The sequence below is a fragment of the Notolepis coatsorum genome (assembly GCF_963971535.1).
Source record: "Notolepis coatsorum genome assembly, chromosome: 8".
Taxonomy (NCBI): Eukaryota; Metazoa; Chordata; class Actinopteri; order Aulopiformes; family Paralepididae; genus Notolepis; species Notolepis coatsorum.
In genome coordinates, this window is record NC_140172.1 from 124,331,116 (window position 1) to 124,388,760 (window position 57,645).

General features: G+C 44.6%; 1 protein-coding gene across 1 annotated transcript; it reads right to left on the minus strand.

Annotated features, from left to right (window-relative positions):
• Window positions 1-25,210: 25,210 nt before the first annotated feature.
• LOC311232878 (integral membrane protein 2B-like) lies at window positions 25,211-25,960 on the minus strand (the record flags this gene model as incomplete). Its single annotated transcript, XM_084319713.1, has 1 exon — window positions 25,211-25,960. One exon carries the CDS (start codon window positions 25,958-25,960, stop codon window positions 25,211-25,213), a length of 750 nt encoding a protein of 249 aa, XP_084175839.1.
• Between the last annotated feature and the right edge of the window lie 31,685 nt (window positions 25,961-57,645).

The window sequence follows — 57,645 nt, forward strand, 5'->3', positions numbered from 1 at the left end:
GCGTGTATGTGTCTGTGTGTATCCATCCCCCAGTTTCTCCATTGTGTGTGTACACACATGCGTGGGTACAGAGCGGGGTTTTCGGAGCATCCTCCCCCTGGTCTTGCAACCAAACAGCGCGGGTGGGGCTCCGGGGGTGGGGCAGCCTGGAAGGCGGGGGGGTCCCGAAGGACCCCTCTCGCTCCGCATAAACAGACACAAACCATTGGCCCGGATGTTTTGGGGCGGTGCACGTGTCAGGTCACAGCCAGATAAGCCCTCAGAATCGGCGCCAGTCAGAACCTTGAAGCTGTGAGGCACCATCTGGTTCTGGGTCCATCCAAGAGGAGAGAGAATCCCACTAGGATAGGAGGAGGAGGAGGAGGAGGAGGAGGAGGAGGAGGAGGAGGAGGAAAGGGGTGATGAAGGGATAGAGAGATGGACGGATAGAGAGAGATGAAGGGAGAAGAGAAGGGTGTGGGGAGAGCTACGGTGACTGAATACGGGTTCTTATCACCTGAAATAAATAGGATAGAGGGGAGACTGGGGAGGATGGGGAGGATGGGGGAGGGGGTCGATCATTAGAATTAACGTGTGAGAGGGGTGTGGCGGCTCTTAATCCACCATGGATCCTGTTGAATGATGATAAACCTACCTTAAGTGGATATCCTGGCTAACAAAAGTGTTGCCTCAAACAAATCGATGCACGCGTCGGACCAGAGAGCCACCGGAGGGCGTCAAGTTTGAGAATGTAAACAAAGAAATGTCTGCAGGAGAGAAACACGTTTTCCAAATAGCACCGTCTTTGTTAGCGTATAGGCTATGGCTAGGGCTTAAGAGGTCAAAGTAACCTTACCTTTTCATATTTAGACTGACATGGTCCGGTAACACTTTATAACAACTTTATAACAACAATGTTGATAATGAGTTATAAATAATGTAGAACTAATTTGTAAATGTTATACAAATATAGCTATAAATGATTTAATAATAATTTACGAATGTATATAAATGGTTTGCTCATGATTAGTTCATTATCTACGAATACCTTATAAAGGTCTTATAACTGAGTGTTATTATAAAGTGTTACCCATGGTCCTTTAACTCATTATGCGCCAACCACATAATATTACGTGTTTGGATAGTCTTTCCTTTTTTTCCGATTTTAATATTCTATTCAGTGTCATGGACCTCTATGTTGCCGTTAAACGGCATACTGAGACCCCGAGTGTGCAGTACCGGTCAGATCCTGCTAGGTGGCAGTATCACCCAGCCTTTGAAACCCTGTTCCAGACGCTGTGTCACATCTAAACCGCTCCGGGTGGATAATTTTGGTCCAGGCAAGCCTAGCGGTTCACCCGATCACATTGGAACGCGTCCATGGTGCCTCAATGCATGTGTTGTGCCGGATTATGTCGGGGACCCGATGGACACCAATACTGGAAATCACGATCAGACAATTGGAATATTATTTTTGGAATAACCCTGATCAAAAGACTATCTGACGTCAATTCCACCTTGATCCTACAATGATTTCATATCGATCCAGCTGATCAGCGTGTGTGGTGTTCAAAACGAATGCCATTGATGACGATCAGAGCATCAAAAAACGACCCCCCCCCTCCCTTTAATGCATTCATGATGAAACATAATACCTATTATATACATTTGATTTGGAAATAGTAGTGTGTCCAAGCGAGAAACACCAACGACTTTAGTAAAATTCACATAGCGCCCTATAACTCAGCTTTTCAGGAATTAGCCCAGATCAATCCTAAACTATACAATATTCACCACGGGATAACGCGCAAGCGCATACATGAAAAAATGATATCTCTTTTTTGCATGTTCGACGGGAGAAAGTGACTGTCAAATGACCATAGTATTGTCTCCATAGCTATAATATAGATATAGCTCTCCAAACATAGTGACGCACAGTGAAAATAGGCTATGTAAAGCTGGCACATTAGCTACAGGGATATAATTGGTTAGACTAGAAGTCTTTATTTGTCATGCAGTTTAACACACACACGCGCAAGATGGGCGACCCACAGGAACACACACACACATGCACTGAGTCGCCGATGAAATGTCTCTCTGCACTTTTCCCATCCCGTTGTCCTTCCCCCCATGGGCAGCCGGGAGCAGATAGGGCGTCAACCTGACCCGTGCCCCGGGGACCAATCCAAGTGCTCCTGTCCGTCTTCGTCAAGGACGCCACAGCGTTAGCGATCTGTTGTGCATGTTTTTCCATTGGGTTTATATTATCGGGGGGGAAACCCTTGCGAGCACGGGGAGAACATGCAAACTCCACACAGAAAGGCCTGGGAGATAACTCACCTGAGTACCTGGCATCATGGAAACCTGGGCCCTCATTCATCAACGTGACGTAGAAAATGTTCTATTTCCATACTTAAGCACAGATTTTAGAATGTGTGCACGCACAAAAAAAACGGGATTCATCACACGTGCGTACACAGGTCCTACGCACACCTGTCATGATAAATATCACCTTGGTCCTACGCCGAGGCTCGTGCACACTTTCACGTATTTGCATACCAGAACCGCCCGATTAACCATATACGGTAATGGACCACCCCCATGAAATGTGGAAAAGTGGACTAACCCAAGCGAACTCTGAGAGACTTCCACTGAGAGCGAGATTGATCACCGAGGTCCAACCGAACTTGAACGTATAATCTTCGGTGCGCCGGGAGCCAAGGATGTTGACTGACCCAGTCCTGCTACAGAACCAGCACATTGACAGAAATAAATGACAAGAGATGACCCGACATTAAGCTGTAATGACTGAAATTAAATCAATTTCAGCATGCCAACTCTGCGCTCTACAATGCCTATTGTGTGCGCTCGTCATGAGCCCGTGGTTCTGATCAGAGTCATTATGGCTTCAGTGGATAACCCTGATCTACATTGTGATGTTTTAGATACCCCAGTAATAACATTACAATTGAATTAAATACAATTAGGCCTGAATGAGACTCCGGCACATTATCAGCCAAAATGCGCGTTTATTGATGGAGCAAACTCTGAGAGATTGTTCACAGAGGCGCTGCCGAACCAAGATATAATATGATGTGTATAATATAATGTGTGTAGAGGCATATGATACAATCCATTTTGTTGTTGGTATTAGGTAGCCTATGAATTACATATAATAGCAGCCAGCCTACATTATACAACAGTAACTTGCGCATATATAACACACAGCCCTGCGAAGCCTGCATACAGTAAACTAACTTGATCATTAATCTAGCTGTTGTATCTTTACGCTTATGAAAACATTAAATAATATGTATAGGCTATAGGCCGCCTATATTCTCAAATGGCTTAATGGCTATCCGAGTCCTCGATATCCTCGCGGACGGACCAGTATTTATATGATCATATCATATTCATATTCATATCATAGTTTACTCTATCAGCCTACCAGCATGTAATACGTTCTTTGTTAGAACTCAACTCGTTATTATTTTGCGCATAGATTGCAGAAATACGGGAACGTTTTGATTTAGGCTTTGACATTGTAAAACTAAATAAGTGAAATTCTGTAATATCACCCACACGATATATGCTCTGTGTCCAGAGCATGTATGCTTTTCATTCATAAGACACATTTATTGCAAGGGTTTTGTATACACATACACTCAACAAATAACCTCTGTCTGTTCTAATTGCAATACGTTTTTATATCATGGGTGTTCATATGACTTGTATTCTGCTTACAGCTTCGGGGTTCGACTTATTACGTTTAACAATGGCAAAGCCTTTCAAATATAATCGAAACGTTCCCGTATTTCTGCAATATATGCGCAAAATAATAACGAGTTGAGTTACGCAGAGCACAGTCAGTGCTTATTTCCGCGTTGTGAAAATATTCTACCACCGGCGCCACCTACGCATGGTCCAACCTGTGCTTAAATATACGCACAAAGTCAAGCACAAGTTCAAATAGATAAATCCCACACTTTGCTTAGGAATGGTCGTACGCACGGCTTAAGCACATATCTGTGCGTAAGTCAGGTTGATACATGAGGGCCCTGGTCCCCAAGCAGGAATCGAACCCTGGACCTTCTTGCTGTGAGGCGACAGTGTTAACCACTACACCACCGTGCCGCCTAAGGGTAATGGCTGGCGCTGAAAGTGTTAAAGTAAAATGTTCATCCTTCGTGTTGAATTATCACACTCTATTTTGCACCAATGTCCTCTGCTGTTTGCACTCTGTGGCATTACAGGGGTGAGTATCACAAACAAATCATAAGTCTGAAATCTTACCTCACTTTGGGACAACAATGTCAGACCTTTTTTCCACTACAGAACAAGGGGCCTACAGATGCAGCACTTAGGACTCTTAGGACTGCGGCGCGGGTGTCGTGTCACTGCCAGGTTAACGGTAACGGTAACCAGTAGGGGCACTCGAGTTACACCGGTGATTATATCCATCCGATGGCCCTAGGCACAGATCAGACTGAGAGTACTGGGGGACTTTCCAGGCCAAGCATATAAAGCTGATTGATTAATTTAGGACAGGTATTGTAACATGGACACTCGCAATGGATATGTTTGTGGACCGCAAATTACATCACGCCATAAATCCATCTCTACAGACTGTATGAATGAATGTTGCGTTTTTTTCTTCAAATGTAGCCAAGAGTAAAGACCCTAACCCTGTCAAAACAGCAGTTGTAACTGAGGGGTTACAAAACCCTGACTGTATTAAAGATTGTGATAGATTAAACCACTGCTAGTTATGTACTTTAATTACTGGCCAGACAGTACATCAAATATAGATGGTGAACACCCACAAGAACACGGCATTGACACAGAAATACTATTGGAGGGTAATTTATTATTATTAGGCAACGTTAGGTTACAGAATGAGAATTAGGGTCGCGCTTGTATGGCGAAGAATATACGTAAAGTCAGTCAAGAGCATAAGTCACTAAGAATAGCAGGAATCCTATGATGGGTCTAAGCTGACGCCACCTGTTGTATAGTAGCAATTATATAGGGCAACACCGGTACCAACTGGAGACAATGGGTTCCCTCCGGGGTGTAAGGCCTGGAGGGTAGAGGAATGTTCGGGTACTCCGTCTGATTCAATGGGGAATAAAGAGACTCCAGGTACAGGAGTCGGTGCTTGTACTCCCTTGATCAGCAGCAAAAGCAATAGTTGTAATCCAAGATGCTCGACAGCATTGACGACAGCTAGCCAGCCCCGTCCACGAGGCATGCCCGAGTGGTAATCCTCACGAGGTTAAATCCCAAACGATAGTGGAAATCAACGGTGCTCTTCTCCGGTAGTCACGTCCCAAATCAATATAATCCAACCAGGAATGGTTCTGCAATCGCCGGCGCCGATTCTCCTGTGTACATGTCCAACGGTTCTCGCCTAGGACTCCTCGGGTGTGGGCGACGTATTTAGGCCACACAGCCTGGTTAAGTGCACTAGCTAAAGACACGACGAACCGATGGGTAATGCTACACACGGAAGAACTGTGGCCGCACGATATACAATAAATGATTGACTATTGACTTCACATTAGATTAAGTCGAACTCAACGTTACTTCATTAAACTCTGACACTTTAACATTCTATTCGCACGCGGTTCTCAACGCTCTATTTAGACGCAAGGTTGCTCTCTTCACATGGGGTAAGGTTTAGGTAAGGTACTGAATGAACGAAGCGCTGCTGTTTACACCTGCGCCGTATTTATACTTAAGTGCATATCTAGTCCCAACCTCAGTCCTTGTCTCGTATTACTACGCAGACTCTGGGCATGTTCTGACATGCCTGCAGTTGTCTTTGAACTTGCCGTTGGGGGCTTGCGCGTTGGCGCCTGGGGGCGCTGTCCAATAGGAGAGCGAATATTACTCTGGTCTGTACGCAGGTAAAGGGATATTCCGTGTATATATATATATATAATATACAAAGTATATCAAACGATACATATATATATATTCAGTTTAATCTGGCCCTTCACAACAGCCGCCTCCTAATTAGTCCGCACCTAATTAGTTAAGGGAGACAGATTAATAGTCTAGTCAACTGCTCAATGTCTGTTGTGAGGAGTAGGTCAATCTACAAAGTCAGTGGGTCATGGTCGTCATCAGGGGAGTCAGGGAGCCTCGGCAACTCTATCAGCCTCGCCACGGGTCGGGTGTAGGTCCGCCCCTGGACAATAACTTCTGCCGCTCTGACCTTTCCGTCGGCACCAGTGATCACTTTGCTTACGCGGCCGGCCGGCCACGCAGCTCGCCGTAGTGACTGGTCTATGATCATAACGACTGTGTCCACTTTTAAGTTGTCCCTGTCCTTGACCCGCTTCTGATGGGCTGGAAGGGATGGTAGGGAGCTTAGGAGGAAGCGGGCCTGAGACTGGTTGATCTGTGCTTGGCTGTGTCTCCACATCCTCCGTCTGTTCCTTTTGTTCGGTCTGTACCCCATCTGAGGAGGGGCCGGTTCCGGCCGCACCATCAAGAAGTCGCTTAGGGTGCTGGGTTCGAGGTCAGCTACGTCACTTGGAGCGCAGCTGAGGGAGGTGGAGTTCGGAACTCCCTCTTCTTGGGCCCACGGTTCTCTCACAGGCCTCTCGTCTAATGTCAATAGCCTCTCAACGGGCTGTGGCCTCTCGTCTAATGTCAATAGCCTCTCAACGGGCTGTACAAGAGAGTGGCCGGTGTCGCTCACCTTTGTGTGCAGGCAGCGTGTAGACGTGGGTTGACTGTCAAGTCCGTAGAGGGGGCCCTGGAGCGTACACCCCAGTCGGGTCTGAACCGCGACTGGGCATCCTTTGGGTCCGATGTGGGCCGCCTCAATTATGAGAATGAGGTCCGCGTGGTCGTAGCCTATGAGCAGGGTCGGTGTGGCGCCGTCGATGAGCGGTATAGGTAGTTGACGTAGGTGCACGTACTTCGCCATCAGCTGTGGGATGGGGTAGTTGTAGCTTGACAGGCCTATGTCGTGGCTGGTGAAGGCGTTAGTGATGCTATAATGCTTCTCGGGCTGCTCGACCGCTGCTATCGTGAAGGAGACATTTTTACCCTTTATGGTCTTCCGGTCTCTTCTAATGGTACGGATTGTCATTGTTTCTTTGGCACCCCGCAGGCCCAACTGTGCTGCGGCGGAAGCGAGGAGGAGAGTCTTTTCAGACCCATCGTCGAGGACGGCGTAAGTGTCCAGGACCTTGTCCTCGTAACTCAGGAGCACTCTGACCACTTTGATGAGCACTCAGGGGCTCCCGTGGCGCTGGTCTATGTGGAGCACTCCTGTTGGTGGGTTGCCTTGTCGGGCTAGTCCTTTCTTGTGGGCCTCGCGCAGTGTATCGCAGCGAGCGTGGTCCTGTGTGTTCGTCCTACTCCACTGATCCATTTCGGCAGGGGTCAGTTTCTGGTAGGCTTCACACCGTGACATGGAGTGTCCGCTGCGGCAGTAAGTACACCAGGGGGGGGGCCTATGGATCTTCTGTAGTGGTGCCGACTCGCGGTAGTCCGAGTAGCACCGTGACTCCCAGTGTCTGCTGTAGCAGTCAGGACACCAGGGGGGGGGTCCAGGACTGGTTTGTGGTGACACCGCCTCGGCCTGATACATCACCGTGACGGGCCCACTTTGGTTTCCTGGCGGACGCTTGTTGCTGTCGTGCAGGACCTCCAGGTGGGCGCCGTCGCACTTGCTGCATCTTTTCTTTAGGCGGCACTCAGCTGCCATATGGCTGCGCGCGCAGCGGAAGCAGCGGCGGTTCGCTTTGATCCACTGACTCACCTCGTCAGCGGTCAGCCTCTTGAAGGTGTCACACTGAGACAAAAAATGTTCATTTTCACAGTACTGACAGACAGCCTTCCACTTCTCCTTGACGTGGGTGTTGTGGCTCGTCTGCCGTGGCTCAACCTCGGCTTGGTGCATAACTGTCACGGACCGGCGGTTGTCATTGAACCTCCGCGGTCCATCTCTAGGGCTAGAGTCACTCCACACGAATGTGTCCAGTCATAGACTGCTGACCTCCCTGGCGAGGAAATCAGCTAGGTCTAGGAGGGATGCTTCTGGGCCGTTGGGGTCGCGGTGGTCTCTCTGCCGCCGAAAACGCTCTTGACGGGCTGGAGGGAGCTTCTCCAGTATCCGCTCCACGTTAGAATTTGCATACAGTTCATGTCTCCCCTTCTCCTTTTGGGACCCCAGCATCCCCACGAGGGATTGTACCTTGATAGAGAGGTCATCCAGTGCTCTATTGTCTTTGGCTGGGGGGAGGCGGTCGATATCCCGTATTTCTTGGATCACGTAATCCCATATGCGTCCATAACGCTGGTCGAGGGCCACTAGACCCGCGGAGTATGGGGTGCTTGAGTTGGAATATGCCAGCGCTATGTTATGCGCTCTGGGCACCTTGAGATGCTTGAGGAGGATGGCATATTTGTACGACTCGTCGGGGACGTCGGACATCATAGTCTCCAAACATGCGTAATTCCGTGTACTGTGCTCTGTCCTCGCGCGTAAAGTCGGGGAACGTCGGTGTGCCAAGGTACGATGCCATGGATGGCTGGCACATTGGTGAGCGTAGGGGAAGAGGCCTCCTGGGCGAGTCTCCCCGTACGTGTGGTCGTGGGTTAGTACTTGGTGGGTACCAGAGGCCGGGTCCCCAGGTGCTGTTCCTCGGTGCTGACTGTACGTCAAACTCACGCGTGAGTTGGGTCGGGGTTTGTAGTGCAGTGACTCGGGGCTGAAGTCGGGGCTGTACTGGGCCTCTTGGTCCAGAGTACGTTGCTGCTGGTGGGCTTGACATTCCTCCTCTTCCTCTTCCTCTTCTAGGTCCTGGAGTCTTCTAGTCAGTCTCTCGGCGACGTAGGCCGGTTCTTCCCGTTGGCTGGGTCTCGTATGGACCGGTCGGGGAGGGAGGTCGGAGACGTAGACAGGTTCCTCCTGTTGGCCGGGTCCCGGGTCGCTTTGTCGGGTAGGGGAAGGTGCCCTAGACCCTTGTCGTGATGATCTCCGGGAGCTCTGTGCGGAGAGAGGGGGTGTCGCCCTGGCAATCAATTGTTCTATCATCTGCGCCTGCAGCCGGTCGCGCTCTGCTTCGCGCTGGGCATTGGCGGCGTCGCGCTGTGCATTGGCGCGGTCTCGTTCGATGTTCTCTTCCGTCTGAAGGCGCCTCTCCTCCAGTCTTATGCGGTCGTCCTCACTCCTTTGTTGCGCCTGGAAGCGCTCTTGTTCGGTTGCAGAGTGTTCACGCTCACTAAGGGCTTGCGCTTGGAGTTGCGCGTGAAGGCGCTCTCGTTCCGCTGCAGAGTGTTCGCGCTCGCTTAATTGTTGAGCCTGGAGGCGCTCTCGTTGTTCGCGCTCGCTCATCTGTTGAGCCTGGAGGCCCTCTCGTTCCATGGCAGAGTGTTCGCGCTCACTAAGGGCTTGCGCTTGGAGTTGCGCGTGGAGGCGCTCTCTTTCCGTGGCGGAGTGTTCGCGCTCACTAAGCGTCTTTGCTTGAAGCCGGTCGCGTTCACCCTGAAGTCGGTCTCTTTCGGTGGAGGCTGTCAGTGTGGCGATCAAGGCTTGCGCCAGTATCTGGTCCGCCTCGCTGGGGGATGACACTGACGGAGGTGATCGGGTTCTGACAGGGCTTGTTGGAGATCTGTTCTCCTGGCGCGCTCCGAGGTCTATCTCCTGGGCGTGGTTCTCTTCTCTTGGTTGTGTGTCGGGTTCTATCCCTGGAGTGCTTTCTTTATCCTGGAGCGCTCCGGGGTCTATCCCGGTGACGCTGTCTGGAGGTATAGTCATGTCATGTCCCACCTGGTCCCCCCCGTGAGCTGAGTCAGTTTTGTTTGAACCCACTGGGGTCTCTACTGGCAGGGTCGCCAAGTCGATAGGATTGGACATGCTTTGACTATCCGCTTTATCCGTATTTAACGTCTGTTTAGATAAGCTAGGGGGTAGAACGAAAGCGAATTCCTCCAGATATGGAGGTGGCTGACGTTTGCGCTGCGGGCGTTCTAGCTTTGGGGAGCCGCTTGGGGAGTGTTCACCGCTGGCCATGGTTAATATTAATATTATATTAAATATTACATTGATACCATCCGGCTCGAAGGACCAATTGTAACTGAGGGGTTACAAAACCCTGACTGTATTAAAGATTGTGATAGATTAAACCACTGCTAGTTATGTACTTTAATTACTGGCCAGACTGTACATCAAATATAGATGGTGAACACCCACAAGAACACGGCATTGACACAGAAATACTATTGGAGGGTAATTTATTATTATTAGGCAACATTAGGTTACAGAATGAGAATTAGGGTCGCGCTTGTATGGCGAAGAATATACGTAAAGTCAGTCAAGAGCATAAGTCACTAAGAATAGCAGGAATCCTATGATGGGTCTAAGCTGACGCCACCTGTTGTATAGTAGCAATTATATAGGGCAACACCGGTACCAACTGGAGACAATGGGTTCCGTCCGGGGTGTAAGGCCTGGAGGGTAGAGGAATGTTCGGGTACTCCGTCTGATTCAATGGGGAATAAAGAGACTCCAGGTACAGGAGTCGGTGCTTGTACTCCCTTGATCAGCAGCAAAAACAATAGTTGTAATCCAAGATGCTCGACAGCATTGACGACAGCTAGCCAGCCCCGTCCACGAGGCAGGCCCGAGTGGTAATCCTCACGAGGTTAAATCCCAAACGATAGTGGAAATCAACGGTGCTCTTCTCCGGTAGTCACGTCCCAAATCAATATAATCCAACCAGGAATGGTTCTGCAATCGCCGGCGCCGATTCTCCTGTGCACATGTCCAACGGTTCTCGCCTAGGACTCCTCGGGTGTGGGCGACGTATTTAGGCCACACAGCCTGGTTAAGTGCACTAGCTAAAGACACGACGAACCAATGGGTAATGCTACACACGGAAGAACTGTGGCCGCACGATATACAATAAATGATTGACTATTGACTTCACATTAGATTAAGTCGAACTCAACGTTACTTCATTAAACTCTGACACATTTAACATTCTATTCGCACGCGGTTCTCAACGCTCTATTTAGACGCAAGGTTGCTCTCTTCACATGGGGTAAGGTTTAGGTAAGGTACTGAATGAACGAAGCGCTGCTGTTTACACCTGCGCCGTATTTATACTTAAGTGAATATCTAGTCCCAACCTCAGTCCTTGTCTCGTATTACTACGCAGACTCTGGGCATGTTCTGACATGCCTGCAGTTGTCTTTGAACTTGCCGTTGGGGGCTTGCGCGTTGGCGCCTGGGGGCGCTGTCCAATAGGAGAGCGAATATTACTCTGGTCTGTACGCAGGTAAAGGGATATTCCGTGTATATATATATATATAATATACAAAGTATATCAAACGATACATATATATATATTCAGTTTAATCTGGCCCTTCACAACAGCAGTCAAAGTGTATATTTTCAGCATTACGTTTGTTTACCAACTATTTTAACCGGCGCATATTGACGGGAGGAAGTGGCGCAGCCAAAAGTGAGTGTAGTCTTTTGAAGGAAGAGACCAAGGGCTTTCGAATTTTGAAAAACTACACGACTGAGCTTATGCCAGGCCCTGTCAAACTTTGCGCCGTCTGATGTGGAATAATTTTTGAACGTCTAGCAAAAAAACTGTGTTGCAATCTGATGACAAATGGCGGAGAAATGTACATTATAAACAAGTAACTGTACTTAAAGTAGATTTCATTCACGGTTTGTGAATCACGCCTGGTGATACTAAATCCAGATTGAACTCTGCCATTGGAAAGGCCCGATCCATAAATGTGCGACTTGGCTATAATAAGGTAATTTATGGGCCTGATATTCAATAAACATATTTAAAATTGCATAAACCTGCAGATTCCTCCTGAGCAACGTCAGAAGGATCCGCCCCTTCCTGACACAAAAAGCCACCCAACTCCTCGTCCAATCAACAGTCATCTCCCGCCTCGACTACTGCAACGCAGTGCTTGCTGGCCTTCCGACCACTGCCACCAAGCCTCTTCAACTCATTCAGAACGCAGAGGCCCACCTGATCACAAACCTACCAAAGTCAGCCCATGACACCCCACTTCTCAGGGAACTGCACTGGCTCCCCATGGCTGCACAAATCCGCTTCAAGGCCCTCGACCTGGCATATCGTGCGGCGAAGGGAATGGCTCCCGCCTACCTCCGGTCAATGGTCTCCAACTACACACCCTCAAGACCCCTACGCTCTGCATCTTCTGACCGCCTCAGACCTACTCCTATCCGAGTGCCGGGAGGGTCATCAAAGAGAAGTCGCCTATTCTCGGTCCTTGCCCCACAATAGTGGAAGGAACTTCCCACCAGTTATTACAGCCGAAACCCCTCCAATATTTCGCCGTCGACTAAAGACGCACTTCTTCAATCATTATCTGAAATAAAATGAAAAAGAAATATTAAATAGAAAAAAAATGTAACCCTAACTAACCGTACTGTCGTGCACTTGTCCTAATATACTAACCCACACTATAGTACTCAACACTTTGATGAACATTGTTACTCAGCTGTACCCTTGTTGTTTGTTGTACAAAACTTGTAAGTCGCTTTGGATAAAAGCGTCAGCTAAATGACAAAATGTAAATGTAAAATGTAAGTGTCTGGATAACAGAATTCAGTACTGTATCTACAAAACCTTCTGTTTAATCATCTTCACAAACAATCGTCATGAATCAAATTTATATATCACAGTGCACAGGATATGCACAGCGAATCCCAGATGACGTACAGTATCTTGGTTGTAAATTCCAACTTGACTTTGCGCCTCCTGGTGGCATATAACAGAACAGCAACCTAATAAAACCTTAATTCCACCAACACCGCCAACACAGTGCGATCACCACACGATCACCGCGGCAATATGGTAAAGAGTCCTAATGGCTGCATCTGTAACTTTAGTCCTAAACACTGTCCTCAAGTCACATAGGATACGATTCCAGACTATGAGCTTTCCTGTCACCCAGGGCAACAGCTAGCCAGGGACCCACTCCGCTGTGTCAATCATTAGCACACTTGCCAGGATCCAGCAGTGTGCTAAATGGAGAGAGAAAATAATTCATCTCGGAGGACACAATACCCTAGCAGAGGTCAGTGCCCAAACGGGTAGAAGACTGGTAATTGTACATCAATTAGAGGCCATTGTGAGGGTGAACTGTGGCCATAGTGCTCCTTATATAATCCATCATTAAACAAGAGCTGATCCTCCATCACTCCCCCAATGGCTCGGTACTTTCTCCATTTTCCACTCCAAAATGCTGTTGCTACTGCCTTCCATCCATCCAGCGAACACACACAGACTCAGTCAGTCTAATGAGGCCCACTGAGTCACAGTAGGAGCGGGGTTTGGAGGAATTGAAGGACTTCTGACAGTGAGGTTCATCATTTCCCCAGGAACACAATGTGTACGGGATATAATTGCTTTCAGCAACAAGTTGCGCATAAAGAGCACAATCAAAACTCACAACTTCCTGTAAACCTTTATTTTTTCACCTATTTGTCCCTCTCCTCGACTAATAGTCATGGGATTTTCCAATTAATAAATGTGTTGATTAAATCGACAGATCTGTACAATTGTGTTTCCCACATGCAGTCATACAGACAGACCTCTTTAGAGCTACACCAGGTCATTTCGAGAAGAGAAAAACCTCTGCTACAAATGCTAGAATATTCTACATGAATCCAGAAAATCACTTTTTGAAACAAAGTGAACCAACGTTGTGCTTAGAGGATGGTTATTTTTATGATAAAGGTCGTGGAGGGTAGGTGTGTATGGTAAAGGTGGTCGAGGGTAGGTTTGTATGGTAAAGGTGGTGGAGGGTATGTTTGTATGGTAAAGGTAGTGGAGGGTATGTTTGTATGGCAAAGGTGGTGGGAGGGTAGGTTTGTATGGTCAAGTCAAGTCAAGTCAATTTTATTTATATAGCACATTTCCAGGCAGCGGCAGCTGGCACCAAAGTGCTTCACAGGCAGCTTGATAAAAGCAAAATAATGTGATGCAAGATATAAGATTAAAAACATAGTAAAGCAATTAAAGTAATAAAAACAAAATAATATGATGCAGGATATAAGATTAAAAACATAGTAAAGCAATGAAAGTAATAAAAACAGGTAGGGCACAGTAAAACAAATAGGATAGAAGGGCCAGGGGTCTAGTAGTGATTAAGTGGGGGGGAAGGCCAAGGAGAACAGGTAGGTTTTTAAAAGTGATTTAAAAGCCTGCACGGTCTGGGCGGTCCGTACGCTGAGGGGGAGGCTGTTCCACAATCTAGGCGCTGCAGTGGAGAAAGCTCTGTCTCCCCTAGTCTTGAGCCTAGTTCTAGGCACCACCAATAGCAGCTGGTCAGCTGATCTGAGGGATTGTGGGGGGTGTGGCGGTGCAAGAGCTCAGACAGATAGGGAGGAGCCATGCCATTTAGTGATCCTAAAGCGAACAGGCATCCAGTGGAGCGAGGCCAAAACTGGGCTGATGTGTTCATGTTTTTTTGTTTTGGTGAGGAGGCGTGCGGCTGCATTCTGCACCAGTTGTAGGCGGCGAACCAGGGATTTGTCGATGCCCGTGTAAAGGGCATTGCAGTAGTCGAGGCGAGTGGTGACAAAGGCATGTATCACCATCTCATGGTTACTTTGGGAGAGGTATGCCTTTGTCTTCGCCAGGAGTCTAAGGTGGTAAAAACTGTTTTTGACTACGGCGCTGACCTGTTTGTCAAATTTTTAATTGCTGTCGAAGATGACCCCGAGGTTCCTGACAGAGGTGGTGGAGAGGTGATGGTAAAGGTGGTAGGGGGTAGGTTTGTATGGTAAAGGTGGTAGGAGGGTAGGTTTGTATAGTAAAGGTGGTGGGTAGGTTTGTATGGTGAGGGTAGGTTTGTATGGTGATGGTAGTTTGTATGGTAAAGGTGGTAGGAGCACTCATTCAGGAGCACTACGACTATGCTTGCACCTCATGGTCACCCCTGCCCACTTTGACAACCTAGGATGGCTTAGAGTAGACGACAGAGTACAGCAACTTGCAATGGGCCTGGTCTACAAGATACACTACACGACTAAGTTGTACATGTCAAAATACTTCCCAAAGGTCAGTGAATACCACGATCACAACACCAAAGGGAGCTCCACAAATCATGTTAAACCCAGATTTGGCTCAAACAAGGGACTAAACATGTTTAGCAATTATGCCACATCAATGTGGAACGCCCTACCTAAAGCTGTAAAGGAATGTGAATCACTACCCACTTTCAAAACCACTCTCATAGAACACCTACGGGAGACTGCAATTCGAAACTGGCCCCTGTTCGAAACTGGCCCCTGTAAATGTCCTAACCCAACCCCCTCCAATGTACAGTAAATTACCTAGTATGGTTTTGTCAATATTCCAATGTACAGTTTTGCTTGTTTGTACAGTGTTCCCCCCTCCCCCAACCCCCTCCAATGTACAGTAAATTGCCTAGTATGGTTGTCAATATTCCCATGTACAGTTTTGCTTGTACAGTTGTACAGTTTCCCCCCCCCCCCCCCCCCCCCCCCCCCCACACACAGTTTTTACGTCAAATGTATATACTCCCTTTCTGGACTATTTTTGTATCACAAACAGTACTGTATTTGCAAATCTGTTATGTCATAAATGTATAGATGTAGCAGTACTGTATCTGTATGTCATGTGTCATAATGTCCTGATGAATTGAAAATGGGGGACCCTGATGTAAACAAGACGAAAGTCTTTCTCTGGTCTGCATCCCCTTAACAATTGTGTGTATTGAGCTGTACTGTATTGTACCCATTCTGCAATCTGTTAATAAAGTTTTCAATCAATCAATCAATCAATCAATCAATCATTCAATCAATCAATCAATCAATAGGGTAGGTTTATATAGTAAAGGTGGATGGTAGGTTTGTAATGTAAAGGTGGATGGTAATTTGTATGGTAAAAGTGGTGGGAGGGTAGGTTTGTATGGTAAAGGTGGTGGGAGGGTAGGAACACCACAGACAAACAGTCATCTCTATTTTCAAACAGTGATCCAGTTTTTCATCATCTCGTAACACTTTATTTATTTGGTACTAAAGATCAGCAGTGCCGCTTTAAACCTAGAGATTACCAGAGATGTTTTCAAGATATAACAAATTCAGCAAGAGAAAGAAAATTGCAGATCAAAAATGACTAATGAGCTGACAAAGCACTTTGATCTGACAAAGACTTCAATTAAAAGCAGAGTCCCATATAAGCCATGATGTTTCTGCAGGCTGTAATGTATGACAGTGGTAGAGGAGCCAACGCTATATATATAGGTTATGGTATTATATGAATGTTTATATGTTTATTTTTATATCATTACATTGAAACGACATTAGGAATGTTGATTGGATTTAGATAAAGTCATTGAACCGTCTTATTTGTCATAATAGAACATTCTAGAACATTGGTGACGATGTCATAGCCGACCATTCTAGAACATTGGTGATGTCATCGTATGATGTCATGACCGAACCTTCTAGAACGTTTGTGTATCTATATATATTCAGCAATTCTCTCTGCCAGGTCAATGTGCATCTTGAAACCGGGCTGAGCATTACTGAACCGATAGACTAAACAACATAGATTTTCGGCTTTCCAGTGTGGAGGAATTTTCATGGCTCAAGTCGGCTGTGATTTTGGAGACTGGGAAAATAGTTTTCTTACCTTGTAGTAGTAACGTGAATATTTAGAAAAATAGCTTTGGGACCGCTTCTGTAAAGAAAGACTTCGCTGTGGAAGAGAAATAAACCATTTGGATATCTTTGTTTTACACTGGAGTGGCTGTGGACATTATTTTTCTTTATCAACGAACGTACTACTCACGAGTAAGCAACTTTAACCAGTAGAGTGGAACCTAAGTGGGGAACAACCAGGAGATCACTGTGACAGAGATTAATGCAGTCTAAACAGTCATAAATCTTTTATTCAACTTCAGCCCTGATCATAACCATTTTTATTTTTAGATTTTTTGTAATGTCAGATAAAAAATGAAATACTCTCACTTTTCAAGAGTTGTTGTTAAATCTGACATTAGAAAAAATCCATCAAAATCTGTGTTGTTGCTAATCATTGACACATGTCTAGCATGTAATAATCCCCCCCAGAAAAATTTACTTTACTTTTTTACAATAATTTGTGATGCCATCACACAAACTGGCATTTAAAGGGTTACAATTAAAAAATGTATTGAATGTGTTTTTTTATTTTTATTTTTTTACAATAATTTGTGATACCCATCACAAACACTGGAATTTAAAGGGTAAAAATAAAAAAACATCCTGCACCAGAATGCAGGAAAGTAAGTATTTGTAACAAAATAATTCCTGGTGGGGAACCCCCACTTAGAAAGTGGCCTGACTGGTGCTATATTTCACACTATATTTCCCAGCATGAATTATTTCCCCAGTCCGGCCCTGCTTATGTGAGTTGTCAACAACATGATGTGTGTGTATATGTGTGTGCGTGTGTGTGTGTGTGTGTGTGTGTGTGTGTGTGTGTGTGTGTGTGTGTGTGTGTGTGTGTGTGTGTGTGTGTGTGTGTGTGTGTGTGTGTGTGTGTGTGTGTGTGTGTGTTGTGTGTGTGTGTGTGTGCGTGTGTGTGTGTGTGTGTGTGTGTGTGTATGTGTGTGTGTGTGTGAGAGAGAGAGAGCGAGAGAGAGAGAGAATTAGGTACATTTGCTGAAATACAATGCCCCATGCATTGTATGAGTTGTGTGGAAGAGTTTGCTAGTTCTAGTGCTAACAATCTAACAATAAATCTAACAATAAATAATGGTATTAGGAATACATTTGCCTCCTGCGTGAACTGTGCATAGCTGAATAGACTGTATTTTAACGTCGACCATATGGTGGTACTTGGAGAGCCAGCTACCTTCTCAGGTGGTACTTGGTGTAAAAAGTTTGAGAACCACTGGACTAAACAACTATAGATTTCCGGCTTTCCAGTGTGGAGGAATTTTCATGGGTCGAGTCAGCTGTGATTTTGGAGACTGGGAAAATACAGTTTTCTTACCTTGTAGTAGTAACATGAATATTTAGGAAAATAGCTTTGGGACTGCTTCTGTAAAGAAAGACTTCGCTGTGGAAGAGAAATAAACCATTTGGATATCTTTGTTTTACACTGGAGCGGCTGTGGACATTATTTTTCTTTATCAACGAACGTAATACTCACGAGTAAGCAACTTTAACCAGTAGAGTGGAACGTCAGCCCTCATATTAGTAAGAAAACTCTGTTCCAAGAGGAAAAAGGAATCAACACGAACTACTGGAGCACTGAAAGAAGGATAACAACAAAATGCCGGAGACCAAGAGGGTTGAGATGACACAAAAGGCCGTTGAGGAAAATGTCCGTCATGCCATCAATAAGAGGAAATCTAAGCTAGGTCAGCTAACTGGTCGCATGAATCAGATGAATCAATTAATGGACGAGGACGACGACGGTAACTTGGAAGGTGTACAGACAAGATTGGTAGAATTCAACAAGCTATTTGGAGAGTTCTGTGAGCTTAATACTTCAGTGCAGGTGGTACTAAGCAAAACCATGAGCAAGACATCAGAAGAGATGAAGAAAGATCAGGATGGATGGTTCACGCCGAAGTCTGACACATTTTCCAACTTCACAGAAAAGGCTGACACATGGATGGGGGAGGTGCATCAGCGTATAGCAGTCTAGGAAGCACCAAGATGAGGTCAGGCCTGAAGACAGTGCATCCGTCGTCGTAAAAAAGAAAGGGTCTAGAGCACCATCCACTACATTTTCCAGAACATCATCAGCATGCGTGCGTCTAAAAGCTGAATTAGAGGGCTGATTTGCTAGCCCAGGCTTCCGTTCTAAAACAAAAACGACAACTCGAGGAACAGGAGGCTCGGCTCTTAGCTAAGCTAAGAGCAGAGAGAGAGGAACAGGAGGCTCTGCTCTTAGCTACCTCATCTAAGCTAAGAGCAGATAGGGAGGAAAAGGAGGCTCTGCTCTTGGCTAAGCTAAGAGCAGAGATAGATGATTTACAGGTCCAGACTGCTTTAGCTGCCTCAGAGGCTAAGTGCAAAGTACTGGCAGAGTACGAGGGCCAGCGAGCCTCATCCAGAGTGTCCCGTAGGGATGGAATGAACGCTTACATAGAGAACCAGAAGCCCTTCGAATCACAAGCTCACGAGCAGGCTACGTCTACTCCCCAGGCCGTAGCGATGAAAGGAGAACATGCTTACAGTATCAGCTCCAGAGCACCTGGCGGTGCTCCACCGAAATAACAAGAGTCTCCGCAACAAGAGTCCACACGAGCCATGGTGGATTTCCTAGTGAAGCAACAAAACCATGCTACTCTGACCCCTCAACAGATTCCTATATTCAGGGGAGACCCTATGGAGTACAGGCTATTCATCAGGGCTTTTGAACACGGAGTGGAGGACAAGACAGATAGTAACAGAGACCGGCTGTACTTCATGGAGCAGTATACGGATGGACAGCCCAGAAAGCTGATAAGAAGTTGTCTTCACATGGAACCAGAGTGAGGCTATCGCGAGGTAAGGAGGCTCTTGAAAAAGCATTTTGGAAATGGATACAAGATGTCAATGGCGTATATAGACAAGGCACAGAACTCCCCTACTATCGGGTCCGATAACGGAGAGGCGATCCACTCCTTTGGCCTCTATCTCACTGGATGCCTCAACGCTATGACTGACGTGGAGTACATGCAGGAGCTTGACAACATATCAAATATGCGAGCCATCGCAGTCAAGCTTCCGTACAAGCAGAGAGCGTGGTGGAGAAGCAAAGCCTATGCTCTTCTAGAGTAAGATCGTCGCAGCGCTAAGTTCAGCGACCTTGCCGATTTTGTCTTCCTACAAGCCCAAGAAGCCCTACACCCTCTCTTCGGCAACATCACAGATGGAAACAAGAGCCAAGCTAAGGCTCACAAAGAGGAGAAGACATCCAGAAAGAGCGGCGCTCGCGGAAGCTTCACAACAGCTGCTACAGCAGTCCAGAACCCGGCAGAGACTAAAGCAAGGACCAAGGGGGATACACTCTGTGCCTTCTCCAACCCTTGCCTCTTCTGCCAAGGGGAACAGCATGCCATGGAGCAATGCAACAAGATGAAGAAGTCTCTTCACAAGGAGAAGTTGGAATTTGTCAAGAGTAAAGGCCTATGTTTCAGCTGCCGGCAAGGTCGAAAGCATCTTGGCTATCGTTCCGGTCCACATCAAATCCAAGAAAGGCAACAAGATGGTGGCTACATACGTGTTCCTCGACCCAGGCAGCGAGGTCACTTTCTGCACAGAGAAGTTAATGGCAGCGCTTAACGTCACCGGCAGGAAGACAAGTATCCTGCTAAGGACCATAGGAGGTGAGCAGGTCGTGAGCAGCCAGATGGTGTCTGGTTTAGAAGTCTGTAGCTTGGATAGTGACAACTTCCTAGAGCTACCCAACACCTTCTCTCAGAAGTCAATACCTGCTTGTAAACAGAACATCCCACTGCAAGAGGAAGTCGATAAGTGGCCCTATCTCAGCGAAGTGCAAATACCGAAGATCCAGACGGAGATAGGCCTTCTCATCGGGACTGACGTACCCAAGGCAATGGAACCATGGCAGGTTGTATCCAGCGTGAAAGAAGGGCCTTACGCGGTGAAAACACGATTGGGCTGGTTCGTCAATGGCCCCCTCAGAGGAGAAGATGGCCATGAAACTACCAGTGGACTCATACAAGTCACGTCCAACCGCACATCCGTGGCCATGCTAGATGAACTTTGGAGTCAACAGTTCAAGAACAACTTCCCAGAGTGTCAAGACGACCGGCTTGAGAAGTCGAGGGATGACATCCAGTTTCTGGAACTGGTCTCGCAGTCCGTGAAACTTACAGAGGGACACTACAGCATCGGCCTACCAGTGAGGAACGTCTTGCCGAACAACACCAATGCAGGAGACGCTGGGTTCGAGCTCAGCTCTCCGCATTGCTATCAGCTTGGCTGGTCGTTCATACTAATACAATTGGCAGTATTAGGGGGTGGGAAGCTGATGGGTGGGGATCGGACTTTGTGGACAGCGACTCCTACAGGTCGGTTGGTGCGCCTGCACAGCAGAATCAGGAAGCGACGGGGGCGGCGTGCCCTCCAAACGCAGACCCCCGACGCTGAGAGATTGCGCTGTGCAGGTGAAAAGATGCGACTGCTGCTTCCTCGAGTACCGGAGCGGACATGTGATGTAAAGCTTAGTCCACATTGCAGCCAGCTTGTGGGAGGCATGGCCTAACAGCGTTCGAGACTGGGGAGGGTAGAATTGGACGATACGAAATTGGGATGGGAGAAAAATGGGAGAGAAAGTAGATAAAAAAAAAAAGATGCCGAACAACAGAAGTGTAGCTTAACAGCGAACTCTAAACTTAAAGAAGAGATTCACGAAGAATCCCCAGTTCCATGCTGATTACTCAGTGTTCATCAACGACTGGATCGCAAAGGGCTACGCAGTCAAGGTTCCCAGTGAGGAGCTCAGGCGCAGCGATGGAAAAGTGTGGTACTTGCCACACCATGGCGTGTACCATGCCCATAAGAAAGAAGATCCGCGTGGTGTTCCACTGTGGGGCATTATTCCAAGGCACCACCTTGAACAACCAGCTGCTACAGGGGCCGGTTCTAACGAGTACTCTCCTGGGAGTCGTCACTAGATTCAGACAGGAGGTGGCTATCATGGCAGATGTAGAGGCCATGTTCCACCAAGTCAGGGTACCGGTTGAGGATGCTGACCTTCTCCGGTTTCTCTGGTGGCCTTCCGGTAACATTAGCCAAGCCCTAATAGAGTACAGAATGAGAGTACATACACCTCATCTCCTAGTTGTGCCAGCTTCGCCCTACAAAAGTGTGCACAAGACAACAGAAGACAGTACAGCCCTGCAGGGGTCGACACAGTGCTGCACAACTTCTACGTTGATGACTGCCTCAAATCAGTTCGTTCAGAAGAGAAGGCTGTGTCCCTGTGCAACGAATTAAGGGCTATCCTTGCCTCAGGAGGATTCCGGCTTACTAAGTGGGTGAGCAACAGCCGAGCCGTGCTGTCCGCTATCCCTGCTGAGGAAAGGGCCGAATCTCTGAGGCAGTTAGATCTGGATCGGGACATGCTCCCGGTCGAGCAAGCTTTGGGAGTCCGGTGGTGTACTGAGAGCGACAACTTCAAGTTCAAGATTGTCCTACAAGAAAGACCACCCACAAGAAGAGGCATCCTCTCTATAGTTGGCTCAATCTACGATCCGCTGGGCCTCCTGGCTCCAGTTGTCTTGACAGCGAAGAGTATTCTCCAAGAGCTCTGCAGATTAAAACTAGGATGGGATGACAACATCCCCAAACACCTCGCTCTACAATGGTCCAGCTGGATGGAGGAACTTCGTCTGTTGGAGGATTTTGGAGTGCCTGAGTTTCAAGCCATTCAACCAGCTGCATCACTTCGCATATGCTAGCCAAGGTTATGGAACGGTGAGCTATCTGCTACAGAAGAGTGATGACAACAAGCTTCATGTTGCATTCATCATGGCAAAAGCGAGAGTGGCCCCGCTCAAGCCCCTCACTATCCTGCGCATGGAGCTAGCAGCCGCTACCATGGCAGCGCACATGGACAGGACCTTGAGATCCAAGCTGGAGCTCCAACTAAACAAATCTGTTTTCTGGTCCGACAGCACCACTGTTCTCAAATACATCGCAAACAGAACCAGTAGGTTTCGCACCTTCCTAGCGAATCTAGTGGAGACCATCTTGAAGCTGTCAGAAGTAGGACAGTGGCGGTATGTAAATACTGCAACAAATCCTGCTGACCACGCGTCGAGAGGACTCAATGTGGAATCATTCCTGCACAATGAGACTTGGATACAGGGGCCGGGATTGCTCACCAAGCCCGAAGAGGAATGGCCTCAGAACCCAGACCACCATGGGGACCTAACCACGGAGGACTTAAGAAGAGTATTTTTGTTTATCTGGCCTACATTTAAAAAGGGGGAAATAGAAAAATTCATTGGAATAAGAAAATGATAAATAAATTCTGAGGGACTTGACTTCCTAATATCAGTCAAGGAAAGTATAAAAGAAGGAAGGATCATTACGTCAGAACAGCAGCATTATATGCTCTGCTTGGTGCCAGTTCTAGTATTGAAGCCTATGGGAGATGCATGGAGAAGCTAAATATACAAGCTATCTGAGGAAATACACATCAACCAATATATCAAATGTTAGCTAGTTAACGATACAAGTTGCCGATGATTCTGACATCTGAGGTAATAACTTGTTTAAATGACCGGTCATAAACGAGGAGATGGCTGATCCCACACTTTGCTCAAATGTGCGTTCATGCGCTACACAGTGACATGATGACTAGGGATGGGTACCGAATTCGGTACTTTTGAGGCACCGAACCGAAACACGTCGGTACTACCGAGTATCGAATCAAGTGAGAAACCAAAAAAATAATAAAAAATAAATAAAAAAAAAACATTTTTATTATTATTATTTTTTTAACTTTTTCTTTTTTTTTTTTACTTTTTTTTTTCATGTCAACGTTCACACGCACAATATATGCTTACCTAGGATTTGACTTGATTCAACAACAAAGCAGTCGGAGCAATGACAAGCCGAAAACTGTCGAAATTGTAGTTATTTGAAGTTTGGATTTTTTTTTTCTTCGACTGATTAAATTAAATTAAACTGATTAAATTTCTTGAGACTAAAGTACCGAAAAAAGGTACCGTTGGGTACCGGTATCGATTCACAGGTACCGGTACCGGTATCGGTTCAAATGTGAAAGGTACCCATCCCTAATGATGACCCTTCCTTATTTTATAGTTTCCTTGATATCAGTTAATATCAGTTCCTCCAAGAGTTCATAGGAAAACACACAATGCTTATGTTAAGTCGATTCTCTTTTTTACAAAAGTTGTCTGTAAAGATTCTTAGTTTTTTTTACTGTATAATTTCTAGGGGGGGATAACCGTTCATTGTACTCAATTGTATATAATCTCTGTAAAGCTACGACCAGACCACCACCACAATAAAATACAAATACTCTTCTGTTAAAACCCATTGAAACCCGGAAACACATTTGTGTGTATATGCAGGCTATATAATGCATTATTAGCAGGCGTTTTAGGTCAAAATGGGTTAAGATGGTTTTCAGTTGAGAAAGAAGAGGTGCAGTGTGATGATAATGAATGATGATGAATAGTTATATTTTCGGTCTTTGTTTACAGATAAACCAAAAACACACATGTATGGACTTTCAAAAGGAAAAGAAAAAAAGAAAAAATCACAAATGTACATATTCAAAGTAAGCTCACACACAAAATCTAAACTCAATTACCGAAAAAAGGAATAGGCTGAAGCACATGCTTATTTTTGCCTATCCTTTACAATTCTTAAAAACGAAATATACTTTAATATAAGAAAGACACATTTAAAATATGCTGCAAGATATATATTTTTTTTCTTTTTCTTTAAGAAAAAAAAAGAAAAGAGAAAATAAATGTTTGATGTTTTACTCAAAACTGTACTCCTGAATTATTTTATCCTTCAGGGCCTTTTTAAATCTCCCCTGAGAGGTACACAACTTCAACCCGTCACTAAGACTATTCCACAATTTAACTCCCACAATTGAAACACATCTATCTTTTACATTAGTTCTTACCTTTTCATATGTTTTAAGAATACACAACCCTCTTAAATTATACTTTCCTTCTCTTGGTTCGGTGTATTAATAGTTACAGCAGACAATGCAGAAAACAAATAAAAACGTAAAACCTCTCCCTGGACCAGGTCCTTCTAACAACCAGGTTGAATGGTATAACATTTGCACATTTATCTGTTTGCACATTTTCGATTTATGTACTGAAAAACAATTATTTTTCTTAGGATTATCCATTTTGTTGAATCCTCATCATCATCTTAAGAACATTGGAAATAAGAACATCATCCCTACATAAAATCATGGAAAAATACACTCTTTAACCTTTACACTTTTAGAAAAACAATACACATTTGTCAAACAGCTTCACATTTAAAACAGTCTCTCACACAAAAGCTAAACGAAGTAGAAAAAAAACAATCCCCTCCCAATTTCTTTTTTTATGCAAGATTTTAAAACAAGGGAAAAGAAAAATAATATTTAAAAGAATGTCACTGCAGAGACCAGTGGCGTTAAGAGCATTTTGTGAAGAGACGATGCGGTGCTGCCATGTGCCGTCTTGTCTAAAGCTCACAGATGCTGGTCTCCACCACAAACTTGTTCTCAAAGTGACGGATCTTACGGCAGTTCAGGGCCTTGCGCTTCTGCATACCCAGGACCCGGTCTCTGCGCTGCAGCTTGTAGGTGTCCTTCCCGCGGCAGAGGCTGTCGATGAAGTAGCCCAGCTGTTCCATGTGCTCCAGGCGCTCCGTCACAACCATCTCCTCGTGGATCAGGTGAGTGCCAGGTAGGTAGGTGCCAGCCTTGAGGTTGACCAGCATCTCCATGAGGTCTTTGGGGGGCATGACGATGGAGGTGTTCAGGCGGATGACGTAGCACTTGTTCAGACTCAGATCCAGATACGCTGTCAGCCTCATCCGGAAGTCGTGGACGATGTCAGCGGGGTCGGTGTCGGAGAACTCGGGGACGGGGACTTTGATGAACTCCACCTGCTCCTCCTCCAGCACGCGGATGCTCTCATTCATCTGACGGAACTGGAACCGCATGGTTCCAGCTCCCTCTTGCATCATGAAGTCGTCTTCGAGGTATTTAACTCTACACACAAATACCTGGCCCTCCTCCAAGATGTAGTATCTGTACAGGACCAACACCCCAGACAGAATGAGGGCCAGGCCCAGGCCCAGGCCCAGGCACATGCACCAGAACCAGGTCATGGACTGACGACGAACTTGGGTGTCCTCGGGGATGAGCTTCTCGATATCCTTTTTCACATCTTTCTGCACCAGGGCAGAATAGAATAACACCTTTACCATCCTTTCCACAGCAAAACGGTAGGCAAGGCACCTTGGTTGAGAAATGCAGGTTTCAGTCTATGTTGTTTAGTCTATCTGTTCAGTACTGTTTCAAGATGCACAATGACCTGGCAGAGAGAATTGCTGAATATATATAATAGATACATATAGATACATTATAGATACAGGTTTGGTCATGACAACATACGATGACATCACCAATGTTCTAGAACGTTAGGCTATGACATCATCACCAATGTTCTAGAATGTACTATTATGACATCGTACTGTGACCTCACAAATGTTCTAGAATGTTCTATTATGACAAATAAGCCGGTTCAATGACTATCCAATCAACATTCATAATGCCCTTTCAATATAAAAATAAACATATAAACATTCATATAATACCATAACCTAAATATATAGCTTTAGCTCCTCTACCTCGGCCCCTAATTGTACTAATCTAGAGACAATTACTAACAACTAAAAAACAAACAAGCAGAGCTCTACTTTCACGAAGAGGCCTGGAGGCAGGGAAGGCTTTGACTGGAGGAGCAAGAGGTAGTTGGGGGTAAGCGCTTCCAGGTCGTCTGGATCACTAGAAGCCTTGGTTATCGGTCGACTGTTAATGATGGCTTCTGCCTCACACAAGACGGTGTGTAGGCATTCTTCATCCAGAGTCTGAAGCTTTAAGGTGGTGCTGAGAATCTTCCTGACCGACCTGATCATCCGCTCCCAGACTCTGCCATGGTGAGAACCGGTAGGGGGGTTGAAAATCCATTGGATTCCCCTCTGTCGTAGAGTGTTCTCGATCTTGGAGCTATTCCATTGTTCCATAGCTCTTCTTAGCTCGCGCTCCGCTCCAACGAAGTTAGTCCCGTTGTCTGAACGGAGGATTTTCACCTGACCTCTTCTCGCGAGGAAGCGACGGAGAGCGTCAATGAATGAGTCGGTGTCCAACGACGATGCCACCTCAATGTGGACAGCATGGATAGCCAGACAGGTGAAGATGCAACCCCACCTCTTCACGACGCTTCTGCCGCATTTGACGTTGAACGGACCGAAGTAGTCTACCCCAGTGTTGGTGAAAGGGGGATCATCTGGAAGAACCCTGTCCTGGGCTAAATCCACCATCTGTTGTTGTCCAGCAGCACTGTGTGTGCGTCGACAGGTTACACACTTGGAGAGGACTCTTCGTATGGCAGCGTGAGCTCCAGGGATCCAAAACATGAGTCGCAGCTTGGACAATATGTGGTTACGACCACTGTGACCCACATTCTGGTGGATGTCTCAGAGTATAAGCTCCGTTACATGGAGATCCTTAGGTAGGATGGCTTGGTGTTTAGCCTCTTCAGGCATCGCCGATTTGTCATGTCTTCCACCTACTCTGAGGATTCCATCTTGCAGTACTGGCTTGAGCTTAGCGATAGGACTGCTCATCTTGACGTAGTCACCTTTCCGAAGCGCGGCGATTTCTTCTGAGTATTTCTGTCGCTGACTGTAACAAATGATCTCGAGCTCTGCTTCCTTTATATTTTCCACAGTGAGGTTGGTCTTCTCCAGGCTTGCCTTGAAGATCTCCATCTGTGTCTGTACCTCAGACTGTAAGCGAAGCATTCATCTTATTCCTCTTGCGACACAGCATCAGCAGAGTGCTTCTAAGCTTCAGCATCCAACCGACTGCCTTCTTGAGACGGTTCCAATTGGAGTAATATTCCAGGAACTGCTGAACTGTGTTGAACTTCTCTTCAGCTGCAGTAGCGCTGACCACGGCGTTCTTTACCTCTGGGTCCTCCGTGGTTAGGTCCCCATGGTGGATTGGGTTCTGAGGCCATTCCTCTTCGGGCTTGGCGAGGAATTCTGGCCCCTGTATCCAAGTCTCTCTTGACGCGCTGTCAGCAGGATTTGTAGCAGTATTTACATATGCGCAGACCTTCTCCGGTTTCTCTGGTGGCCTTCCGGTAACATTAGCCAAGACCTAATAGAGTACAGAATGAGAGTACATATATTCGGTGCCACCTCATCTCCTAGTTGTGCCAGCTTCGCCCTACAAAAGTGTGCACAAGACAACAGAGGACAGTACAGCCCTGCAGGGGTCGACACAGTGCTGCACAACTTCTACGTTGATGACTCAAATCAGTTCGTTCAAAAGAGGAGGCTGTGTCCCTGTGCAATGAATTAAGGGCTATCCTTGCCTCAGGAGGATTCCGGCTTACTAAGGCCCAGTCCACACGATTGCGGGTATTTTTGACACCATTTTTTTTTTTTATTAAAAAATAAATAAATCCACACGACTGGTTTAAACCCTGCACGAGTGACGTCATATACATGTAGTACAATGCCAAAGCAGTAGGTGGCGATGTAGTTCAAACATGAAGGCCATTTCAACCAACCAGAAGGGTTAATACAGGAAACTGACCTGAAGCCTGGAACGCAAACATCCCTCCTTGCTCACAGCCAAACAATTCTACAGTTTGCACCACGTGCAATAAACAAAAAAGGATACATTCACTGTGTTCTGCCTCATTTGTTGATGAAACAACCAACATCGACACAATTTACCACCAAGATCGGAGTTTAGTCTCACAAAAAGATCGCAGATTTTGTTAGCTTACATGCTAACGTAATAATGTAGTAACGTTAGGGCTAGTAGTAGAATGAATGGATGTAAACGTTATTTAACACAGTGCAGATGAGTACAATACAATACGGCTCAATTCAAACAATTGTTAAGGGGATGCAGACTGTTATAGTTGGGACTGGGTTCCTGTTGAAGTCCCACAAACAACTAGTGACACTTTTTATATTGACATCCTGTTACCTCTCTGCCTTATGTCACTTGTATGATGTACTATTATAATTAGGATTATGATGTAAATGATTAAGCATATGTTTACTGTATGTGTCTATATGTGATATGTATACATATATATATATGTGTATATGTATATATATACTGTGCGCTTTGCACAAGTGTCTGTGTCTGGGGCAGGCTGCACAGTCATGATGGATAGAGAAGGGGCCTCTCTTACTGTTAGTGAAGCCAGGAATGTGGTCACAGAGCGCTGACCTTGACGGTGGATCGATTTTAACCCTTTCAGTTCTGAAGCAGAGGGAAAACCTCTGTATGATGTTTTAACACATGTATGATGTGTAAAACATATCCACCAATGTTTAAGTATATGAGTACTGTATTGTACATGTATATATATATATATATATATATATATATATATATATATATATATATATAAGCGTATTAGGCTATTCATGCTAGAAGGACCATGTACTGTATATTACAGCAGGGCAATTGTTTCATTCAATAATGCTGGACGCCTTTAGGAATGTGTCTATGACCTTGTGGGCCCCTGCTAGATACAGATGAAGACATAGGGTTTTTCCAAACACAAAGTAATCTGTTACTTCTCCAGTTACTATAATGACTAGAAGGGGAGGAGAGTTCATCCTTGCTGAATTGTGTGTTGATTGGCTGGTGGAATGACGTGACTGTATTTTTAGACCAATAATAAGATGTCTTGATATGATGCAGAACCTGGATATATAAGGCCCGGCTCGCTCGCTCCGGGTCAGATTTTAGATTTTAGATTTTTTGAGATCTTGTTTTAGCCCCAGGCAATGTTGAGCGGTGTATGGAACATAGCCTGGGAATCTTTGAGTAAACCTCCCTAGGAAGAATACTCTTTAGATTTTAAAGAGCTATGCTAAGCTCTTAGCTAAATCTTTTAAATGATAGCGACCAAGAGAGTTTTTTTCTTTGTATGCTTGAGAGAGATGTTTTGTTTTATACTTATTTTTACTGGATTGGACAATTCCAAGACAGAATCTTTGTAACTTACTTTTTCTAATTAAAACAACTTTGTTAAAATACTTTTTACCAATTCGTGGACTGCTTTCATTGAGCTGCTTTATCACAATGTGTCACGACGCTGGCCACGCCCTGCTCTCATCTGAGGTAACACGGTATAGCTATATTCTGGAAGCCATGCAGATTAGATCAATTGCTGGTTACTACTTTTAGCTAAAGTTATATAAAGGATATAAAATATATATATATATATATATCACTGTTTGTTGTTTGCAAGCGCCGGTATCTCTGTGTTCGACGGGCTCCATTGGGTTTGTGGGAAACTGAGGGCCTGACGATCGGGCCACGGATTGATGGACCTGTCGAACTGATAGGAGGTTATGGGGCTTGCAAATTATTATTAGTGTTATTACGCTAATATTACACTATTAGCAGTAGTAATACTTATTAAAAGAGTAGTACTATCATCAGGCTTACAAATGATTAGCATTACAGGCTTTTCCTAAAATGATGATAATGGTGATGATAATGATAATGATAATATAATTATTATTATTATAGGCAAGGAGTTCTCCCAGACATACATTCGGTTTATTACAAACAAAGAAGAGGTTAACAACTCTTCTACGCTTATATTTCATATCAACTGGATATAACTAACTAGTGACTATTAGCGTGATTAGAAATAGTAATTGACCCGAGAACTTGGCGAGTTTAGCACCTCGCTGGGGGATATCGGGCGGCCACAGGGCTCTATCTCGAGTAGGTGATTTGAGATAGATAGAGACATCCCGTAGGCTTTCAACATGGCGTCCCTGAGTTCGGGCTGAGATCGGTATGAGATACAGCCAAATAAAATAAACTAGAATATTGATAACGGAGAACTCTGAAATGAACAGATTACAAAAGTGAGTTTAAACCTTACTTGAATGTGCTCTTATCAGCACCTAGGAAGTCATAACCATCCGCTTTAGAATGCGCCAGACAAGGGATATTGATCTGTATGGCCCTCAGAGGAAGGCAGTGGCAAATTAAAAGGCATCTGCGTTTTTGTGGGCATTGCTGGTGGAGCGGTTAAGGCCGCAAAGTTGGATTAAAGAAAAGAAAAGAAAGAAAAGAAAACCCCCTCTCTAGTGTCTGGCATTTTAAAGAGCAGCCATACAGGCTGGCATTGTCGGCTAACGAGACAGTGCTAACTGGAAGCTAACTGGCCCGAGTCTACAGGAGGCTACCTAGCCGGAGTCTACAGGAGGCTACCTAGCTGGAGTCTACAGGAGGCTACCTAGCCGGAGTCTACAGGAGGCTACCTAGCCGGAGTCTACAGGAGGCTACCTAGCCAGAGTCTACAGGAGGCTACCTAGCCGGAGTCTACAGGAGGCTACATAGCCTCCTGTAGACTTGTGTATTGTATATTATATGGTAACTCAGAACATTGTACATATGTCTATACCGAACAACTGTGACCTCATTTTCTTCTTCTAAATTCATGCTATATTATGTTATTATGTTATTTGATACTATCTTGTCTAGCACAGTCTCTGGAGCGTAACAGTAAGAAGCATTTTGTATGAAAGTATTCTGTACTTCTGTATGACAACTATTAAAGAACTTGAACTTGAACTTGAGCCGGAGTCAACAGGAGCTAACAGCCGGCTAACGAGCCAGAGATAACTGGAAGTGAACTGGCCCTAGCCAAACAGGAGCTAACAGCCGGCTAACGAGCCAGAGCTAACTGGAAGTGAACTGGCCCTAGCCAACTGGGAGCTAACTGACTCTAGCCAACTGGGAGCTAACTGGCTCTAGCCAACTGGGAGCTAACTGGCCCTAGCCAACTGGGAGCTAACTAGCCTCTCCTCTGTCCTGATTCTCCTAGATCTATCTGCAGCCTTCAACACAGTCAACCACCAGATCCTCCTTGCGGCCCTCGCAGGAATGTGAGTGGCTGGCTCTGTGCTGACATGGCTATCATCATACCTCAATGACCGCTCCTACCAAGTGTCATGTTGAGGGACCCTGTCGGCCACCCGCCCCCTGCGGATGGGTGTCCCCCAGGGCTCGGTTTTAGGACCCCTTCTCTTCTCCCTCTACACTAAATCACTGGGTAACATTATCACGTCTCATAGCTTCTCCTACCATTGTTATGCCGACGATACTCAACTCTTCCTCTCCTTCCCTCCCTCAGATATCCACGTCTCTGAGTGGATCTCGGCCTGTCTGTCCGACATCTCCACCTGGATGATGACCAACCACCTCAAACTGAACCTAAGCAAAACAGAATTGCTCCACCTGCCGGCCAAATCCTCCTCCCTAACCGACCTTTCAATCACAGTTGAGAATGCAGCTGTGACTGCGTCCCCGACCGCCAAGAACCTTGGTGTTGTCCTCGACGACCAGTTGAACTTCTCTGCTCACATCGCAGCAACGACCAGAACCTGCCGATTCCTCCTGAGCAACGTCAGAAGGATCCGCCCCTTCCTGACAAAAGAAGCCACCCAACTCCTCGTCCAATCAACAGTCATCTCCCGCCTCGACTACTGCAACGCACTGCTCGCTGGCCTCCCGGCCACTGCCACTAAGCCTCTTCAACTCATTCAGAACGCAGTGGCCCGCCTGATCTCAAACCTACCGAAGTTGGCCCATGTCGCCTCACTTCTTAGGGACCTGCACTGGCTCCCCATTGCTGCACGAATCCGCTTCAAGGCCCTCGACCTAGCATACCGTGCGGCAAAGGGAACCGCTCCCGCCCTACCTCCGGTCAATGGTCTCTAACTACACACCCTCAAGACCCCTACGCTCTGCATCTTCTGGCGCCTCAGACCTACTCCTATCCAAGCTCCGGGAGGGTCATCAAAGAGAAGTCGCCTATTCTCAGTCCTTGCCCCACAATGGTGGAATGAACTACCCACCCCAGTTAGGACAGCCGAATCACGTCCAATCTTTCGCCGTAGACTAAAGACGCACTTCTTCAACCATTATCTGAATAAAAAAAAAAATTTAAAAATATCTAACCCTAACTAACCGTACTGTCATGCACTTGTCCTAATAAACTAACCTACACTGTAGCACTCAACACTTTGATGAACATTGTTGCTCAGCTGATAGAGTTGTGCCCTTCCTGATGGCTTGTCGTACAGAACTTGTAAGTCGCTTTGGATAAAAGCGTCAGCTAAATGACTAAATGTAAATGTAGCCAGTGCTAACAGATGCTATCAGCTGGCCAACGAGCCAGTGCTGACAGAGCTAATTGAAGGCTAACTAGCCCGAGCTAACATCAGGCTAACTAGCCAGAGCTAATTGGAGGCTCCCTAGCCAGAGCTAATTGAAGGCTAACTAGCCCGAGCTAACATCAGGCTAACTAGCCAGAGTTAATTGAAGGCTAACTAGCCCGAGCTAACATCAGGCTAACTAGCCAGAGCTAATTGAAGGCTAACTAGCCCGAGCTAACAGCAGGCTAAAATAGCCGGAGCTAACTACAGATGCTAGCTCAGGAGAAGCTAGCACAAGAGATGCTAGCTCAGGAGAAGCTAGCACAAGAGATGCTAGCTCAGGAGAAGCTAGCACAGGAGATGCTAGCTCAGGAGATGCTAGCTCAGGAGAAGCTAGCACAAGAGATGCTAGCTCAAAATAAGCTGGCGCAGAAGATGCTAGCTCATAAGAAGCTGGCGCAGCAGATGCTAGCTCGCATGTTGAGACATCTCAAAGGACTGGAGATCCCCGAAAGGGCCTCAATGGCCCAAATCATGGAAATAGAAGTAAGGACCCCCGGTCAAGTTCCAGGGGAAAACATGGTGGAGAAACAAATCCCACAGGTGCGAGACGGGAGCCTGTCTCTCACTGCTGCAGCAGAATCAGTCATACGTGGAGCACCTATGCAAGGATCAGGCTTACTGCTTGAAAAGCTATTCATAGGTGTCCCAGGGGGTAACCTACTGGCAAACAAATGCGCAGCATGGTCACGAGACCAGTTATGTACCGAATGTATGCTGTATGACCAAGTCAAAATGCTTTCTCACAACAAACACAACAAGGGGGAAAGGAAAGGAAAGGGGAGAACCTGTGAGATGAGAAGGCTCAACTTCGGCCTCCCAAAGCCCAGCAACAGCCACCGGCTAAAGCTAAACCTACCTACTCAAAAAACGACAAAAGGGGGGGCTCCCAGGAGCACCCCCCGAAAACAACCCAGGAAAGAGCGGGGAAGACGGAGTCTTCCAACACCAAATAGTACCTATCTGCAGACGATTGGGCGGCACTAACCCCAGAGCAGCAAGCAGAGATGAGGGCAAAAAGGAAGGAGTTCAAAGCCCGGAAGGAAAAAAATCAATAGTATCCTTACCTCCTGGGGCCCTGACACATGACACTCGAGCAAGTGCAAACTGCACTTGACATTCAGCTCATCTGTCGAGAGGAATAATATATAGGTCATTGTCATTTAGGAAGACACATGACATAGAATACTACATTCATTGCATGTACATTTTTAAGTATACTATGTAAAAATGTCTGTCTTTTCTCTAAAACCAGAGTAAAGAGGACGACATTTTTTTGTAATTCAAGGCAGAGGGGGTTTCCTGACAGCAACCATTGGGTAGATTACAACCATATCAGCTGCATGAGATGTACACTCACCAGTGCCTATGGATTTGCGAGGAAATGATTATCTGATGATTATCACTATTTGCTTTCTAAATCAAATTAAGACTCTGCAAACTCTCGTCAAGCTTAGCACCTTGACGCGGGGGGACAGAGCGAGCATCAGTATCTCTGTATTCGACGGGCCTATCAGATTTATGGGGACTTGGCAGTTTCAGCATACAGGACACTGTGGTGCTTAGGCGGCCAAGTCACTGGTTTATAGGTCTGTCGAAACGGATCGGAGGTTCTGGGGCTTAGAACATCCGAGAGTTGGGCTTTATACTAATTGAATAGCCTTAAAGTCAAAGGCCTAGGGAGCCTTAAAGTCAAAGGCCTAGGGAGCCTTAAAGTCAAAGTCCTAGGGAGCCCTAAAGTCAAAGGCCTAGGGAGCCTTAAAGTCAAAGGCCTAGGGAGCCTTAAAGTCAAAGGCCTAGGAAGCCTTAAAGTCAAAGGCCTAGGGAGCCTTAAAGTCAAAGGCCTAGGGAGCCTTAAAGTCAAAGGCCTAGGGAGCCTTAAAGTCACTTAAACTTGAAGTAACATAATGCTTACTTAGAGTTTAGCAGGCCTAGGGAGCCTTAGAGTACTTATCAGCGAGCAAACCTCTCCAACCAAGACTCCTCCTAATGCTCGAGATCTGGAACAATGAGTGACATAGAGGTCTGCAAAGCGCAGCAGACAGCCTAAGAGGTAAAAAATAAATCAGGAACAAGAGAGGGTTGATAAGAAACCACTTGAAGTGGCATTTACTCACGACTAGCAGGTCTAGGGAGCCTTAAAGTCACTTGAACTTGAAGTAACCTAATGTTTACTTAAGGTCAGAATTTAAGTAGAAAACTCTACTTGCGACTAGAAGGCCTAGGGAGCCTTAAAGTCAGAATTTTAGTAGAAAACTCTACTTGCGACTAGAAGGCCTAGGGAGCCTTAAAGTCAGAATTTAAGTAGAAAACTCTACTTGCGACTAGAAGGCCTAGGGAGCCTTAAAGTTAGAATTTAAGTAGAAAACTCTACTTGCAACTAGAAGGCCTAGGGAGCCTTAAGGTCAGAACTTAAGTAGAAAACTCTACTAGCAACAAAGACCTAGGGAGCCTTAAAGCCAGAAATTAAGTAGAAAACTCTACTAGCCACAAAAGGCCTAGGGAGCCTTAAAGTCAAAACTTAAGTAGAAAACTCTATGAGTCTACAGGGGGCTACATAGCCCGAATCTACAGGAGGCTACATAGCCCGAATCTGCAGATTCCAAGCTAACAGATGATAACAGCAGGCTAACGAACCATTGCTAACAGATGATAACAGCAGGCTAACGAGCCATTGCTAACAGATGATAACAGCAGGTTAACGAGCCATTGCTAACAGATGATAACAGCAGGCTAACTAGCCATTGCTAACAGATGATAACAGCAGGCTAACGAGCCATTGCTAACAGATGATAACAGCAGGCTAACTAGCCAGTGCTAACAGATGATAACAGCAGGCTAATGAGCCAGTGCTGACAGATGCTAACAGCAGGCTAACGAGCCAGAGATAATAGCAGCCTAAGGATGTCTCACAATCATTCCCACGTCACCGAGGACGATGATTCACCCTCGGATGATGGATTGGGAGTTTTTACACCCTGCAGGGGGTTAGACTACCTAGGAGAGCGGCGAGAACACCCAGAGTCCCCTGAAACATTTGCAGGAAGTGAGGAATTCACAGAACCAAGTGAATCACTATACCCAGAGCTGCCGGCTGTACAGCAGGCGGTAATTGGAACACGGAAGGCCACGACAGCTATGGCCCCTGCATACTGGCCCGACAGTCTGGGACTTCAGGGACAGTGGAACCCACTGCCCCAAATCCCTACACCAAACTCCCCGCGAGGGGAGCAGACCAAGCCACCTGGCATGTCAAGATTAAATGAAATCTCTTGTGCTATTAAACCAAGAACTCAACCAGGAAACCCGAAGCATATACAGCATCTATGGGTCTGTTCCATATGGTTACAAAACTTTGTACCAAAAGGGAACCACACGTTGTGGTTAACCCGGCCAACCGAGGCCTACGTAATGGAGGAGGAATGGCAAAAAACCATACAGGATATGGCAGGACCCGGCTACGCCGACTGGTGTGCAAGAGAAGTGGCCGGACAACCTCATAACCTCCTTAAGGACGGCACGGTGCTGGTGGGAGTCCCCTACCTACTTAAAAATAAGGGTTACGTGGGGATACTGCAGGACGTGCTGCCAGGAGCAGACATCGAAAGCCAAACCCGAGTACTCCTGGCATACTACAGGAACATTTTCAGACAAGCCCAGGACGCAGGCATAACAAGCCTAGTTATGACCTTGTTTGGAGTAGGGATTTGGCATTATGATGCCAATACAAGCATATGGTGCTTCCTGGAAGCCTACCAAGAAATACCAGCCGCATCAATGGCGGTGGTCTTGCTGATCCCGGATAAATACCAAGCAAACACTGTGCGCAGAGCTCAAATGGAAGCATGGCCACCACACTACCGTAATGGCTGGGGAAACCTGTTCGAAGAACCCGAGCCCACTATGGTCGGAGAGCTCACTGTTGTAGTGCTCACATCAGAACACAAGAGGAGACCTCCGTGTTGTAGCACGTCGGTACAAGAGAAGAGACCTCACTGTTGTAGTGCTCACGTCAGAACACAAGAGGAGACCTCCGTGTTGTAGCACGTCGGTACAAGAGAAGAGACCTCACTGTTGTAGTGCTCACGTCAGAACACAAGAGGAGACCTCCGTGTTGTAGCACGTCGGTACAAGAGAAGAGACCTCACTGTTGTAGTGCTCACGTCAGAACACAAGGAGAGACCTCCGTGTGGTAGCATGTCGGTACAAGAGAAGAGACCTCACTGTTGTAGTGCTCACGTCAGAACACAAGGAGACCGACAGTACAGTTCGAACCTGAAGGATCAGAACCTACCCTATCTCAGGCCAGGAGCATTCTTAGATGGGGGGCTGTCCCCCGGAGTCGGTGGACGACGCAGCAAGTAGCGAACAGGAGTATACTGATCCAGATCAGGACTCAGAAATGAAGGAAGACCGGGATAGGTCAAGCTCCAGAGCATCCTCAAGGTCCTCATCTAGGTCAAGATCAAGGGAGAGAGTTCAGTACCCAAGGGGCGAACCTCCTAGACCTCGGAACAAGAGAGCTGAACCGGCCAAACTGAGACCTATCAGCAAGGGGCCCCCTCTGAAAGGCACCACCTTTCAGTCACTCTAGGGCTTGACCTGGAGCTCAGGATTGGAGGACGTCTCCGTTGAAGGTGAAGGAGAATTGGCAGGCGATGAAACAGGGGATATTATGCCTGCATATCCTGTGACATGGAGACAGAGAGACATCGGCCTGGACCCAAGTTACAAGGCGACGAGAGCCCAGAATGGGCCTGGAAGATAGAAAAGAGATGAGTCCTCTGTGGACTATATCTGTGATGTCCTGCATGGCCTACGGACAGGGTCACACGACCAGGCCAACCACGCTTCAATAGAGGAATGCTGCTACAATTCTCCGGGACCCGTGGGGTCGCCCGAGAAGTGACAATTCAACCTACCTCAAACTACGACAGAGATCCAAGAGGTCAGAGGGGGTGACCATAGAACTATGACATTGTGTTCTTCAGACAGCAACAAGTGGTGCATTGGCCGGGAAAAACAGATGCAAGTCTTCCGGCCAGCTACCAAGCAACGACGTGGCCCCTATCCTGTCGGGCCGTCCAGCCAGGGTACCAGGGAACCAAGATGACAGAGGCGGTGTTGAGAGTCACAGCCATCGTGACCCCGCAACTGCCATCCCGTCCCCCCGTACAGACGCCATTAGGACAGTGGAAAGTGACCAACCAGGATGACAGAGGGGGTGTTGAAGTCCCACAAACAACTAGTGACACTTTTTATAGTGACATCCTGTTACCTCTCTGCCTTATGTCACTTGTATGATGTACTATTATAATTAGGATTATGATGTAAATGATTAAGCATGTTTACTGTATGTGTCTATATGTGATATGTATACATATATATATATATATATATATGTGTATATGTATATATATACTGTTTGCTTTGCACTAGTGTCTGTGTCTGGGGCAGGCTGCACAGTCATGATGGATAGAGAAGGGGCCTCTCTTACTGTTAGTGAAGGCAGGAATGTGGTCACAGAGCGCTGACCTTGACGGTGGATCGCTTTTAACCCTAGCAGTCCTGAAGCAGAGGGAGAACCTCTGTATGATGTTTTAACACATGTATGATGTGTAAAACATATACACCAATGTTTAAGTAAATGAGTACTGTATTGTACATGTATATATATATATATATCTGTATATATCTGTATATATATATAAGCGTATTAGGCTATTCATTCAAGTTCAAGTTCAAGTTCAAGTTCTTTAATAGTTGTCATACAGAAGTACAGAATACTTTCATACAAAATGCTTCTTACTGTTACGCTCCAGAGACTGTGCTAGACAAGATAGTATCAAATAACATAATAACATAATATAGCATGAATTTAGAGGAAGAAAATGAGGTCACAGTGTTCGGTATAGACATATGTACAATGTTCTGAGTTACCATATAATATACAATACACAATACTATGCAGTGTACTAATGTACAGTACTATCTAGTGCAAAGCAGAAATGGGATGAGGTACAATTTTAGGTACAATTTACAGTAAGGTGTACAAGTTGTAGTGCAATCCTTCATCCATAAATATAAAGTGTGGGGAGTGGGTACTACAGTGTGTTTGTTTAAAGTGGGTGTGTGCTATAAGTGTGTGGAGTGGGTGCTACAGTGTGTTTGTTTAAAGTGAGTGTGTGCGTGTGGATGTGTGTGCTATGTGCGTTTGGTGGTTGTTGTTGTGTAGTGTTCATTCATTGTTCGTTTAGCAGCCTGATGGCCTGGGGATAGAAGCTTCTTCTGAGTCTTTCTGTGCTCGCCTTGAGACTCATGTATCGCTTGCCTGACCGCAGCAGTTCAAAGAGGCAGTTGTTCGGGTGACTGGAGTCTTTAATGATTCTCTTAGCCTTGCCCTTGCAACGCTTGTAGTAAATGTTCTGGAGGGTGGGGAGCCCCCCTCCAATTGTGCGTTCGGCTGAACGTGTCACTCTTTGTAGTCTGCTTTGGTCTTGTGCAGTGCTATTCCCAAACCAGGAGGTGATGTTGCCGGTCAAGATGCTCTCTATTGTACATGAGTAGAAGTTCTTAAGGATCTTCTGGCTGACTTGGAACTTCCTTAGGCGCCTGAGGAAGTAGAGGCGTTGTCGTGCCTTCTTCACAACACTGTTAATGTGTGTGGTCCATGTCAAGTCCTCGGATATGTAGGCTCCGAGGTACTTAAAGCTGTTGACTCTCTCAACCGGTGCCCCGTCGATGCTGAGGGGGCTGTAGTCCTTGACCCCCGACCTCCTGAAGTCCACAATCATCTCCTTTGTTTTGCTGATGTTCATGCTAGAAGGACCATGTACTGTATATTACAGCAGGGCAATTGTTTCATTCAATAATGCTGGACGCCTTTAGGAATGTGTCTATGACCTTTTGGGCCCCTGCTAGATACAGATGAAGACATGTTTTTCCCAACACAAAGTAATCTGTTACTTCTCCAGTTACTATAATGACTAGAAGGGGAGGTGTTCATCCTTGCTGAATTGTGTGTTGATTGGCTGGTGGAATGACGTGACTGTATTTTTAGACCAATAATAAGATGTCTTGATATGATACAGAACCTGGATATATAAGGCCCGGCTCGCTTGCTCCGGGTCAAATTTTTTATTTGAGATTTTTTGAGATCTTGTTTTAGCCCCAGGCAATGTTGAGCGGTGTATGGAACATAGCCTGGTAATTTTTTAGTAAACCTCCCTAGGAAGAATACTCTTTAGATTTTGAAGAGCTATGCTAAGCTCTTAGCTAAATCTTTTAAATGATAGCAACCAAGAGAGTTTTTTTTCTTTGTATGCTTGAGATAGATCTTTTGTTTTATACTTATTTTTACTGGATTGGACATTTCCAAGACAGAATCTTTGTAACTTACTTTTTCTAATTAAACCAACTTTGTTAAAATACTTATTGAATTTGTGGACTGCTTTCTTTCGTGCTGTTCTATCACAATGTGTCAGGACGCTGGCCTCACCCTGCTCTCATCTGAGGTAACACGGCATAGCTATATTCTGGAAGCCATGCAGATTAAATCAATTGCTGGTTACTGCTTTTAGCTAAAGTTATATAAAGGATATAATATATATATAGTAAGGCTGTCAAAGTTAACGCGATATTAACGCGTTAACGCCCGATTCTATTAACGCCACTGGCTAGACTTCACTCCGGTGTATTATTGATGCTCTCATTGATACTATGTTTGTTTCTGAAGTGTGTGTGTGTGTGTGTGTGTGTGTGTGTGTGTGTGTGTGTGTGTGTGTGTGTGTGTGTGTGTGTGTGTGTGTGTGTGTGTGTGTGTGTGTGTGTGTGTGTGTGTGTGTGTGTGTGTGTGTGTGTGTGTGTGTGTGTGTGTGTGTGTGTGTGTGTGTGTGTGTGTGATATATAGAGAGAGAGAGGGGGGTGAGAGAGATGAGGAAGGGGCAAGAGAGAAAGAGAGCTGGGAGAGTGTGTGTGTGTGTGAGGGAGAGAGGGGGGTGTGTGATTAATCAGCCCTTGTGTGTGTGAATGTAACACGTTATTTTCTTTTAAGTTATTTTGTGCATCACTCTGTTTTGAATTTGATGCAAATTTGCAATGCATGAGGGTCATCCTTTTGTGTTAAATGGCTGCATAAAGCAAGCATTTGTTGACTCGCATGTTGATAAGAGTATTAAAACTTGGAACTTGAAAAAGATCTGTTTAAGGAAAAAAGAAAAAAAAAAATGCGATTAATTTGCGATTAATCGCGAGTTAACTATGGACAATCATGCAATTAATCGAGTTAAATATTTTAATCGTTTGACCGCACTAATATATATATATATATATATATCACTGTTTGCTGTTTGCAAGCGCCGGTATCTCTGTGTTCGACGGGCTCCATTGGATTTGTGGGAAACTGAGAGTCGGGCCACTGCAGGGCCTGACGATCGGGCCACGGATTGATGGACCTGTCGGACTGATAGGAGGTTATGGGGCTTGCAAATGATTATTAATGTTATTACGCTAATATTACACTATTAGCAGTAGTAATACTAGTAGTAATATCATCAGGCTTACAAATGATTAGGATTACAGGCTTTTCCTAAAATGATGATAATGGTGATGATAATGATAATGATAATGATAATATAATTATTATTATTATAGGCAAGGAGTTCTCCCAGACATACATTCGGTTTATTACAAACAAAGAAGAGGTTAACAACTCTTCTACGCTTATATTTCATATCAACTGGATATAACTAACTAGTGACTATGAAGTAAGCGTGATTAGGAATAGTAATTGACCCGAGAACTTGGCGAGTTTAGCACCTCGCTGGGGGATATCGGGCGGCCACAGGGCTCTATCTCGAGTAGGTGATTTGAGTTAGATAGAGACATCCCGTAGGCTTTCAACAGTTCCTTATAACAATAACTTGACAACACGTGAGCTTAGTTTAGCCGCAGCTACAGGTTTACTCTGGTCAGGTCAGGAATGCGACAACAGACATAATCAGTCAATCACAACACTCTTCAACACAGAAGATACGTTTCGAACAAAAGTTTGTTACAATCATTTTCATATAATGATACTTGGGACAGCTCTGCTGTAAACACTGGTGTAGCTGGCTCTGCTCTAATCTCTCTACCCCGCGTTCGGTTGCTAACTTGCTATTTGTTTGCTACAGTCTGCCGTAAACATGGGAAATAATTGCGACAGCTCTGCCGTAAACACTGGAAATAACCTCGGTTACTATGCCCACACGCACCCACTGTAATCGGGATGCACGCAAAACTTCACCCTGGACTCCGGTTTTCAAAGACCGCGTTGCAGTGTAGCAAAACCCCGGTTGTGTGTGGGCGAACAGTGCAACTGCGCACATACAATCACGGTTACATTAAACCCAGCGTTCGTGTGGACAGCCCCTAACTGGGTGAGCAACAGCCAAGCCGTGCTGTCCGCTATCCCTGCTGAGGAAAGGGCCGAACCTCTGAGGGAGTTAGATCTGGATGGGGACCTGCTCCCGGTCGAGCAAGCTTTGGGAGTCCGGTGGTGTACTGAGAGCGACGACTTCAAGTTCAAGATTGTCCTACAAGAAAGACCACCCACAAGAAGAGGCATCCTCTCTATAGTTGGCTCAATCTACGATCCGCTGGGCCTCCTGGCTCCAGTGGTCTTGACAGCGAAGAGGATCCTCCAAGAGCTCTGCAGATTAAAACTAGGATGGGATGACGACATCCCGAGCACCTCGCTCTACAATGGTCCAGCTGGATGGAGGACCTTCGTCTGTTGGAGGATGTTGGAGTGCCTCGGAGTTTCAAGGCCAAGGGCTTCGGCGAGGCAACATTCAACCAGCTGCATCACTTCGCAGATGCTAGCCAAGAAGGTTTCGGAACGGTGAGCTATCTGCTACAGAAGAGTGATGACAACAAGCTTCATGTTGCCTTCGTCATGGCAAAAGCGAGAGTGGCCCCGCTCAAGCCCCTCACTATCCCGTGCATGGAGCTAGCAGCCGCTACCATGGCAGCGCGCATGGACAGGACCTTGAGATCCGAGCTGGAGCTCCAACTAAACAAATCTGTTTTCTGGTCCGACAGCACCACTGTTCTCAAATACATCGCAAACAGAACCAGTAGGTTTTGCACCTTCGTAGCAAATCGAGTGGAGACCATCTTGAAGCTGTCAGAAGTAGGACAGTGGCGGTATGTAAATACTGCTACAAATCCTGCTGACCACGCGTCGAGAGGACTCAATGTGGAATCATTCCTGCACAATGAGACTTGGATACAGGGGCCGGAATTCCTCACCAAGCCCGAAGAGGAATGGCCTCAGAACCCAGACCACCATGGGGACCTAACCACGGAGGACTTAAGAAGAGTATTTGTGTTCATCTGGCCTACATTTAAAAAAGGGGGAAATGGAAAAATGAATTGGAATAAGAAAATGATAAAGAAATTCTCAGGGACTTGACTTCCTAATATCAGTCAAGGAAAGGATAAAAGAAGGAAGGATCATTACGTCAGAACAGCAGCGTTCTATGCTCTGCTTGGTGCCAGTTCTAGTATTGAAGCCTATGGGAGATGCATGGAGAAGCTAAATATACAAGCTATCTGAGGAAATACACATCAACCAAGTTGCAGATGATTCTGACATCTGAGGTAATAACTTCTTTAAATGACCGGTCATAAACGAGGAGATGGCTGATCCCACACTTTGCTCCAATGTGCGTTCATGCGCTACACCAGGGGTGGCCAACCCGCGGCTCGCGAGCCGCATGCGGCTCTTTGCCCGTCAATGTGCGGCACCATCCATAAAAAAAATAAAAAAATAAAGAAATAAAGAAATTATAATAATTTTCTTTTAGTTTTTTTTCACTCATTCCATAAGGGCGTAGAATAAACATTTTTTTTTTTTTTAAATGGTCCATTTGCATGTTCTTGGTATCTGAATCTAGGGACATATATGGATCAGTGTCAGAAATAGTGTGTCTGTTACTAGGCTTGAGTAAATTGTAATGAACCAAAGGAGAATATCAATTCTATTTAAAAAAATATATATTATCTTTGACTGTGAATAACACCATGCTAAAATTTACCGGACCTGAAAAATCTAAGCAATTGAATAAAGGGAAGATGATTAAACAGAAGGTTTTGTAGATAGTACTGAATTCTGCCATATTTTTTATAATGTACATTTCTCCACCATTTTTCATCGTATTGCAACACCGTTTTTTGCAAAACGTTCACAGAAAGTAGAGAAACTAACAGCGTTCTGTTTTATGGCAATAACGTTCAGGTTTGTGGGATATAATCCCAAAAAATAAGAGAAATAAAAAAGTCAATCCAGAAGTCAGATGATTGACAGGGATTGGTGTGAGCTGGGTAGGGTAGTTTTTCAAAATTCGAAAGCCCTGAGTCTCTTCCTTCAAAAGACTACACTCACTTTTGGCTGTGCCACTTCCTCCTGTCAATATGTGCCGGTTTCCGACTCAATGCCCTGAGATTTCTATAATCTTATATATCACTAATAACAGTTAAAATAATTGGTAAACAAACATAATGCTGAAAATATACACTTTTACTGTATATCTCGGGCTTAAGAGGTCAACCCTGTGAGGCCCAAATTAAAAAGACATTAGCAACTTCAGAGGCCAGAGGTTGGGACATATAAACACATTTACTATCAAATAGCATTGTGAGGCTGAACAACAGGACCAATTGACTATACATGATTGTGCTTAAAAATGTTTAAATAAACATTCTTTTTTTAAATGGCTAAAAGTGATTTTGTAATTTTGCAACCATGGGTCTCACAGGGTACTTTTAACCCTATGAGGCCCAAATAAAAAAGACATTAGCAACTTAGGCCAGAGGGTGAGACCTATAAACACATGAAGGGTGCCGTGACTGAAAGAAAAGGTTGAGAAACGCTGGTTATGGTGTGGCTCTTTGTGGTACCACAGTAATTTTTGTGGCTCTTAGTCTCTGACTGGTTGGCCACCGCTGCGCTACAGTGACATGATGACCCTTTCTTATTTTATAGTTTTCTTGATATCAGTTAATATCAGTTCCTCACGCTTATGTTAAGTCGATTCTCTTTTTTACAAAAGTTGTCTGTGAAGATTCTTAGTTTTTTTTACTGTATAATTTCTAGGGGGGGATAACCGTTCATTGTACTCAATTGTATATAATCTCTGTAAAGCTACGACCAGACCACCACCAGAATAAAATACAAATACTCTTCTGTTAAAACCCATTGAAACCGGGAAACACATTTGTGTGTATATGCAGGCTATATAATGCATTATTAGCAGGCGTTTTAGGTCTAAATGGGTTAAGATGGTTTTCAGTTGAGAAAGAAGAGGTGCAGTGTGATGATAATGAATGATGATGAATAGTTTTATTGTCTGTTTTTGTTTACAGATAAATCAAAAACACACATGTGTGGACTTTCAAAAGGAAAAGAAAAAATCACAAATGTACATATTCAAAGTAAGCTCACACACAAAATCCAAACTCAATGACCGAAAAAAGGAATAGGCTAAAGCACATGCTTATTTTTGCCTATCCTTTACAATACTTAAAAACGAAAAATATACTTTAATATAAGAACATTTTAAAATATGCTGCAAGATATACTTTTTTTTCTTTTTCTTTAAGAGAAAAAAGAAAAGAGAAAATAAATGTTTGATGTTTTACTCAAAACTGTACTTCTGAATTATTTTATCCTTCAGGGCCTTTTTAAATCTCCCCTGAGAGGTAGACAACTTCAACCCGTCACTAAGACTATTCCACAATTAAACTCCCAAAATTGAAACACACCTAGCTTTCACATTAGTTCTTACCTTTTTACTTTTTTTGTATTTTATTTTTGTATTATTTTTTAAACAAACATATAAACAAACATGACAACACACGATAAGATATACAAGCATTAATTAACAGTGCATATCCAATGAAATCACCATTTAGTAAAATGTCTTATACAGGATATACCCCTAATACCTGCTATCTAATACCCTCAGGGCCGCCTCAGGGGGTGTGCAAGCAGTGCGGTCGCACAGGGCCTCGCGGGAAGGGGGGCCTCGCACAAAAAAAAAATATATATAAAGAAAAAATATTTTTATTTATTATTTTATTTATTAATTTTTTTTATTTTATTTTTTATTTTTTTTTACGAGGCCCCCCTTCCCGCGAGGCCCTTTTTCATCACAGACATAAAATCTAGTTTTGCTTATATGCTTATATATTTCACATTAGACACGTTTGTAGAATGTGTGTGACTTGTTCGTGGCCCTGCGGCTCTGCAGCAGACATACTCACTATTGGAGCTCTGGGGCTCTGCAGCAGACATAGTATTGGTTTCAACGAAGGGAGGGGTTACATCATGTGTATGCCGTCGTGCTCCAGCTGCGTTTGACTATTTCGCGCGTGCCGCTTTGGAGGTTATGCTTAGTTATGCCAGCCAAGAGGAAGAGGACGGTCATTCGGCAGATGGACTGAAGATGAAAGTTGTTGCATGTTAGACAGTTCAGTCAGGCTAGCCATGTCGGCTTATCTAAAGGCAGGGACAGCTAGTTAGCTTTAGCTACGTTATAATATCGAGTGCTAACGTGTGGTTCAGTCGGGATAGCCATGATGATGTCGGCTAGTAGCTAGCTTAGCTAAAGGCTAACTAGCGTTAGCTAACTTAGAGAGAGCGCATGCAGCATTGTTATGCCAAGATGAAGAGGACGGTCATTCGGCAGATGAACTTCGTCAACTCCACGCGGTTGTCTCCATCCTCTTGGACGTTTGGTGAGTTTTTAATGCACTCTATTCTATTCCCGCCGTGGATATCTCTCTCTCTCTCTCTCTCTCTCTCGGGAGCCAAACCGGCCGACTAGCTGTTGTAGCTAATGTTATATTGAGCCAAAGTGGGCCGGCTAGCTAACGTTATATTGAGCCAAACGGGCCGGCTAGCTGTTGTAGTAGCTAACGGTGTGTGGCCTGGTGTCAGTACCTGGCTACTCTATTTGCAGTTAGCCTATTTAGCTGATGTCGGCCATTGGCTCCTTGCTACTTTGTTTTCTCTGGTATATACCCTCTTCTCTTTGGATTTAAGTGTTGATCTTTGTCCTTTTGGATCTATGTATATTCATGTTGCCTTTGTGAAGTTATCTTTTCCTTCTGTTTTGTTCTTCCATTAAACGTTGAATATCCTTTAGGGGCTCATCTTTGCTTATCTCTCTCATACATGCTCTCTCTCTAACACACACACACACACAGACATGCTCTCTCTCTCTAACACACAAACACACATGCTCTCTCTCTCTCTCTTTCTAACACACACAGACATGCTCTATATCTCTCTCTAACACACAAAATGACATGCTCTCTCTCTATATATTTCTCTCTTTCTAACACACATATACATGCTCTCTCTCTAACACACACACAAACAGACATGCTCTCTCTCTATCTCTCTCTTTCTAACACACACAGACATGCTCTATCAATCTCTCTCTCTTCAATTCAAATGGGCTTTATTTCACATTCTTGTACTTCTCCCAGTAGGTATGGGAGTTTTGAGTTATTGTCTATGTTTTCAAAGTCTCTTTGGGTGTTTGCAATTTGTGGGAAGTATGTCTTGGTATAGTGGGCAGGTTGTTAAGAAGTGGAGCTCGGTTTCCACCTCATCTTGTGTGCAGTGGGTCTGTCTTCGCTTGGGAGCCAGGTCTGCCTATGGCGGCCTTTCTCGATGGCTAGGCTGTGCTCGCTGAGTCTGTACCTAGTCAAGGATCTTCTTAGTATTGGGTCAGTCACAGTGCTCAGGTATTCTGCCACTGTGTACTCTCTGTTTAGGGCCAAATAGCATTTCAATTTGCTCTGGTTTTGGGTTGTTTCTTTCCAATGTGTCTCTCTCTCTCTCTCTCTCGCTCTCTCTGGCCTTGCTCTGGTGGAGGGTCAGGGGCATTGCCGGGTCTGTGCAGCGATAACACTGTATATTGACTGTAGAACGGGAGCTTTCTCTCGCTCTCTCTCTTGCTATATTTTGACTGTATCATGCCTAGCCTCGGGCAGCGCTATTATTTAAGAATATGTTGACTGTATGATTTTTGAGGGGGGGGGGGGCTCGCGTTTAAATCTTGCACAGGGCCTCGCATTTCTCCCAGGCGGCCCTGAATACTCTACACACATATGCTCTAGCTCGTACCCCCCCTCCCGGACCCCCCATTGGATAATCCATCCATTATCACTTGCTCCTAACCAGACACTACCGTTATATGCTAGCTTTTATTCTCTCCACCACTTCTAACCACATTTTCATTTTGGATTCATTGAGTCCCAAAATTCTTGCTGTAGATATTTCTTGATAAATCACATCGAGATATGTAAGAATCCAGACCTTCCGGCACATTTTTTCCGGTTGAAACCATTGTGATGCTATCAGCTTTTTAGCCACTGTGATACCTGATAAAACCAATCTCTATAGATGTGGAGGTACTGCACACTCAAAAACATCATTCAGCAGTAATACAGAGGGGTGTACAGGTATATTCAGAGTTAAGAGATTTGATAATTGCTGGGTCACTTCTTTCCAGAATATCTTAACTGGTGGGCAGTGCCAGTACATGTGCATAAATGTCCCCTCGTCCCCATTTGTACATAAGGAGCATTTGGAGTCTTGTTTAAGACCCATTCTGTCCAGTCTTATAGGAGTCAAGTATGTCCTGTGAATATAGTTAAGATTGATTTGTTGATGGTCCGGGTTCCTTGATGTAAGTCGAACATTTGCCCAGGCTTCTTGCCAATCAAAATCTTTTTCCAGGTCTGGTATATCCCTCCTCCAGACTGAGTCTAGGTGGAGGGTTTAATACGAGGACGTTAGTAATTGATGATAAAAATCTGAAACAAAACCTCTCGATGTCTCTCTTTCATAGAATAATTTGTGGTATCTGTGGTGTACAATTGGTATCCTAAATGGAACACTGTGAGCCTTCAAACATAACAATAACTGTGTGTAAAAATAATATGTGGACTCGGTGAGATTACATTTTTTGCGTATTTCATCATAACTACAAAAACCCTGTTTGTTGAAAACATCTCCTAATGAGTGTATGCCTTGCTTTTCCCATCTACGGAATCTTATAGGTCGTTTACCAATCAAGAGTGCATTGTTATTGAATAAGGGAGTATGATTATGCCATTTATGTGGGTTAGAATTCTTTTTTGTGTTTCACGCCATATCCGGATCGCATGAGTAATTATGGGGGCAAATTTCCGTTTGCATTGTTTAATTGATAATTTGGTGTATACTATGTCCTTCAGTCTATGTGGAGCTACTATATTCTCTTCTAAATTTCTCCAGGATACTAATGCTTGGGGATCAAACCATGTTGTCAGTGGTCTTAAAGTGTACGCCTTAAAATAGTGGAAAAAATCTGGAAATGCCATACCACCGTCTGCTTTGTTTCTCTGTGCGGTGGATCTTTTTATACGTGGTGGTTTGTTATTCCAAATAAATTTGTATGTGGAGGAGTGTAATTTTCTCGAGTAACCCTCTGGAGGGGGTAACGGTAGCATTGAGCTGAAGAAGTTGATTCTAGGTAGGACGTCCATCTTAATTATTGATACACGTGCCTGTACTGAGTTTTTAAGTTTTGACCACCTGTCAAGGTCGTATTTTATTTTATTTTGGATTTTTATGTAATTGTGCTTCACCGTTTGGCTTATGGTAGGGAATATTTCAACTCCCAAACATCTAAAGTGTTTTACCATAGGTATCTCTTCTGGGAGGGTTATATATTTTTTTGCAGGGGCGTTAAGTGGAAGGAAAGCCGACTTCGGCCAATTTATCTTAAATCTCGATAAATCTCCAAAGTCCTCAATCAACTTGAGAATATGAGGCAATGCGGTGTTGGGGTTTTGCATGAATAGTATTACGTTGTCCGCATATAAACAAATTTTATGTTGTGTGCAATGTTCCCCCTAAGGTGCGCCCATGCGCGCACGCACATGGCAAAACGTTCCCGCGCACATCTGAAATCGGTCAAAAAAAAAGAAAAAAAAAATTGTTTTTTATTCAACAAACATGACCATGTTCACGTCTTAAACTCATACTGAGGCTTTAGTTTGGGTTTTAAATTGCATATCATCATTCATTTATTTATTGTCACACAGCAGAAGAATTTTGCCAAAACAAACCAATAGTATCCAGCATCAGAACGGCAGACCAGCCACACGCATTTCCTTTGATTTAATTATACATCAAATGATTTATGTCAAGGATTGCAATGCCTCGCTTGAATGAAGTTAACTTTTCACCTGGATAACGTCAACATTCAGGGTGAATGTAATGTGAGAAATTGGGATAAAATATATATATATATATATATTTTCTTTTTTTAATTTTTGATTTTTTTTTATCGGATCGGGAAAGATCGGTATCGGTAGATACTCAAAATCACATGATCGGGATCGGATCGGGAGCAAAAAAATGTGATCGGGACATCCCTAACCATCCCTAACCCTGTTGCGTGTGACGTTACCAAGAGAAGCCCCGCTTTCAGTGCTTTGTGGGCAGCGCTACTGCACGCTCACACAGACACACACAACAGATGAGGAAGTGGACAGATCCGACCAGCATTGCTGGCTCCTCACAATGCAAACACGAAAATGTACATTACAGAACTGCAGAGAAAACGTCCAATTTATCATCCCAGTCGAGACTAATTGGAAGCGGAGTGCAACGCGTGCAAAGCTTGACCATATGTTTATGTGTCTAATCATCCTCCCACCTCTTGCAGAGACAAGTCGCATTTCTTTCGTCTCTCCCTAGGCCTTCAAGGCCGTTCCTACCGCCGCCTCTACTGCTCCATGGAGCCCGACGCTGCTTCGTGCCGGTGGCCGGACTATACTCAAATCAACTCTAAATGGATCTAATCAGTGGATTGCATATTTTCTTCAAGAAGCAGAATAAGGCTAACCCTCTCTGCCTATTGGGACATCATAATCGGGCTACCAACTTTAAGACGTGGTCATTTTTGGATTATCGAAGCTTTTGGACTGCAATAAGAAGATTTTGGATCTGTTTACCGCGCACAGGATCTACCAAAATGAACTGATAAGACACTTGGACACTTGGACTAATAATGCATTCAGTCATTTGGACGGAGTTGTTAAAACTCACTCCACTCAAATCAATAGTTATATTTCACTCTATTAAAATCAAATTTAAAGTGACGTGGCTGGGATAAATGGGCCAGTCAGTCAGCCAAAACAAATTCCTGGACCAAGGTCGAAACAGGGTGCTGCTGGAGTCGAAGGCCCTCTGGGAGATAAGAGTGGCGAGCGGCTTCCCCACCCGCAATCCCTACCTCCCCCACCCAGGACTTGGCTTGTGCGCTCCCCCCCACCTCCCCCCCCCCCTCCTCTGCATTGGCGCTGCACTGTCGGCTGCCCCCCCCCCCCCCCTACAGCCCTGTGACAACCCCAACCCACTCCCCCCTCCTTCCGTAAATGGCGCTGCCTATGACGGCTGCCAGTCTGTTTGCGGTGGTGAATATGCATATGTTTGTCTCAAGGCTCTGTACCATTATTACTATCTAAAATGTAATAATTGTGGAATATTACTGTAATGAGCTGTATGTGTATGATCCAAGTGTCCTATGATCCTCATAGGAGCATAACAGAAAAAAGCATTTCATGTGAAGGTATTCTGTATCTTTGCATGTCAACTAATAAAGAAACTTGAACTTGAACTAATAAAGGTGCTGGCGATCTCAAAGCTCACATGGACACAGCAAAACATTATAAACAAAGCAGTGCGAGGCGAGAGTTTGATGGCAAAGTTGACCGAATTGATTGAAGAATGCAGCTATACAGAGAGAGAAAGAAAATAATTTAAAACTATTTTGATGCCTCAAAATTATGTTTTGGTTTGATAAGATGCTTATGATACAATCATTCTAAGGATTATGTGTGTAATAAATTAGCTTAGTACACTAATTGCAACAAATCTGAAACTGCATAGTGCACTTTTAAATTAGTATCTTTGTGAGGTTACTGTTTTATAATTTACATTACATTGAAAAGATAAAGATACATTTTTTAAAGCTGGATTTTCTAATACAGAAGAGGTATTATTTAGAACATTACATCATATTTTTCTTGTTATTTATTTTGTCCTGTAAGACTTATATATTAGAAAATATATATTATTTTGTCATAGGTTGATTTAGTTATTTTCTTGCGATTTGTCAGATTACTTTAGGCATAATACAGCATGTTGAGTAACTTCGGTTATAGGGATAGTATTTTGTTATATAAAATAATATAAACAATAATTGTATATCCATACAGAGGAGGTATACTTTAAATATATTATAATGATAAGGCATCTTTGAGTAAACTTTGATTAAGTATCTTGAGGCTGAAGGCAGAGTGTCCTCTTTAAAAAAAATCACAATATGGTCACCCTTGAAGTCGCATTATAATTCACTTAATAAAATAATGATGAGTCAGCCTCCTAAAAAGACAAAAGTTAGTGACACGACTCACACCGCCGCCGCCAACCCAGCCAAAGTAAGGACTATGCTCTGTATCGTCAATCAATGGTCAAATAAATATTTGATTAAGGAATATAACATGCCTTTTTGTATTATTTCTCTGTGTATCAGCAAAATGTATATATTTTTATGTTAGACATTAAGGGAAATTAAGATTCTCAGATTTTTTACAAACCGCCGCATATCAACTAACCGGTTAATCGGCAGGTGACGTATGTTGCTCAGTAGTTGCTGATGTCTGCTCAGGAGGTTTGAGTGTTTGCTCAGACCAAAAAATAATTAGAGGGAACATTGGTTGTGTGCCCTTGATTACGATTGGTTCTATGGATTGGGATTGTCTTATATATTGTGCTAAAGGCACTAATGATAGATCGAATAGTCCGGGACTAAGAGGGCAACCCTGTCTAGATGAGCGTGATACGGAAAGATTTCGGAGGTGATTATACCTGTTGTAATCATGGCCGATGGGTCTTTGTATAATACTTTAATCATATCAATGAATCCTTTTCCTAACCCCATCCTTTCTAATACTGCCCATAGATACGACCATTCCAACCTGTCAAAAGCTTTCATTGCATCCAGTGACAGCATCGCCTTAGGTGTGATGTCGTCCTTGTTAGCATCTATTACGTGTAGTAATCACCTTATGTTATCAGTGATCAAGCGGCCTCTTATGAAGCCAGTTTGGTCCGGATGAACTAAAGACGTCATATGCTTTTGTAGTCTGATGGCTAATACCTTAGAGTACAGTTTGATATCGGTTCTGAGGAGGCTTAAGGGTCTATAACTACCGCACTCGGTGGGGTTTTTGTCTTTTGTAAGGAGGACTGTTATGAGTGCAATATTGTCGTTCTTATGGAAGTTCTCCTCCTTGACTGAGTATAAAATCATATTTAGTAATAAGGGTCCAATTATGTCCCAACAAGAGAGGTACATTTCTGGTGGGATACCGTCTCTTCCAGGAGCCTTACCACTTTGCATTTCGGATATGGCCTTCTTGAGTTCCTCTAGTGTGATCGGTGTTTCTAACTGTTTAGCGTCATCCTCTGAAAGTTTAGGGAGGTTAATTTGATTAAGATATGTGTCCATTTTTATTTGATCGAAGGTCGTTTCTGATTTATACAAGTTGGAGTAGAATTGTTTGAATGTCGCGTTTATTTTTTCAGGGTCTGTCGTGGGATTGAGTGATCGCCATAAGTCATTTACACCTGTAATCTTCGACCAATCCTTTAGTGCATTAGATGCATTTTTTTGTTCGTTGGAAAAGGAGGGGTAAGATTTGTCCATACTTGGATTCCAAATGGCATTAAAATCTGCACCAATTATAAATGAGTATTCGGGAAGGTCTAACATTGCTCTGGTAAGTGTAGTGAAGAAATTAACTTTGTACAAATTTTGGGCGTATACCGCTACCAACGCTATTTTCCTGTTCTTGTGTACAATCTTAGCTATAGTTATCCGACCATCTGCATCAGACCATAGTCCCTTCAATTCAATATTCATCTTCCGTCTAACGACTATGGCAACTCCACGAGTTCTCGTTCCAAAGGAAGAGTGACTAATGTTATGATATGTGTTGTCCGCTAACGTCGCTATGTCTTTCCCTAAAATGTGCGTTTCGCTTAGCAGAGCCACGTCAACCTGTCCTTTTTTCATCAGTGTGAGCACGCTTTTGCGTTTGTGTTGATTATTTATTCCCCCAGTATTCCATATTATTATATTCAAACTAGCCATAATCTATACATGTTGTTGTGTAGTTGTTGGTAATGCTTCTGGAGTGCGAAGCTACAATAGATATATATCCAACTATTGAAGTCCCGTTGAGAGCCGAGCTTAAAAACATACATATATACAAATAATAATCCCCTAATTCCCCCTGCCACCGAGAGTTGTACAGGACTGTGTTCCATAGACACATCCTACGAGTATGACTCCCTCCCTTAAGCCACCGGGTTGCCCAAAATGAGCTTTCTAACCCTAAACTTCCTATGCCAATTGCCATAGGATCTAAAACTTTCATTCTAATTCAATAGAATGTCACTTTTGGTCTTGCGCCTTCCCATTAATGTAATAACAATAGTGTGAAAAATGAAAAATATACCTTCATCGATATATTAATTTGAACCTTCTAGTAACTTCTGTTGGAACCTTCAGAAAAAAGAAAAGAGGGAAGAAAAATACTAACACATAAAAAAAAAAAAAAGTGGGAATTAAAATAGAACTCAACAGAAAAAAAATAGATTTTTAGAGCTACATTATGCAAATCCCTAAAGCAGTGGAGTAATTGCTTAAAATATTAGAATAACCTTGTCATGCTTATACCTTTAGATGAGGCTGATGTTTTTAAAACCTTATTGAACTTCCATCACTGGATCATATGCATATACATACCGGGTTTTAAAGTTACAGGCCTTCATTGTAGGAGTACAGTATATTCTAGAACAGGGGTAGGCAACCTTAGACACGCGTGCCTGCATAGGCACGCGGGGGCATTTGCATAGGCACAGGGGGCAGCAGTAAAAAAAAGAAAAAGAAAAAAAGATTATAATTATTTATTTTTTTTGCTTTGAAATATTATAGTGAAATATTTTGCACTGTTGTCGCATTTATCTTGTTGAAATCCTCCCACAGGTTCTTTTTACTACCACATATTTAATTGAGACCCTTTATTTGTTTATTATTTCAATTTAGCTGGAAATACATTGCTACATCATTCAGTAACATTTGCAGAGCCTTATAACAAAAACATTATTACGGTCACCATTGTGACCAGTGGGATTAATCAACTAATTTTATAATTTATTTTTCTATTTCATTGAACATTGCACATGTTAAAAGCCATATTTTTTACTCAAAATGTGAGTATTACCAAGTCAACTTGTGTTCTTAAAACAATGACAATAAACATAGTTTTATTAGGTTGAAATAATGTGGTTGTGTACTTATTTTTCTGGATTATTATGGATTGAAGACTGAAAACCTTAATGCACAGTAACTGAACTCAGTATTTTTAAGTTCTGGTAACTTATTATTATATATTTTTTACAGTGTAGTCTTGCGATCAATCAAAACTTATTTACACGATATACCTCACATTCACCCTCCATTCACATCCTGGTGTTCTCCATTAGGCCTGTAGGTGGAGCTATGACAGCCCACGTACAGTACACACACCGATGGTGTGTGATGTGTCCAAAAATGAATGGGCAAATGTGAGTGAAATGATCGCACTGTATGCAGCTGTTTGTCTACATTGCATTCCCCCCCCCCAACTCAGATTTAGGGTTGATACAACCATCATAATAATATTGTTAATAATAACAATAACGATAATGATGTAATAATGTAAAAATTATCATAAAAAATACCTGATTATGAGAAAAAATATTTACGATGCATGGAATATTGTTGAGGCACACTAGTTACAACTATATTTCAAACAGGCAATCCATGTCAGGTGGGGGCTCAGAGACCAGAAGTCTATAAATATAGATATATAAACTTGTTCTCAAACTGATGGATCTTATGGCAGTTCAGGGCCTCGCGCTTCTGCATACCCAGGACTCGGTCTCTGCGCTGCAGCTTGTAGGTGTCCTTCCCGCGGCATAGGCTGTCGATGAAGTAGCCCAGCTGGTCCACGTGCTCCAGGCGCTCCGTCACAAACATCTCCTCATGGATCAGGTATGACTGAGGCAGGTAGGTGCAAGCCCTGAGGTTGACCTGCAGCTCCATCCAGTCTTTGGGGGGCATGACGATGGAGGTGTTCAGGGGGATGACGTAGCACTTGTTCAGACTTAGATCCAGATACGCTGTCAGCCTCATCCGGAAGTCGTGGACGATGTCAGCGGGGTCGGTGTCGGAGAACTCGGGCAGGGGGACATTGATGAGCTCCACCTGCTCCTCCTCCAGCACATGGATGCTCTCCTTCATCATGGTTCCAGCTCCCTCTTGCATCATGAAGTCAGCGGGGTCGGTGTCGGAGAACTCGGGCAGGGGGACATTGATGAGCTCCACCTGCTCCTCCTCCAGCACATGGATGCTCTCCTTCATCATGGTTCCAGCTCCCTCTTGCATCATGAAGTCAGCGGGGTCGGTGTCGGAGAACTTGGGCAGGGGGACATTGATGAGCTCCACCTGCTCCTCCTCCAGCACATGGATGCTCTCCTTCATCATGGTTCCAGCTCCCTCTTGCATCATGAAGTCAGCGGGGTCGGTGTCGGAGAACTCGGGCAGGGGGACATTGATGAGCTCCACCTGCTCCTCCTCCAGCACATGGATGCTCTCCTTCATCATGGTTCCAGCTCCCTCTTGCATCATGAAGTCGTCTTTGCGGCCCTCCTCCAAGATGTAGTATCTGTACAGGACTCTGCCCAACACCCCAGACAGAATGAGGGCCAGGCCCAGGCCCAGGCACATGCACCAGCACCAGGTCATGGACTGACGACGAACTTGGGTGTCCTCGGGGATGAGCTTCTCGATATCCTTTTTCACATCTTTCTGCGCCAGGGCAGAATGGAACGACACCTTTACCATCCTTTCCACAGCAAATCGGTAGGCAAGGCACCTTGGTTGAGAAATGCAGGTTTCAGTCTATGTTGTTTAGTCTATCTGTTCAGTACTGTTCAGTACTGTTTCAAGATGCACAATGCCCTGGCAGAGAGAATTGCTGAATATATATTTTAACACTTTGGCTGCCATGGGTTAAATTAATGATATACCATAGATTGCCAGCGCTATTTGTCTATGGAGAACGTCCCCTTCTTTGCAGGGCTATAACTTTTTAAATTCTATTGCTACATTGCCATTATTAGGGCCCATTCAAAGTCCTATATGTATTGTTCATTGTGTAGCAACGTTAAACTTTTTCATTCACATATTCATAGTAAAGTATGGTCTAATGTATAAGTATGTTTTCATCTCTTTCTGCAACTTTCTCCAGAACGTGATATATAGCCCCAAATGCATTATATTGATGATGAAATACAGTTTGATGGCAATCAGCGCGATATAAAAAATTCCAACTAGACGTACTTCTAGAAGTTACTACACGTCATCTGATGTTGACCGGATGGGCGA